The 72,089-nt window shown below is 42.4% G+C and overlaps 1 protein-coding gene across 1 annotated transcript; it reads right to left on the bottom strand.

Moving 5' to 3' along the window:
• Positions 1-30,280: 30,280 nt before the first annotated feature.
• Positions 30,281-56,681, bottom strand: LOC120032453 (B-cell receptor CD22-like). The gene is made up of 11 exons (XM_038978557.1): positions 56,621-56,681; positions 55,710-55,936; positions 37,347-37,362; positions 33,424-33,516; positions 32,996-33,217; positions 32,531-32,800; positions 32,126-32,389; positions 31,757-32,020; positions 31,478-31,550; positions 31,109-31,148; positions 30,281-30,883 (listed from the first exon to the last, which is right to left on the bottom strand). Exons 1-11 carry the CDS (start codon positions 56,679-56,681, stop codon positions 30,872-30,874), a joined length of 1,542 nt encoding a protein of 513 aa, XP_038834485.1. The 3' UTR covers positions 30,281-30,871.
• Between the last annotated feature and the right edge of the window lie 15,408 nt (positions 56,682-72,089).

Below are 72,089 nucleotides of genomic sequence, written 5' to 3' on the forward strand. Positions count from 1 at the left end.
AATTTATTGTTAAAACGAGAGGCTGCCTGGATCTTTAATTTGATGACCCCCGCTCCCTTCGGTCTCAATGTGGACTTTGATCTGAAGCCATTCTTGGGATTATTGTGATTTTGCTATTGTAAATGTTTGTGGGCTTATGTAGCCAAATTGTATCTCTGATTGTACGTTATCCATTTATGTTTTTTGTATGCTATTTTAATATATGAGAGTTGACCAATGATATCAGGCCACACCCGGTCATGATTACAGACACCTGGGTGTGTCTTTTGACACTATATACATTTGGAAAGTTCAGAAATAAATATAGTAGGCCTAGCCTATAGAAAGCTGATGGGATCCTCCTCTTTTTAATAGAGGCCATCACTCAGTTTTCTCACACAATTGTATAGCCTATAGAAATGTTGCACAACATGAGCTCATGTTTGATTAGATTTTCGATTACATTTGCATTGATGTCAGAGTTATTAGAGGGACAATAAATTGCTGAGTACCAGGCAGTTAGCAAGTTTGTTAGGCTACTAACGACCATCAGAAGCATCTGAGCTTGGAGAAGGCTATTTACCGTGACTAAACGGTCACGTGGAATTTGACAGGCCTCATGACTCATGACTGGCTGTGTGGCGGTAATATGGTCACCGTAACAGCCCTATGTGTGACAGATTACCTGTGACAGTCAGGGAGACAGATGAGCCAGCAAACTTTCCTCTGGATGTTATCAATCTGAACCTGTACCCAGCAGAGTCACTCAATCTCAGGTCTGTGATTCTCAGGGTACCCTCACTCTTCATATCCCCAAGGTACTCTATATGACCCTCATACCCTGGCACTGAGCTCAGATCTTCAGGATCCATATCGGACTCCCATTTAGTAAACCAGAAAGTTTTTTTGACCTCATGAGCACTGGGATATGTGTAAGAGCAGGATATGTTCACTGTTGATCCCTTCAAGGTACAGATACTCTGATGGGTGTAAGTCACAATCCAACAGTTCATACCTGAAATACAAAAAGACAACAAAACACCTTACATAAATATTTCATTGCAATACCTACCAGTATACACTCAGGTTGTTAATAAAGTAGGAAACCAATAATTACAGTAGTGAAAACCATAATGATATGCTGTGAAAGTAACCATGAAGTGACTACCCTTTCAGGGTAAGTAAAAATAAGTAAAAATGAATGGGTGTTCAATGTGCTAACACATTGAGCAAAGGTCTTCATAAAAGGCATCTGGTAGAAGTAAATTCACACACAAACATGACTATAATTGAATATAACTTATGAATTTGATATACAGTCTTGAAGCCCTTCCAACACGGCGGGGGAAGAGATACGTAACTAAAGCAGAAGTGGACGGCACATTAACAGCAAATAAAATTATAATCATCTCACAACCGGAAACAACATTTTATTTGTATGAAAATTGTATTTTAAAGTCCACACTCACACACTGCAGGAGAGTGGAGATCCTCATGTCCTTTTACAGCACAGGAGTAACTGTCTGCATCACTAAAGGAGTCTGAGTTCAGGCTGGAAGTGTCCTCCTTTACTTTGTGTCCGTTCTTGTACCAGATGTAGGTGGGGTTGTCAGTCAGAGTACAGGTGGTGCTGCAGGTCAGTGTCTTACCAGTCAACTTCACCTGAAGACCTGGAGAAAAAACAATATCACTGTAAATCACTTTAACACTGACTTATCACTCTGATACAAAGGTGGAAGAAATCCTATGTTATACAGACATAAATACAAACCAAGACAATGTTCCTGAACTAATTGGAATTCAACAGTTTAGCTTTATTGAATGTAACTGTACCTGTGACCGACAGAGTGACTCCAGGACTGCCCATATATTTCCCTCCGGTCTGATCTGTTAATAATCTGAACTTGTACTCAGCAGAGTCGCTCTCTCTCAGGTCTGTGATTTTCAGGCGTTGACCATTCTTCTTGTCTCCATGATACTCCAGACGACCTGTATTCTCTGGGTCCTGACCTAGATCTTCAGGTTCGTTACCAGTCTCCATTTTAGTGAACCAGAAGGTTGTTGTGACTGTACCACTGGGATATGTGTAAGAGCAGGTCAGCTCCACTGAAGACCCCTTCAAGGTACAGATTCTATTCTTGGTGTAAGTTACACTCCAGCCATCCTGACCCAGTACCACTGAAAAAGTCACGCAACACAATTGTATCAGAATTAAGCCAAGGTCTGTTGGCACAGATTAAGGGACGGATCGAGAGACAACAGATCAAGGTGTGCCGTGCTACTATAGTTAGTGAAGCCTGGTCTACTGTAAAACTTCAATTAGTTTGGGCGTTTATTTGCTTACCGGTAAATAACTGAACACACCAGCACTTATTACAGACAGGCTTCTACTTGAGCCAGGCATCTATTTCCTTAATGCACACAGCTTTTGCTCATTTGCATAGTTAATAGTTAAATTCCAGCGTTCACTTCCAGCATTTTAATACATTTCTTCATTTCCTTCACTAACGTGTTAGGGACAGATCACAATTTACTGGGGGGTCCAAAATAGGGGTGGGTTGTCAAACCTTTTTTGTTGCTTTGGGGAGGGTTGTGTGTTTTTTATTGGCCACAGGGGAGGGTAGTCAGTTGTTTCTCTGGATAAAATGTGTTATTTTGCAGGTTTACTTTGTAATGTGCTTCTACACCTGCATTGCTTGCTGTTTGGGGTTTTAGGCGTGGTTTCTGTACAGCACTTCGAGATATTAGCTGATGTACGAAGGGCTATATAAAATAAACTTGATTTGATTTAATGTGTTCTATGCTAGCCAAATGTCCTCATCTTGTATGGCCCTCCCCTATATCAAGGTGTTTTGGTACTTCCATTATGCACTATGGTTTTACACACACTAACTTTTACTATACCACAGGTCACTATAGTCTACCTACCACAGGTCAGTATAGTCTACCTACCACAGGTCAGTATAGTCTACCAGTCTTACTGTCTATCCTGCCCTAAATCCACCATTCATAGTGACAATAGTGGTAGGTGGATCATTTGTCCAGATCTGTAATAGGCTAATTAGCAATCATACCACACATAAAATCATTCAAAGCTGCACACATTTTCAATATGAATTCACAAGAACAAATATGAATAGCTGATAGGCAGCAGAGAGACCAGGTGCATCATTGCACAAGTAAGAACATGAGACACACAGTTTAAAAAGCCCCCCTAATGATCTTGTTTAGGGACAATACAATGATCCTACCTAGAGTAGACTACCAAACAACAATGCAATGAATAGTTGTAATATTGTGTTTAAGTGAGTACACAATTCTATTGTACTGTAGACTGTGTGAAAATGTAATTTGAATAACGGCGCAAAAGCCCTGTGATTTGAATGTTTCCTTCCATTTGGATCAGTTGTGGGTCTACGACAGTTTAAGGTCTAGAAAGGCACAGTAGCAGGCCAGTCTGGCTGTAGTTCTGATACTGAGGTCCCCTGTCTGTTTCAGAGCATCATTCTCCCAAGTCCTCCTATAATAATGTGGCCATATATTCTCCTGCAGGCCCAGTTATTCAGGAAAGCTTAACAGGATCTGCCTCCTCTCCAATCCCGAGCCAGCTATTCCTCTCGTACATTAGACGTAAGGCTTCAATATAGCCTAAATAATCATTTAAAATGTATTACCTTTTATATGTGGCATTAACACAATCAGTCACAATGTTTTAATCTGATTAGGCAACTTCAAACGTCTCCTTTAGTCATGAGCACGTTCATCCAAAATGTAATTCCAGGATCCTCAAAATGGCTTGACATTAACCCGGCTTCCAACCAACTTTTTTATGCGAATAAAGTACATGTTGGATAGAAAATGGCACAACATCATGGGAAACCATTTATTAGGCTACAGATGAAATAAGTCATGATGAACTTTACAGGGTGGGGAAAGTGCACAGTGATGAGCTTGATGCTCCTTTCAATAAATATTGAGGGTCTTAATCTGGTGACATGATGATTGATGTTTGGCTGCTGTTTGACATAAAATTAATCGTACACTTTTGTCCATAATAATCTCATCATGTAGGCTACACCTGCACTGTCTCTGCAAGCTGTTGGCTGGAGAGCACATGCCAATAACAGAGTTGGCACATTCGCTGTATAACACAACATGTTGTTGTGACAAAACCATCAGTAGGCCTGTAGTTTAAAATATTTATAGAGTTGAAAATGAGATGGAAACCCATTTACCTTGTATTTTTTATTTGGTACATGGAAAGTTAATCCCAAAAGTTATTTATATGTGCACTACGTATTTACACAGACTTCTATGCGAAAAAAGTTAATTTGTTGGAAACACAACTCTGATGGGAAAATGTGCATACTATTTTTACGCAGATTTTAAAATATTTGTTTCACCAGCAGCCCCAAACATCTAAAGAATAAGCTACAGACCAGCCAAAGGCTTGTAAGAATTGTACTTAAACTCCCCCTTCATACTCATCTGTAGGTCAAGCATTTTTGTCTGAATTTCTGTAATGTGTCTGTATCTATGTAATTGTATATGCATTTATGTTAAAGATAGTGACCACAATGGAAATACGTCCCTGACTGTATTGTGCAATACTGGTCACTTTTAAATAACTGTGTGTGTGTATATATATATATATATATATATATATGTATGTATGTGTGTTTTTTTACTGACAAATAAAATCAATCAATCAATCAATCAGTTTAAACTGTGTAGCAGCCATTTGATGAAAGGAAAGAGACATCTGTTACAAAACACCAAAAAGTTAAACGACATTCAGAGATTGTCAAGCCTTCGATACTGGGTAAGACTACAAGATAAGGAGGGATGTATTTCCTGTTTGTCCAGACTGAGATCGAGTATTGATTGTGGTTTTAATTAAAAACGCAAACCATGATATTGAAGTGCTTAAAGTCATTATGCTTTTGTTTATTGGTTGTGTGGTGCATTGGCACAGAAACCTGTTGGTGGAAAATTTGTTGCATATATTATACTGTATATACTGTATAAATAAATATGGCACCGAAATGTTGAAAATCAGATTTCCCCCTAGCTGATCATTGTCTGCAGCCGGCTCTGATTGTAGTGTAAAGAAACAGGCGGGGAGAGGGATCTCGTCGGTGGTGATCGGCGAACCCTCAACCTTCTGGCCAATAACTCTGCGTGGAATTAACTGTGCCGCAAAATCATGCTGAAGTGGCAAAGTCAAATTTCACATTTATAAACACACTGTCGCTATATAATGAATATGAACTTGTCACGCCTTGATCTCTTTCACCTGTCCCTGTGATTGTCTCCACCCCCTCCAGGTGTCGCTTATTTTCCCCAGTGTATTTATCCCTGTATTTCCTGTCTCTCTGTGCCAGTTCGTCTTGTATGTTTAAGTCAAGTCAACCAGCGGTTTTCCTGTTCTCCTGCCTTTGCTATTCTCCTTTTTCTCCCGGTGTTGAAGCTTGCATGTTTCTGGACTATGTATCTGCCTGACCTTTCTGTCTGCCTTGACCACGAGCCTGTCTGCCGCTCTGTCCCTCCTGGACTCCTGAATTGGTTTTGACCTTTTTCCTGTCCACGACCATTCTCTTGCCTACTACTTTTGGATTAATAAACATTGTGAGACTCCAACCATCTGCCTCCTGTGTCTGCATCTGGGTCTCGCCTTGTGTCATGATAGAACTGGGTGAGTTCGGACTAAATATAAAAGCACTAAAACTCTCTGAAAGCTTCACTTATACAAAAGTTTTACTTGAACCCAAAATGGTTGTCAAATGGATTACTAAGAAATGCTCAACCATTGTTTAAAAATTGCCTATTTGTCTTTGTAAAGATTGCCATGTCTAATTTTCAATTCATTGAAAATGAAACATTCTTCAAAGTATCTCTTCTTCAAATAAAGCATTGCAGAACTGGTTTCAATTTCATCCCCAGAAAAGACAGAACAAATATTACAACACATATTATGGCTGGCCTCAAAAGTGCTGGTTGATAAAATACCTGTATTTATGGAAAATGTTTAAAAAGGGAATTTAGTTTTTAAATTATATTGTTAATTGGTATGGTAGAATTATGTATTTCATGGAGTTATCTGAATTGTATGGAAAGGTCTGCTCAGTCCAAGATTAAAACCAATTGATTACAGCATTACACAAATGGAGGAGGCAGGTGGCAGCGGCGGCAGATAGGGAACTGGTGTGTCTGCCCAATATAAAGGATCACAACTGCCAGAGGGAGAAAAACAGCATAAATAGGAAAGTATACCAGTTTCGTTTGAGGACCAGGATGTTGACAGCTGTGCCATACAGATTGAAAAAAAGCTGGGAAGAATTTTTTTTATGTACCGATTCCATGGCACAGGGTGTATGAGTTGATATATATACAGTTGAAGTCGGAGGTTTACATACACTTAAGTTGGAATCATTAAAACTTGTTTTTCAACCACTCCACTAATGTCTTGTTAACAAACTAGTTTTGGTAAGTCGGTCAGGACATCTACTTTGTGCATGACACAAGTAATTTTTCAAACAATTGTTTAGAGACAGATTATTTCACTTAAAATTCACTGTATCACAATTCCAGTGGGTCAGAAGTTTACATACACGGATGTAATGTGTCTGTGTGTAGCTGGTGAGATGAGTCAGGCACAGGACAGCAGATATGAGTAATGAAAGCAATTTTACTAACAACACATGTCGTATAAATACAAGGCCACAAATACGGGCCGCAATACAATAAACAATTACTCACAAACAATCATGGGGGAACAGAGTGTTAAATAATGAACAAGTAATTGGGGAATTGAAACCAGGTGTGTAAGACAAAGACAAAACAAATGGAAAATGAAAAGTGTATCGGCAATGGCTAAAAGGCCGGTGACGTCGACCGCCGAACGCCGCCCGAACAAGGAGAGGGACCGACTTCGGCGGAAGTCGTGACAACTAAGTTGCCTGTGCCTTTAAACAGCTTGGGAAATTCCAGAAAATGATGTCATGGCTTTAGAACCTTCTGATAGGCTAATTTACATAATTTGAGTCAATTGGAGGTGTACCTGTGGATGTATTTCAAAGCCTACCTTTTAAACTCAGTGCCTCTTTGCTTGACACCATGGGAAAATCAAAAGAAATCAGCCAAGACCTCAGAAAAAGAATTGTAGACCTCCACAAGTCTGGTTCATCCTTGGGAGCAATTTCCAAACTCCTGAAGGTACCACGTTCATCTGTACAAACAATAGTACGCAAGTATAAACACCATGGGACCACGCAGCCATCATACCGCTCAGGAAGGAGACGTGTTCTGTCTCCTAGAGATGAACGTACTTTGGTACGAAAAGTGCAAATCAATCCCAGAACAACAGCAAAGGACCCTGTGAAGATGCTGGATGAAACAGGCACAAAGTAATCTATATCCACAGTAAAACGAGTCCTATATCGACATGTCCTGAAAGGCCGCTCAGCAAGGAAGAAGCCACTGCTCCAAAACCGCTATAAAAACGCCAAACTATGGTTTGCAACTGCACATGGGGACAAAGATCATACTTTTAGGAGAAATGTCCTCTGGTCTGACGAAACAAAAACAGAACTGTTTGGCCATAATGACCATTGTTATGTTTGGAGGAAAAAGGGGGAGGCTTGCAAGCCGTAGAACACCATCCCAACCGTGAAGCACGGGGGTGGCAGCATCATGTTGTGGGGGTGCTTTGCTGCAGGAGGGACTGGTGCACTTCACAAAATAGAAGTCATCATGAGGGAGGAAAATTATGTGGATATATTGAAGCTACATCTCAGGACATCAGTCAGGAAGTTAAAGCTTGGTCGCAAATGGGTCTTCCAAATGGACAATGACCCAAAGCATGCTTCCAAAGTTTTGGCAAAATGGCTTAAGGACAACAAAGTCAAGGTATTGGAGTGTCCGTCACAAAGCTCTGACCTCAATCCCATAGAAAATTTGTGAGCAGAACTGAAAAAGTGTGTGCGAGCAAGGAGGCCTACAAACTTGACTCAGTTACACCAGCTCTGTCAGGAGGAATGTGCCAAAATTCAGCCAACTTATTGTGGGAAGCTTGTGGAAGGCTACCCGAAACGTCTGACCCAAGTTAAACAATTTAAAGGCAATGCTACCAAATACTAATTGAGTGTATGTAAACTTCTGACCCACTTGGAATGTGATGAAAGAAATAAAAGCTGAAATAAATCATTCTCTCTACTATTATTCTGACATTTCACATTCTAAAAATAAAGTGGTGAGACTAACTGACCTACGACAGGGAATTTTTACTAGGATTAAATGTCAGGAATTGTTAAAAACTGAGTTTTAATGTATTTAACTAAGGTGTATGTAAACTTCCGACTTCAACTATATGTGAAATGTGTGACAGGTTACCTGTGACAGTCAGGGAGACAGGTGAGCCAGCAAACTTTTCTCCAGATGTTATGAAGGCGAAGTCAGTACAGGTGCATCAAAGCAGGGACCGAGAGACTGAAAAACAGCTTCTATCTTAAACAGCCACCACTAACATTTAGTGGCCGCCGCCAACATACTGACTCAACTCCAGCCACTTTAATAATGGGAATTGCTGGAAATTATGTAAAAATGTATCACTAGCCACTTTAAACAATGCCACTTAATATAATGTTTACATACCCTACATTACTCATCTCATATGTATATACTGTACTCTATATAATCTACTGCATCTTGCCATCTTTATGTAATACATGTATCACTGGCCACTTTAAACTATGCCACTTTATGTTTATATACCCTACATTTCTCATCTCATATGTATATACTGTACTCTATACCATCTACTGCATCTTGCCTATGCCGTTCTGTACCATCACTCATTCATATATCTTTATGTACATATTCTTTATCCCTTTACACTTGTGTGTATAAGGTAGTAGTTGTGGAATTGTTAGGTTAGATTACTTGTTGGTTATTACTGCATTGTCGGAACTAGAAGCACAAGCATTTCGCTACACTCGCATTAACATCTGCTAACCATGTGTATGTGACAAATAAAATGTTATTTGATTTGATTTATGAACTGAGTTGAAATGTATTTGTGTCACGATCGTCAAAGGGACTGAGAGAGGACCAAGGCGCAGCGCGTGGAAAATACATCTTCTCTTTATTAAAGAAGGAAAAACGAAACAAAACAACAAACAGACGAACGTGAAGCTATACAAGAACTAAGTGCAACACATGCAACATAGAACCTCGACATAGACAATTCCCCACAAACAGCTAAAGCCTATGGTTGCCTTAAATATGGCTCCCAATCAGAGACAACAATAACCAGCTGTCTCTAATTGAGACCCAATTCAGGCAACCATAGACTTTCCTAGAACCTACACTCAACCATAGACACAGCTAGACACATTCACTCAACACAAACCCATACACTACACCCAACACCCCCTTTACCATATAACCACCCAAAACCGACAAAACACAAACATTCCCCATGTCACACCCTGACCTAACTAAAATAATAAAGAAAACAAAGAATACTAAGGCCAGGGCGTGACATAACCCCCCCCCCTTAAGGTGCGAACTCCGGGCGCACCAGCACAAAGTCTAGGGGAGGGTCTGGGTGGGCTTCCTTCCACGGCGGCGGCTCCGGCACTGGTCGTGGTCCCCACCCCACCACAGTCACTACCCGCCTCCGTAGCCTCCTCCAAATGGCCACCCTCCACCTCAACCCCACTGGATTAAGGGGCAGCACCGGACTAAGGGGCAGCACCGGACTAAGGGGCAGCACCGGACTAAGGGGCAGCACCGGACTAAGGGGCAGCACCGGACTGAGGGACGGCAGCTCCGGACTGAGGGACGGCAGCTCCGGACTGAGGGACGGCAGCTCCGGACTGAGGGACGGCAGCTCCGGACTGAGGGACGGCAGCTCCGGACTGAGGGACGGCAGCTCCGGACTGAGGGACGGCAGCTCCGGACTGAGGGACGGATCCTGGCTGGACGGCTCTGGCGGATCCTGGCTGGACGGCTCTGGCGGATCCTGGCTGGACGGCTCTGGCGGATCCTGGCTGGACGGCTCTGGCGGATCCTGGCTGGACGGCTCATGGTTGGCTGACGGATCTGGCTGCTCATGGCTGGCTGACGGATCTGGCTGCTCATGGCTGGCTGACGGATCTGGCTGCTCATGGCTGGCTGACGGATCTGGCTGCTCATGGCTGGCTGACGGATCTGGCTGCTCATGGCTGGCTGACGGATCTGGCTGCTCATGGCTGGCTGACGGATCTGGCTGCTCATGGCTGGCTGACGGATCTGGCAGATCCTGTCTGGTAGGCGGCTCTGGCAGATCCTGTCTGGTAGGCGGCTCTGGCAGATCCTGTCTGGTAGGCGGCTCTGGCAGATCCTGTCTGGTTGGCGGCTCTGGCAGATCCTGTCTGGTTGGCGGCTCTGGCAGATCCTGACTGACGAATGGCTCTAGCGGCTCCTGACTGATGAACGGCTCTAATGGCTCGGGGCAGACGGATGGCTCAGATGGCGCTGGGTAGACGGATGGCTCAGATGGCGCTGGGTAGACGGATGGCTCAGATGGCGCTTGGCAGACGGGTGGTTCAGGCACCGCTGTGCAGACGGCAGACTCTGGCCGGCTGAGGCGCACTGTATGCCTGGTGCGTGGTGCCGGAACTGGTGTTACCGGGCTGGGGACACGCACCTTCAGGCTAGTGCGGGGAGAAGGAACAGGGCATACTGGACCCTGGAGACGCACATTAGGCCTAGTGCGTGGTGCCGGAACTGGTGGTACCGGGCTGGGGACACGCATCTCAGGGCTAGTGCGGGGAGCAGCAACAGGATGCACAGGACTCTGGAGACGCACAAGAGGCTTGGTGCGTGGCGCCGGAATTGGTGGTACCGGGCTGGAGACACGCACCATAGGACGAGTACGTGGAGGAGGAACAGGGCTCTGGAGACACACTGGAAGCCTGGTGCGTGGTGTAGGCACTGGTGGAACTGGACTGGGGCGGGGAGGTGGCGCCGGAAATACCGGACTGTGCAGGCGTACTGGTTCCCTTGAGCACCGAGCCTGCCCAACCTTACCTGGTTGAATGCTCCCCGTCGCCCGACCAGTGCGGGGAGGTGGAATAACCCGCACCGGGCTATGTAGGCGAACCGGGGACACCATGCGTAAGGCTGGTGCCATGTATGCCGGCCCGAGGAGACGCACTGGAGACCAGACGCGTTGAGCCGGCTTCATGACACCTGGCTCAATGCCCAATCTAGCCCTACCAGTGCGGGGAGGTGGAATAACCCGCACCGGGCTATGAACACGTACAGGAGACACCGTGCGCTCTACTGCGTAACACGGTGTTCGCCCGTACTCCCGCTCTCCACGGTTAGCCTGTGAAGTGGGCGCAGGTCTCCTACCTGCCCTCGGCCCACTACCTCTAAGCCTCCCCCCAAGAAATTTTTTGGGCTGACTCACAGACTTCCTACCGCGTCGTCGTGCTGCCTCCATTCGCCGGTATCCCTCCTCACACTGCGCCAGAGAATCCCAGGCTGGCTCCGGCACTCGCCCTGGGTCGATCGCCCACCTGTCGATCTCCTCCCACGTAGTGTAGTCCAGATTACGCTCCCATTTCCATTCCTCCTTGCGCTGCTCCTGTTGCCGCTTTTCACGCTGCTTGATCCCGCATAAGTGGTGGGGAATTCTGTCACGATCGTCAAAGGGACTGAGAGAGGACCAAGGCGCAGCGCGTGGAAAATACATCTTCTCTTTATTAAAGAAGGAAAAACGAAACAAAACAACAAACAGACGAACGTGAAGCTATACAAGAACTAAGTGCAACACATGCAACATAGAACCTCGACATAGACAATTCCCCACAAACAGCTAAAGCCTATGGTTGCCTTAAATATGGCTCCCAATCAGAGACAACAATAACCAGCTGTCTCTAATTGAGACCCAATTCAGGCAACCATAGACTTTCCTAGAACCTACACTCAACCATAGACACAGCTAGACACATTCACTCAACACAAACCCATACACTACACCCAACACCCCCTTTACCATATAACCACCCAAAACCGACAAAACACAAACATTCCCCATGTCACACCCTGACCTAACTAAAATAATAAAGAAAACAAAGAATACTAAGGCCAGGGCGTGACAATTTGGCTAAGGTGTATGTAAACTTCTGACTTTAACTGTATATTTAAAACGTCTCAAGATTCAAGACTTCTTGCTTATCAGCTAAAATTATTCTACAAGATTCTTGCCACCAACAAACTGTTGAATATTTGGGGCATTCAATTATCGTAGCTATTCAGATTTTGTTGTGTGGATACAAAATCAATAGACCATTTGTTCAGGTATTGCCCTCAGGTAGCCTGTTGCTGGTCTCAGGTTCAGGAATGGCCGAAAAAGCATAACATGAATCTAAAATTGACTCTAGATATAGCATTGTTGGGAGATCTGGAGAGGCCTGGTCAGTCAATTACTAATATAATAATACTCTTACGAATCAACTCGCAATCTGTGGATTCTATTTGATTACATACTGTATATTCAAATTGTATGTTAAACATCACAGCATAGTTGAAAGATACATGGTGTGTAGAAATCCAAAGAGTGTGGCCAGCAGAGAAAGGTGGGATGGAAACTGAGAGTTGGGATGTGGGAGTGGAGTTGCTGGGTGGGGGATAGAATGACGGTCAAAGATAAAAGTAAAAAATTAAGTCAAAATAAACAAACAAAATGTTTTTGAATGACACTGAGGGGCAACGCTGTTACATCCAATTCCTGTTTTGAGTGAGGATGGCTGAGGGGCAGCTCTCGGGGAACTGTGGGGGGGGGGGGTCTTTGATGGTTGAGGGGCAGCTCTCGGGGAACTGTGGGGGGGGGGGGTCTTTGATGGTTGAGGGGCAGCTCTCGGGGAACTGTGGGGGGGGGGGGGGGTCTTTGATGGTTGGTGGCCTGGCGGTTGGGAGCTTGGGCCGGTGGCCGAAAGGTGGTTGGTTCTGGGCCCTGATTTGACTTGGTGTCAACGTGGGCGTGGCGCTTGACCTTTGTTGCTCTGCATAGGATTGTCTGCTAGATGACTGACTGTAAATGTTTTGTCCACTTTGTCACCATAGCTGCTGAGTTGAGTGTGAATGGAAATCACAGATAAGCATCACTCAGTGAGGTGTGAAAGATATAACTATTTAAGTGAAGTGGAAACTCCTAACAGAACACACCAGAATAACATTATGATTCTTATCCTTTTAGAAATGTCTGTAGATTGATAAACAGAGCAACTGAAAGATAAGAATGAGACCATACCTGCTACAGACCAGAGAAAGACCACCAACACACTTCCTGCTGTTCTCAAGAACATTGTTGCATCTCCCACCCTGCAGTCTTAGAAACATAAACAACAACTCACTCTATAGCTGGTGAATAACTCCACCTGATACATTGAAGTATAAACTGTAAATGGAGTACAGGGCCTCATTACTGAAAATGAACCAGGCTCATATTGTGTTGTGTTGTATTGTGCTATATGGTTGTCTATGTGAATACTGTCTGTATGTAAGTCTATTGCACTATGTATGTAATGTGTGTGACGTGTTGCATGTCTGTCTATTTAATCTGACATGAAGTATGATACAAAAATAAATTCCTAATGTATACAATAGTCGTCATCATTATCATCACCAACATCATCACCATCATCATCACCATTATAAACAACAACAACAATCACTTATTGAACAGATGTGTAGAACTGCAAACACATATTTATACATTGATTGTTCTGAAGCTGTTTTATTCTCAGAACCCCAAATATAGAAGGATAAATGTTCAATCCTCTACTGTCCATCAAGCTGTACAGCAGCCTAAAGACTGACCACCAGGTTCAATGATAGCTCCTATCCCCAAGCTGTGAGGATAAACAGCCAGTGACTCACACACACACACACACACACACACACACACACACACACACACACACACACACACACACACACACACACACACACACACACACACACACACAAATACAGAGACCATCTGTAGGGAAGTCCCATAAGGCCCATGGAGTCTGTATCAAAGTCTAGAGAGCTGGTTGTTATGGATGTAGAAAAGTTAGAACACACATCCTACACAGTATAGATGTCAACCCTACTCCCTATCACTCTGGTCCTAAAGGACCCTCAGATAAATCCACTGTTTCATTCACATACGCACACTGAGCAGAGATTCAAATGTTTGTTTTTCATGTATATTTTACCCTGGTTAATCATCTCATCACTATGTAGATCAACACTCCTACACTGAGACACTTTATGAATACTGGCCCTGATGTAACAACCAAAACACAGCTCAAAACATAACAAGAAGTAAAATGATACATTACCCTCAAGTATATGACTTATTACTAAAAACAAATAACCAAAAACTATATTTCAAAATATTGTCAAGAGTACTTACAGAGTGAAGTGAAGGGGAGAGGTCTTGTACAGTGAGTCAACTGGTTGATACATATTTAAAGTAGTCAGGACACAAGTAGCTAATGCAGAACTGTCCTTTCCTCTTTAAGTCATTAATATGCAAGAGGACCAGCATGTCAGAGAAGGAAGGTTACCGTATTAGAGTGGGTCCTACATTTCTAAAAGGGGCAAAATGTCCCCCATTTCCACTTTTATTTAAATACAGAACCATCTTAAAATGTTGACTATTCTATATGGAATGTTTATAATATCTTAGAATGTGTTGCCTTGTCCCTCTGAGTTCTACATGGAACAGGTCAAAGTTCCATTTACATTTGGTCAGTTCTATGATGTCATTCATTCTATTCTACAAACACATTCAATATACACTCCTCATCAGCTGCATCAAAGTGATACTCAAGGTTCCACTGTTCTAGACTAGAGTTCTCCCTACTGGCATCTCAATATTATTGCACTGTTCTAGACTAGAGCTTCACCTACTGGCATCTCAACATTACTGCACCATCCTCATAATAATGTCCTCAATAATGTTGGGCTAATAAAACATTACAAACTGACAATACATCAGATAGAATGGTGAAACACAACACTGGCTACTTGACTAAGTCACATGTAAACACAAAAACACTGATGTCTGTAGTATTACAACATGCCACTATCATATTATGTTACACTGTTGACCCTTGTGTACAGTACTGGTTGTAGCATTAGTTAGCAGAGGAATCAGTATCATCATCACCATAACCTGCTGTATTGACTGCTGCTGTCCATATACTGTATAGTCTAATGTAGCCTGTTATCCATATAGTATAATGTAGCCTGCTGTATTGACTGCTGCTGTCCATATACTGTATAGTCTAATGTAGCCTGTTATCCACATACAGTCTAATGTAGCCTGTTATCAATATATGGTCTAATATAGCCTGTTACCAATATATAGTCGAATGTAGCCTGTTATCCATATCTAGACTAATGTAGCCTGTTATCCATATTTAGTCTAATTTAGTCTGTTATCCATATCTAGACTAATGTAGCCTGTTATCCATATCTAGACTAATGTAGCCTGTTATCCATAAGTAGTCTAATGTAGCCTGCTATCCATATGTAGTCTAATGTAGCCTGTTATCCATATATGTGACCGACCGGCTCAAATCGTTCTGACGTAGCAAAATTTGAAATTGTGTTTTTTTTACATTGGATAAAAGTATAGACTCGGAGCTACACAATGGTACAGTTGAGGTCGATAGTTTACATACACCTTAGCCAAATACATTTAAACTCGGATTTTACAATTCCTGACATTTAATCCTAGCAAAAATTCCCTGTCTTAGGTCAGTTAGGATCACCACTTTATTTTAAGAATGTGAAATGTCAGAATAATAGCAGAGAGAATTATTTATTTCAGCTTTTATTTCTTTCATCACATTCTCAGTGGGTCAGAAGTTTACATACACTCAATTAGTATTTGGTAGCATTTCCTTTAAATTGTAACTGGTTCAAACGTTTCGGGTAGCCTTCCACAAGCTTCCCACAATAAGTTGGGTGAATTTTGGCCCATTCCTCCTGACAGAGCTGGTGTAACTGAGTCAGGTTTGAAGGCATCCTTGCTCGCACACACTTTTTCAGTTCTGACCACACATTTTCTATGGGATTTGTGATGGCCACTCCAATACCTTGACTTTGTTGTCCTTAAGCCATTTTGCCACAACTTTGGAAGCACGCTTGGGGTCAATGTCCATTTGGAAGACCCATTTGCGACCAAGCTTTAACTTCCTGACTGATGTCTTGAGATGTAGCTTCAATATATCCACATAATTTTCCACCCTCATGAAGCCATCAATTTTGTGAAGTGCACCAGTCCCTCCTGCAGCAAAGCACCCCCACAACATGATGCTGCCACCCCCGCGCTTCACGGTTGAGATGGTGTTCTACGGCTTGCAAGCCCCCCCTTTTTCCTCCAAACACAACGATGGTCATTATGGACAAACAGTTCTGTTTTTGTTTCGTCAGACCAGAGGATATTTCTCCAAAAAGAACGATCTTTGTCCCCATGTGCAGTTGCAAACCGTAGTCTGGCTTTTTGTATGGCGGTTTTGGAGCATTGGCTTCTTCCTTGCTGAGCGGCCTTTCAGGATATGTCGATATAGGACTTGTTTTACTGTGGATATAGATACTTTTGTACCTGTTTCCTCCAGCATCTTCACAAGGTCCTTTGCTGTTGTTCTGGGAATGATTTGCACTTTTAGCACCAAAGTACATTTATCTCTAGGAGACAGAACGCGTCTCCTTCCTGAGCGGTATGACGGCTGCGTGGTCCCATGGTGTTTATACTTGCGTACTATTGTTTGTACAGATGAACGTGGTACCTTCAGGCATTTGGGAATTGCTCCCAAGCATGAACCAGACTTGCGGAGGTCTACAATTCTTTTTCTGAGGTCATGGCTGATTTATTTTGATTTTCCCATGATGTCAAGCAGAGAGGCACAGAGATTGAAAGTAGGCCTTGAAATACATCCACAGGTACACCTCCAATTGACTCAAATTATGTAATTTAGCCTATCAGAAGCTTCTAAAGCCATTACATAATTTTCTAAAATTTCCCAAGCTGTTTAAAGGCACAGTCAATAATCTGTCTGTCAACAATTGTTGGAAAAATTACTTGTGTCATGCACAAAGTAGATGTCCTAACCGATTTGCCAAAACTATAGTTTGTTAACAATAAATTTGCTTTGAAGGTTGATAAACTTGTAAACTCATTTTTGAGTAAATGTCCTTTGAATGTTTTGGTGCCTACTGAAGAGCTCTTCTTTGTCTACACCAATTCAGCATTCACACCCTATTAAGCTTTAGCCCCACCCATCTCTGGGTTGAGCTGAGTGTTCTGTACTAACAACAGCAGTCAAGCACCCAAGCTAACTAGCTAACATTGGCTAGCTTGCTAGCTACTTCCAGACACAAATGAGAGAACACCCCACTCTGACCATTTTACTCGACCAAGCAGAGCTGGTTAGGCTGTTTACATGCTATTCAGACCGTTGGTGACTGTAACTGTGCTGCTGGCAACAACTGAATTATAATTTTTTGCCGATCTTACTGACACCGGCAATATTCAACGGACATTGAGCGTTCGTAAATTCATCAGTTATTCTGCGCTCTGGCACACTCAGATGAGAGTGCTCTGAAATCGGATTAAATGGCCAGACTGAATTTACGAACGCACCCAAAATGGTTACCTGCATAGTGGAGTCTTTTGTTAAGACATGTAGCTAGCTAGCTAGGTAACCAATGAACCATAATCCCAACTCATGACTTTACTACCCTGCATGAATCTGCAGGTAGCTAACCAACCAGGTCCAATGTTAGCTAGCTAACATTCGGCTATAGCTGGCCAAGCAAATGTCTCTGAGATACAAATAATAAGATCATACACCTAAAGTTAGCTTGCGAGCTAGGTTCAATGTTAGCTAGCTAATATTATTTCATTTATTTATTTTATTTAACCTTCATTTAATAAGGCAAGTCAGTTAAGAACAAATTCTTATTTTACAATGACGACCTACCCCTTCCAAACCCTGCCCGGACCAATTGTGCGCCACCCTATGAGGCTCCCGATCACAGCTGGTTGTGATACAGCCTGGGATCAAACCAGGGTCTGTAGTGATGCCTCTAGCACTGAGATGCAGTGCCTTAGACCCCTGCACCACTCAGGAGATTAAGCTATAGCTAGCCAAGCAAATAGCTCTGCGATACAAACACGTAACGTTAGCTAGCGAGCCAACCAGCTAATGTTAGCTAGCTAGCTAACAGTACACTTTAATTTGAAATGAAACCACTTCCTGTCAAAATTAAAAATGTGTAATCTGAAATTGAAGCGAGCTAGACTATCTTAACAGCGTACGTCATTCATGGATGGACTTGTCTCCTGTCGGATGCCATGGTTGCCCTTAGTTTGAAGATGTAATGCGCTTGCCGTGCGGTAGCAGAGAAAACAGTCTATGACTTGGGTGACTGGAGTCTCTAACAATTTTATGGGCTTTCCTCTGACACCGCCTATTAAATAGGTCCTGATTGCAGGAAGCTTGGTCCCAGTGATGTACTGGGCTGTACGCACTACCCTATGTAGCCCCTTACGGTCAAATACCGAGCAGTTGCCATACCAGGCGGTTATGCAACCGGTCAGGATGCTCTAGACAGGATTACCTACACATACTTACCAGCTCAAATAGACTGAAGAGGACTATGTGGCAGACCAATCCAAACTCATCTCTCGGCATGTCCAGCCCCCTCATTATCTCAGCCAATCATGGCTAGCAGGAAGATTGCTGTCTTTTTCTGTGGCTAAACCAACTAGGCTAGAAATGTAACCATTTTATTCATATTTACAGTTGGCATACAAGTTTGTTATTAAGGCACATGAAAGTTCACATGTTCAAGAAGGCATTTCTGCCAAAAAACGCATTTTGAATAAAAAAGTTTACGTTCAAATGGCTCTCCTGTGAAGTAGTGACCCGCGACACAGGTCTAGTTTCCTGAAACGGGTCACATATAGTCTAATATGGCATGTTGTTCATATACTATTCTGTGAATATAAAGTGTTAATGAAGTACATACAGTATAATGTCCATATAAAGAACTCTGATATGGTTCAGGCTGTAGAGGTCTATGGACAACAGGAAGGTGATGCTGAGTCAGTTCATTTAAAGCAACAACACATACTGGCAGTACATAGAAACAAGAAGTATCCTACTGTAAGTGTGAGGTCTGTGGTTGAGACATTTTAGAAGTAGCCCAGTCAAGGCGTTAAGACATTAACATGCATAAACAACATGTCAGAAAACAGTTGCCTTTGAGGAGTGGGCCATACATTTTTTGGAGGCAAAATGTGACCAAATCCATTCACTCCTCATCAGCTGCTACTGAAGGTTCCAGTGTTGTTGCAGGCACCGTGCTCTACCAACTAAGTTACAGAGGACCATACTCTGCATAGTCTAATGTTTCACAATGTGTCTCGTGTTAATACTACTCCTAAACACAACCCACCATCACTGTGTCTCATGTTAATACTACTCTTAAACACAACCCACCATCACTGTGTCTCATGTTAATACTACTCCTAAACACAACCCACCATCACTGTGTCTCATGTTAATACTACTCCTAAACACAACCCACATATACACACACAAAAAAAAACATGCACATGAATAAACTGAACTTAACACATCAACATAGTCCAGGGCCGGTATTCAGAAAGTGTATCAGTGTAGGAGTGCTGTTCTAGGATCAGTTTTGCCTTTTAGATCATAATTATTTGGATGAGGTGAACCTGATCCTAGATCAGCACTCCTATTCTGATACACTTTATGAATACTGGCCCTGATGTAACAACCATAACACCAGCTCAAAACATTACGAAAAGTAAACGATACAATAAGTCTTACCCTCAAATATATGATATATTACAAGAAAAACATATGACATAAACAATATTTCAAGATATCATCAAGTATACTTACAGAGTGAAGTGAAGGGGAAGGTCTTGTACAATGAGTCAACTTACTGGTAGTGCGTGGGAACAAGAAGTAGTCTACTGTAAGAGTTAGTAGAAGTAGGCGTAGCCTAAGTGTGAGTTCTGTGGTTGACAAATTTTTAAAGTAGCCTATTCAGGGTGTTAACATGTGTGAACAGCATGTCACTAAAGCGATATTACTGTATCTAAATAGAAAATGGACAAAAGTCAGCATAGTTGCATTTCTTTCTTTGAGGAGTGGGCCTACATTTTTAAAAGACCCATCATTCCCATCACTCCTCATCAGCTGCATCAATGTGCAACTGAAAGTAGACTATGTAGTATGTTTGGCTCCAGTGGTCTAGAGCGCTCCCTACTGGCATCTCAACATTACTGCAGACTACAGTCTTCATATGTCTCTATTAGTCTAGGAAATTCCAGACCTAGTGAAACAGCAAGAACATTGTTAACATTGTGGGAGGCAACCTGTCTGCCTAGGGAGACTAATATGTCCCAATCATATCCTCATTCACTAGGTTCAATAACAAAATAACAAACTGGCAATAAGGTGCCTGAGAGTTCCCCATTCTCCACCCTTTCCCAAGTGTGCAAGTGCACACTTCCCATCATGGAATTGGTGTGAACATTGGCTGGCTTGAGTTTCCATCTTTGCTGGCTAAATCCATGCAAAAAAAGTATGCAAGTGCACGCTTCAGGAAGGGTGGAGAATCGGGATGCTGTCAGAAAGGGCTGTGGCCAGGAGGCAGAGAACAAGAGATGAAGCTGAAATCTTTGCCAAGGAACAAGGAACAGGAAACCGGGTGAGGGATTCACATTTTCCAAAAAGTATTTAACTTCTTATGGCTGCAGGGGCAGTATTGAGTAACTTGGAAAAAGGTGCCCATTTCAAACGGCCTCGTACTCAATTCTTGCTCGTACAATATGCATATTATTATTACTATTGGATAGAAAACACTCTAGTTTCTAAAACCGTTTGAATTATATCTGTGAGTAAAACAGAACTCATTCTGCAGCAAACTTCCTGATAAGGAAGTGGAAAATCTGAAAACGACGCTCTGTTCTAGGGCATGCCTATAAATGGGCTTGATATGTATTAGTATACATGCACGTCATACACCTTCCACTAGATGTCAAGAGGCAGTGAGAGAAGAAATGGAGTGTTTATCTTGGTCTGAGGTGGAATAAAACCTCTTGGCATGACGTGTCACCCATTTCCTGTTTTCTGGAAAGCGCGAGGAGGGACCTGGGATTGCCTTCTGAAAAGCTGCCGTTATAGACGACTAATATCTCAGGCTTTGATTTTATTTGATAAATGTGACAATATCATCGTAAAGTATGTTTTTTCAATATAGTTTTATTAGATTATTGAAATTTATTCGGGACGTTAGGCGTGTTGCGTTGTGTGCCTTTGTTCAGGAAGGAGAGCTTCGCGCCACTTGGCTAGTGTGCTTGCTAATTCAAGAGGGAAAAAGGACGTTCTAAAACCAAACAACGATTGTTCTGTACAAAGGACCCCTTGTACAACATTCTGATGGAAGATCATCAAAAGTAGGACCCACTTTATGATGCTATTTCATATATCTGTCGAACTTGTGAACTATTAGTTTTGCGCCCAGGTTTTGGGCACTCTCTCGCCATAACGTAAGCCTTATGTCGTAATGAAGTTATTTTTAGAATTCTAACACGGCGATTGCATTAAGAACTAATGTATCTATCGTTTCCTATACAACATGTATTTTTTAGTCATGTTTATGAATAGTTATTTGGTCAGAATATGTGAGTTTTAGAAAATATCCACACATTCTGGGAAAAAGATGCTACGTTAGCACAATGTATAACCACTGATTTCAGCTCTAAATATGCACATTATCGAACAAAACATAAGTGTATGTATAACCTGATGTTCTAGGACTGTCATCTGATGAAGCTTATCAAGGTTAGTCAAAAATTATATATCTTTTGCTGGTTTGTTACGATCGCTAACTTTTGCCTTGAATCAATGCTGTTGTGTGTTTGGCTATTGTAGTAAGCTAATATAACGCTATATTGTGTTTTCGCTGTAAAACACTTAAAAAAATCGGAAATATTGGCTGTATTCACAAGATCTTTGTCTTTCATTTGCTATACAACATGTATTTTTCAGAAATGTTTTATGATGAGTATTTAGGTATTTCACATTGGTGTCTGTAATTACTCTGGCTGCTTCGGTGCTTTTTGTGACGGTAGCTGTGATGGTAGCTGCAATGTAAAACTGATTTATACCTGAAATATGCACATTTTTCGAACAAAACATAGATTTATTGTATAACATGTTATAAAACTGTCATCTGATGAAGTTGTTTCTTGGTTAGTTTGGTTGGTTCTAGGTTAGTTTGGTTGGTTTTGTGCATGCTACCTGTGCTGTGAAAAATGTCTGTGCTTTTTTCTATTTGGAGGTGAGCTAACATAAATATACGTGGTGTTTTCCCTGTAAAACATTAAAAAAATCGGACATGTTGGCTGGATTCACAAGATGTGTATCTTTCATTAGCTGTATTGGTGTCAGGACCCGGTGAGAGAAACAGTCACTAATAGTCGGCAGAACCCAGAAGATGAGGCAGACTCAGCAGTACTAGAGATGGTGGTTTAATAAAAGGACAAGATCTTCAGGCAAAGAATATAAATCCACCACGTCCAAAAATAAAGCCAAGAGGCACAAAATGAATATCCTCCAAAATACAAAGAAACTCCACAAAGTGGTAAAAACAGCAGGGAAAAACAAACCTCAAAAGACTACTCAAAAATACACAAGAACTAAACCAGAGAACCTCTGGAAAATCCAACAAGAGAAAATATGTTCACAACAAGGCTGGGGCTGGGTGCTAACATACAAACACTGAGCAAAGAACTGAGGAACACACAGGGATTAAATACTAACAAGGGAACGACACACAGGTGCAAACAATAATTAGAGCAAGCAAAAAAACAAAAGGTACAAAAAAGGTGCAATGGGGACATCTAGTGACCAAAACCTGAACAGTCCTGGCCAAAACCTGACAGAATCCCCCTCCTAGGAACGGCTCCTGACGTTCCTACCAGCCTTCTCAGGGTGGAGGGCCCTGAACTGACGAATGAGGTCAGGGTCCAGTATGTCCTTGGCAGGAACCCAGGAGCGCTCCTCGGGACCGTAGCCTTCCCAGTCCACCAGATACTGCCAGGACCGCTGCACCCGGCGGGAATCCAGTATCCGGTGGACGGTATAAGCCGACTGGCCTCCGATGACACGGGGCGGAGGGGGAGGTCTGCCTGCCGGGATAAGTGGAGAAAAAACAACAGGTTTTAATAAAGAAATGTGAAATGTTGGATTGATCTTAAGGGATCTGGGTAAGTGCAGGCGAAAAGTAACGGGATTGACTCTCCTGGCAATCTTAAAGGGAACGATGAATCTCTGGGACAGCTTGCGAGACTCCACCCGTAGCGGTAAGTTCTTTGTTGAGAGCCATACTCTCTGGCCGGGGTACAGGGTAGGACCGGGACGGCGACGTCTGTTGGCTTGTCGCTGGTACTGCTTTGAGGAACGCAGAAGATTAAGACGGGCCTTCTTCCACGTAAGCCGACAGCGTCTGATGAACCTCGAGGCTGAAGGCACTCTGACTTCTGCCTCCTGGTCCGGGAACAATAGAGGAGCATAGCCAAACTGACACTCGTGCGGGGATATACCAGTGGAGGAGGAGCACAAGGTGTTGTGCGCGTACTCGGCCCAAACAATGAAGGATGACCATGTGGACGGGTTGTTGGAAACCATACATCTGAGGGTGGTTTCCAACTCCTGATTCATCCTCTCGGTTTGGCCGTTGGACTCCGGATGGTACCCTGAAGATAAACTGGCCGTGGCCCCTATGAGTTGGCAGAAGGCCTTCCAAAACCTTGAGGCGAACTGGGGACCTCTGTCGGAAACCATATCTTGCGGAATGCCAAAGACTCGGAACACATGGTTAATCACCAACTCAGCTGTTTCCTTGGCAGAAGGTAGTTTGGTCAAGGGAACAAACCTGGCCGCCTTAGAAAACCTGTCGATGATGACTAGGATAGTAGTATTACCATGGGACGGAGGAAGGCCAGTAATGAAGTCCAACGAGATATGGGACCAGGGTCGGTGGGGAATAGATAAAGGGTGAAGGAGTCCTTGAGGGCGGAGGTGAGAAGATTTGCCCTGGCAGCACACGGGACAGGCCTTGACGAAAGTGGCAACGTCTTCTCTTATGGTGGGCCACCAGAACTTACCCTGAATGAACTCCAAGGTGCGACCTACACCCGGGTGACAGGTGAGGCGAGAGGAGTGCCCCCACAGAAGAACTTGGGATCTTGCTGCCTTGGGAACAAACAACCGATTGGCAGGACCTCCCTTAGGACCCGGTTCGATGGCTTGAGCTTGTCTCACGGTATCCTCAACTTGCCACGAGATTGGAGCCACGATCTTAGCGGCCGGAAGAACAGTCATGTCAGTATCTTCTCGAATGGCAGGAGAGTAGACTCGTGACAAGGCGTCCGGTTTGAGATTCTTCGACCCGGGTCTATAGGTGAGGATAAACTGGAATCGGCTGAAGAAAAGAGACCATCGAGCTTGTCTGGAGTTCAACCGCTTCGCCTGCTGGATATACTCCAGATTTTTGTGGTCCGTAAGCACTTGAAATGGTTGAGAAGCCCCCTCGAGCCAGTGTCTCCATTCCTTCAATGCCATCTTAACCGCTAGGAGTTCACGATCCCCCACATCGTAATTCCTCTCGGCCGGGGTAAGCCGGTGAGAGAAGAAGGCGCAAGGATGAAGCCTCTTGTCTTCACCCCTCTGAGACAGGACAGCTCCAACACCAACCTCTGATGCGTCTACCTCCACCACAAAAGGTTCATCCGCCGTCGGTAGTGTCAGGATGGAAGCAGAGAGGATGCGCTGCTTGAGTCCTTGGAAGGCCGTCTCAGCTTCTCTTCCCCACAGAAACCTTGTGTTGCCACCCTTGGTTACAGCTGAGAGAGGGGCTGCCACCGAGCTGAAGTTCTTGATGAACTTGCGGTAAAAGTTAGTGAAGCCCAGGAAACGCTGAACTTCCTTAACGGACTTGGGGGTGGGCCAATCCGCTACCGCCCCTACCTTCTTGGGGTCCATCTGGACTCGACCGGGTTCCACTACAAATCCCAGGAATTGTACTCGAGAGGAATGGAATTCACACTTTTCCGGCTTAACGTACAAATGGCTGTCTAGGAGGCGTTTGAGCACTTGTCTGACATGCTTAGTGTGTTCTTGAAGGGAGCTCGAAAAGATGAGGATGTCATCCAAGTAAACAAACACGAAAATGTTAAGCATATCCCTAAGCACATCGTTTATGAGCGCTTGGAACACAGCCGGGGCGTTGGTCAGGCCGAAGGGCATCACCAAGTATTCGTAGTGACCAGTAGGCGTGTTGAAAGCGGTCTTCCACTCGTCACCGGGTTTGATCCGCACAAGATGGTATGCGTTCCGTAGGTCAAGCTTAGTGAAGACCACTGCTTCCTGGAGCAGCTCAAAGGCTGTGGCCATAAGGGGTAGCGGGTAGCGGTTACGGACGGTTATGGCATTAAGTCCCCGGTAGTCGATGCAAGGACGTAATCCACCGTCTTTTTTGGCCACAAAGAAAAACCCTGCTCCCGCCGGCGAGGTGGATGGACGCATGAGGCCTGCTGCCAGAGCGTCCTTGATGTAGGTATCCATAGCAGCTCGTTCGGGAGGAGATAGGGAAAAGATCCGACCCCTGGGGGGGCAGGTGCCCGGAAACAGGTCGATGGGGCAATCGTAAGGTCTATGGGGTGGTAGTTTGGTGGCCCTCTGTTTGCTAAACACCGGTTTGAGGTCATGGTAACACTCGGGAACTCGGGACATGTCGATGGATTCTAGAGACTCGGGAGGGGAACTCGGGGAACTAGGGAAGATACAAGTGGCTTGGCACGTAGGACCCCACTGCTTGATAGTGCCCACAGACCAGTCGATGTGAGGGTTATGGCTGTGAAGCCAGGGGTATCCAAGGACGAGAGGGAACTCGGAACACGAGGTCAGATGAAAGTTCATCACTTCCTGGTGTTGGGAAACTGAAAGTCGCAAGGGGGTAGTGACACGAGTGACAAGTCCAGATCCCAAAGGGCTTCCATCCAACGTAGTAACCCTTATGGGGTCACTTAGAGGTTGAGGGAACGCCATTCTCCTTCGCCCAGACACCATCCATGAAGTTACCTGCGGCTCCAGAGTCTACCAAGGCTTGAAGGGGAAGCTCGTGGTTGTCCCAGGAAAGGGTAACTGGAATAAGCAGGCGGGAGTTGGATGGATGGGAGGAGGTTATGTTTCCCGTTACAGTCCTCCCAGGCCTGCACGGGAGAGTGCCTTTTCCCTGGAGCCCGGGACACGTGGAGAGGAAATGGCCCGGTTTGCCGCAATATAGACAGCATCGCTCCCTTATCCGGCGGTCTCTCTCAGCCTGGGAGATGCGTCCAACCTGCATGGGTTCCGGTGGAGTCAGCGAGGATAAAGGTGGAGACTCGGAGCTGGGACCGATAGGAGCTAGGGTGAGAGATCTACGGTTGAGCTCTCTCTCTCTCAGACGCTGGTCTATGCGTGAAGCCAACTTGATCAGGGACTCGAGGTTGTCCGGTGGTTCCCGAGTGGCCAGTTCATCTTGGATGGTGTCGGAAAGACCCTTCAAAAAACACACTGTGAGCGCCTCGTCGTTCCAGCCACTCGCTGCTGCCACCGTGCGGAACTGGATGGCATAGTCCGTCACGCTGCGCCGACCTTGGCTGAGAGTCAGGAGCTGTTTGGCTGAGTCAGGACCGCTGGTGGGATCTTGAAACACTCGCTTGAATTCTTCAGCAAAGGTAGAGTAGCTGGCACAGCAGGAACTTTCGGCATCCCACACAGCAGTAGCCCAGGCTAGGGCTTTTTCCGACAGCAGGGTGATGATATATGCTATCTTGGACCGGTCGGTGGGAAACGACGAGGGTTGCAGCTCGAAGGAGAGAGAACATTGGGTGAAAAACCCCTTACAAACACTCGGATCACCTGAGAACCGTTGGGGAGGCGGCAGACGAGGTTCAGCCAGGGGGTTAACTGCCACGGGCACTTGAATCTGATGAACTGGAGCAGAAGCGGTTGCAGGGGAAAGTTGATCAGAAATCTGCTTTATGGAAGTCATCATCTCCGACAGAAGTTGAGAATGTCCAGCCATTAAGGCCTCTTGCTGAACCAGAGCAGCTTCGTGACGTTGGACAGTCCCCTCGTGTTGGGACAGCATGGGAAAAAAGTCCTGGGTACTGGCTGCCTCTGGGTTCATTTTAATGGCTCAGTGTTTCTGTCAGGACCCGGTGAGAGAAACAGTCACTAATAGTCGGCAGAACCCAGAAGATGAGGCAGACTCAGCAGTACTAGAGATGGTGGTTTAATAAAAGGACAAGATCTTCAGGCAAAGAATATAAATCCACCACGTCCAAAAATAAAGCCAAGAGGCACAAAATGAATATCCTCCAAAATACAAAGAAACTCCACAAAGTGGTAAAAACAGCAGGGAAAAACAAACCTCAAAAGACTACTCAAAAATACACAAGAACTAAACCAGAGAACCTCTGGAAAATCCAACAAGAGAAAATATGTTCACAACAAGGCTGGGGCTGGGTGCTAACATACAAACACTGAGCAAAGAACTGAGGAACACACAGGGATTAAATACTAACAAGGGAACGACACACAGGTGCAAACAATAATTAGAGCAAGGAAAAAACAAAAGGTACAAAAAAGGTGCAATGGGGACATCTAGTGACCAAAACCTGAACAGTCCTGGCCAAAACCTGACAATTGGACTTGTTAATGTGTGAAAGTTAAATATTAAAAAAATATATATTTTGAATTTCGCGCCCTGCACTTGAAGTGGCTGTTGTCATAAGTGTACCGGCACCGCCCTGCAGCCCAAAGAAGTTAATCAATGCTGTTGTTTTTCCTTGATTGGTCCTCAATTAAAATTAATTCAAGCAATCCAATCAGAGAGCGAAATATGCAAATCTATGCCGCTCAGCCCGCCTATTTTTTATATCGGGACAATGTGAGAAGAAGTGAGCGGAGTCAGAGGATGCTAACTATTTGTGAAAAGATTAAATGGAATTTCAGCTTCCAAATGAGAGAATTGGGTTTTCATAAGGGTAAAGCTCTGCTCACTCAGTGGCCCGCCCATGTGAAGAGACATTGTTTGTAAACTATGAAACATGTCCTCTCTCCACCCACCATATAAAGTCCTTGACGAAAATGTAACCTTCTGTTCCGAGGACGTGAGGACGACGGTCCCACGTTAAAAGGACTAACATGTCAACTACAGAACTAAGCCAACCTCAGCGTGAGCTTTGGTTGCGAATGGTATGAACTTTGAACTCTTATTCAGTACAGAAGTGATACCTCCTAGCCATTGAGTTAGCAGCGGCCGCTGTAAACGTGGGCTAGGAAAGGACGGATGACAGATCCAGTCTAACACACAACGACAATGCTACAACGATCCAGTTTACCACCAGAGACATTCTTCCGAGGACAGGAAGATCTCTGTTGGGCAACACGGCCTTCCATCTACAACCAACATATTGAGGCGCAGCTCAGAACAAATATTTGTTGCATTTTCCTTTTCCAAATGGCCGGTTATTTGGAATGCATAAGATTCTGTATTTACGATAGCATAGCTTCTCCCTTTGTTCTTCTGTCCTCCCGCGCTTTCATTCAAGCCCAACCCCCTCTCTTTGTGTAACCAGCCATCATACAGGTTCCGTCTCCCAGGGACGTTTTCTTGTAGGACATAATTAGTAATCAATGTATGATCCATTCTGTGTGATTAGTTAGGTATTTAGTAAATAAATAATTAAACCAAAGTTTGTATTGCTGATTCAACTTGTTAGCCAGGGTTCGTGAAGATAACCAGGAATTCTACGATGTTCAGATGAGACTGAAACAAGGTGACGATTGAATATTGACTGCTATTTATGTAAAAGATGACCAGGTCTTTAAGAGTTTATTCGGAAGATAACAGCTCTATAAACATTATTTCGTGGTGCCCTGACTTTCTAGTTAATTACATTTACATGATTAGCGTAATCAGGTAATATTAATTACAGAGAAATTATTTTATAGAATAGCATGTCATATCACTTAATCCGGCATAGCCAAAGACACGACAGTAGCCTGTTATTCATATATAGTCTAATGTAGCCTGTTATCCATATATAGTCTAATGTAGCCTGTTATCCACATATAGTCTAATGTAGCCTGTTATCCATATATAGTCTAATGTAGCCTGTTATCCATATATAGTCTAATGTAGCCTGTTATCCATATATAGTCTAATGTAGCCTGTTATCTATATATAGTCTAATGTAGCCTGTTATCCATATATATTCTAATGTAGCCTGTTATCCATATATAGTCTAATGTAGCCTGTTATCCATATATGGTCTAATTGTCAAATTTTAAATCAAATCAATCAAATCAAATGTATCTATTAAGCCCTTCTTAAATCAGCTGATATCTCAAAGTGCTGTACAGAATCACATCCTAAAACCCCAAACAGCAAGCAATGCAGGTGTAGAAGCACGGTGGCTAGGAAAAACTCCCTAGAAAGGCCAGGACCTAGGAAGAAACCTAGAGAGGAACCAGGCTATGAGGGGTGGCCAGTCCTCTTCTGGCTTCGCAGGGTGGAGATTATAACAGAACATGGCCAAGATGTTCAAATGTTCATAGATGACCAGCAGGGTCAAATAATAATAATCACGGTGGTTGTCGAGGGTGCAACATGGTCAGCACCTCAGGAGTAAATGTCAGTTGGCTTTTCATAGCCGATCATTTAGAGTATCTCTACCGCTCCTGCTGTCTCTAGAGAGTTGAAAACAGCAGGTCTGGGACAGGTAGCACGTCCGGTGAACAGGTCAGGGTTCCATAGCCGCAATGCAGCCCGGTATCCATATATAGTCTTATGCAGCCTGTTATCTACAGTGGGGCAAAAAAGTATTTAGTTCTCCCACTTAAAAAGATGAGAGAGGCCTGTAATTTTCATCATAGCTACACTTCAACTATGACAGACAACATGAGAAAAACAATTCCAGAAAATCACATTGTAGGATTTTTAATGAATTTATTTGCAAATTATGGTGTAAAATAAGTATTATTTTATTATTATTATTATTCAGTAATCTATATATAGTCTAATGTGTGCAGTAATCTATATATAGTCTAATGTAGCCTGTTATCCATATATAGTCTAATGTAGCCTGTTATCCATATATAGTCTAATGTAGCCTGTTATCCATATATAGTATAATGTAGCCTGTTATCTATACATATTCTAATGTGTCTAAAATAGGTAATAATGTATACTTTGACAATAAAACCAGCTTGATTATGGTATTAATATTATTTTTCATCAAGGCAATTGCGCAATAATGCCTGACAGCAATACAAAGTAGATCATTTGAACATATCAAGCGCAACTTGGTCCAAGAGCAATACACATTAAAAAGCTGTTAACAATAGTATCCATATTAGTCACGGAGAAAAGTACATTAGGTATTCAAAAAAACTGTAAATGGCAAAATCCCACAGAAAAGAGTAGAAGCATAATCTATCCCATTTATTATCAATCTACATCATTATAATATCAAGGAATGATTGTTCAAATCCAGCATTTTCTTCATTACTAATGGTCTGGAAAATCTTCTAGATATGATAGCAATACGATAGCAGGAGAATAGAGGTGTAAGGCCTTGCTTTGGTTTGGTGTTGAAGATCTACAGTCCATGTTCTGTAGTGGTTCTCTTCAGTCCATGTTCTGTGGTGGTTCTCTTCAGTCCGTGTCACTGTTAGGGTTAGGATGGACTCTGTGGAGCGAGAGAGAGGCAGATAGAGCGAGAGAGGCAGAGGGAGGGACATTCTCAATACTGTATAAAACACAAATACATAGATTAATTTATAATAATAAATTACTGCCAGAGTGTCGTAGTCAGGGGACATGGTTATCGTGTTCAGAGCTGTGTTCATGACACGATTGGGTCAGGATGGACACTCTGTGGAGCCGAAGGTTGAGAAGTAACTGATATAATCACCTGTGTGTTTGCTGTGGAATCACATCCTCCTGTGCATTTCCTGTAAAGAGGGACAGAGTGAATTCTGCTCTCTACTGACCTCTAGTGGAAGTTGTTATGTTACCAATACAATTTTGCGGTTAAGATCGTTGCGCCAGGAACCAAACTGTAAATGGTTCGACTCTCCCAGTCGACTAAGTAACAAAATCTGTCGATGTCCTCTTGTACAAGGCACTTAACCCTAATTGCTCCTGTAAGTTGCTCTGGATAAGAGCATCTGCCAAATGACTTAAAGGCAAATGTAGAATGAATGAATTAGTTAATATGGAGTTAATAACAGATCAGAGTGCTAAGGTGTATTAATCATAAAAATATGCATTTTCTCCTCACCTGAGCGACATGCAGCAAACGAGACAGAGGATGACAACCAGAACAACCACTATGATTTCTGATGTTTGTTTCTCTAAATTAAAATATGGAAGATACGAGTGCTGGCATGTTATAATCTCTAAATAAACTTAGTGCAGGACAATAATACAATATTTGATAAGTGCTCATTGCAAATTATTACATTATTTAATTATTACAAAATATGATAAGCCAAAGTATAATTCTTAATATTAGCTTGAAATGTAATTTTGTGTTGAAATATATAAGATGAATCTTCACCTGGTAAAAAGATCATCAGAGCTGTAGAGTTCCTAGATCCTCTTCTATTCCAGGCCTCACAGTGGTAATGTCCATTGTCCTTAGACTGGAAGTTACTTATGTTGTAGATCTCTCCAAATCCATTTAGAAAAGTCTCATTTTGAAAGTACCAGGTGTATTTGTCCACAGGTGGGTTGGCATCACTGCTGCAGGTCAGAATTACTGAACTGCCCTCCACTATTCCACCAGAGGGACTGACTGACACTGAGGTGTCCTTTGGGCCATCTGGTGGATAATATGTAACAACATTGTAAATAGTGTTTTACTTGTGATTTGAATATGAATTTAAATGTGATCCTCTGATCAAAAGATGAGGTTAGGTGTACTAACATTGAACGTCCACAGACACAGAAGAAGAGTTGAGACGTCCATATTTATTCTCAGCCTCACAGTAGTATTCTCCTCTGTCCTCAGAGCTGATGGTCGTGAAATTGTATGTCTTTTCAGATCCTGTCAGTGAAGATCCATTCTTCTTGTACCAGATGTATTTGTCCACAGGTGGGTTGGCATCACTGCTGCAGGTCAGAGTCACTGAACTGCCCTCCACTATTTCACCAGAGGGACTGACTGACACTGAGTTGTTCTTTGGGCCATCTGGTAAAGGATCATTTGTCAGAGGGTTAGGACAGTAGTTTATTTACAAATGACCTGTTATGTCAAACATGTATAATCTGTTAAATCAGAGAACTATTTAAAACTCTAAGGCATTCAAACACTGAGCTGTACTTTACTCACACTTCACATCCATGTTTATGGTCCTAGACCTGTCTGTCCCCATCTCATTCTGGGACTCACAGTAGTACTCTCCACTGTCAGATGACTGGATTTGATTGAAGACATGCTGTGGTCCTGTCATACTCTGATAGTCACTTCCATTCTTCTTGTACCACCAGATGTAACTCTGGACAGGTGGGTTGGCATCACTGCTGCAGGTCAGATTCACTGAACTGCCCTCCACTATTTCACCAGAGGGACTGACTGACACTGAGGTGTTCTTTGGTTTATCTGATGTAAAATATGAATATCCCAAAGTGGTAATTCACAATACTTTCATAATAATTATAATAACTTAAAGTAATTTAGACAATGAGTAAAAAAAGCATTTTTGTTCTGTAATGATTGATAAAGTAAGACATGTCTCTTTTGCCTGAATACATGATACTTGCTAAGTAGAATACTGTACTATTGTACTGTACTCACACACTGCAGGAGAGCTGAGATCCTCATGGCCTTTTACAGCACAGTAGTAGCTGTCTACAGCATTAGGGAGGACTGAATAGGGGGAAGTATTCTCAGTTACTATCTGTCCGTTCTTGTACCAGATGTAGGGGGGGTTACCCGTCAGAGGACAGTTGGTGGTGCTACAGGTCAGTGTCTTCCATTTTGAAATCTGTGAATAAGGAGTCACCTTCACCTGCACATCTGGAGTAGACAACATAAACCTGAATCACCTGTTGTCTAGTGTCATCACATGATACAATACATTCTCAAACAGATCAATAAAGACATTACAATTGCTATATAGACATAGTATCATATTATTTTGTATTTCATAAATACAAAACCAAAAACAATTTTCCTGAACTAAATGTAATTCAACAGTTTTGCTTTATTGAACGCAACTTTACCTGTGACAGACAGAGTGATTCCAGGATCACCAGAATATTTCCCTCCAGTCTGATCTGTTATAAATCTGAACCAGTACGTAGCTGCGTCACTCTCTCTCAGGTCTGTGATTGTCAGAGTGCAGTTATTCTTGTTATCTCTATGATACGTCACACGACCTTTATAGTCTGGGTCATCACTCAGACTAACAGGATTCCCCTCAGCATCAATTTTAGTGAACCAGAGGGTTGTTGTGACTGTACCACTGGGATATGTGTAAGAGCAGGACAGATCCACTGATGACCCCTTCAAGGCACAGATACTCTGAGTGGTGTATGTCACACTCCAGCCATCCTGACCCAGTACCACTATAACACAGTCACAAAACACAATGGTATCAGAATTAAGCCCAGGTCTATTGGCTCACAGTAAAAGTAGGATTTGTCAACACTTTGTTGCTGAGTTGTGTGTGAATGGAAAACACAGATAAGCATCACTCAGTGAGGTGTGAAAGATAACTATTTAAAGAACACACCAGAATATCATTATGATTCTTCTCCTTTTAGTAATGTCTGGTAATTAAACAGAGCAAATAAAAGTTATGAATGAGACCATACCTGCTACAGACCAGAGAAAGACCACCAACACACTTCCTGCTGTTCTCAAGGCCATTGTTGCATCTCCCACCCTGCAGTCTTAGAAACATAAACAACAACTCACTCTATAGCTGGTGAATAACTCCACTTGATACATTGAAGTAGAAACTGTAAATGGGGTACAGGGCCTCATTACTGAAAATGAACCAGGCTCATATTGTGTTGTGTTGTATTGTGCTACATGGTTGTCTATGTGAATACTGTCTGTCTGTTAGTCTATATCACTATGTATGTAATGTGTGTGATGTGTTGCATGTCTGTCTACATCTGTCTATTTAACCCTCCTGCTGTGTTCCGGTCTAATTGGACCGATGTACAAGTTTTCCATCTGAAAAATGTAGTTCATTTAATCTGATTGTCATAAGGTTCCATGACTTTGTCCACACAGGGCATCTGAACACACACAATACATTTGGATGATTTTCATTACATTTTGGGTGTTTTATTTAACTTTTGTACACCTGTGGTGTTCCCAGATAAAAATGAGAAATGAATGTGTGAGACTACAATTAGTGTATAAAATGGAGTTCAGGCACATGCCCATTCATCAGATGGACACACTTCCTCTCCCAGACCCCCACATGCGTTTGTTTGAGCGCACACACACACACACACACACACACACACACACACACACACACACACACACACACACACACACACACACACACACACACACACACACACACACACACACACACACACACACACACACACACACCTCACTCCCCTTCTTGGTTTCCATGGCAACCCCACGGGAATCTTTCGCCTATATAATCTTTCCCCCATGGGAACCACACCTGTTGGCATTCTAACAAACAGTCGCAACATTGTTTCAATAATATATAGAACTTTTCTCGTAGCTCTTTTTTGAGGCCTTGCTCACAATTCATTCTGTGGCATCACAATGACCAAACGATATACTGTATGTGAGGCTCTTGATCATATCTTTGATCATGCCACTGGTGAGGATGAGAGAGTCCTTGTTAAACTTTGACACAAAGTAGTCTGTGATAAATAGCACAATATGTTTCATCTGAGTATTTGTCATATCAAAATAATCCATACATTATGCTTTTTTTACTCAACAACAAGTTGTATGAGCTCAGGTCAATGAGGCCTGCAGGCCATAAATAGCAAATAGAAGTTCAAAACTTATAATGTTCACAAGAACTTAAGTTGATAAAAAGATGTAACACAACATTAGGTGATAATATACGTGTTATTATGGATTTATAATCAGCTATAATGAGTTGGTCATTTTGGAGCGGGAACACAGAATGAATGAACATGAAGCAACAGGAGGAGGGTTAAGATGACATGCTGTATGATGAGTCATCATCATCACCATCACCACCATCATCACAATCAGAATAATCAACAACAACAATCACTTATTGAACAGATATGTAGAACTGTAAACACATATTTCTACATTGATGGTTCTGAAGCTGTTTTATTCTCAGAACCCCAGATATAGGAGGATAAATGTTCAATCCTCTACAGTCCGTCAAGCTGTACAGCAGCTTAAAGACTGACCACCAGGTTCAATGATAGCTCCTATCCCCAAGCTGTGAGGCTAAACAGCAAGTGACTCACAAACACTCACACATGCGTACACACACACACACACACACACACACACACACACACACACACACACACACACACACACACACACACACACACACACACACACACACACACACACACACACACACAAAGGCTCACACATGCACTGTATTGTGTCACAAATTGCTATAATAATGTTTAGTGTATCTATGCATTTAATTCAAATCTGTAATAATGTTTATCTAGTGTATCTCTGCATTTAACTAAAGTCATATGATGTACTGATGAGAACACTTCTGCTAGAACACTTCCTCTTTGTCTACGTGACTGAGCCTTGGTTTCGGACTTACAGACAAAGTGCTGTTATTCCATATTTAGCAGTTGACTGAATTAAGCTGTAAGAGACGAGCAGGACAAATGGTTTTGGTTTCTTTCAGAACAGTGTAGAGACAATGAGCATTGAGAAAGGGCACAACATTTCTCAACAAGCACCTCAGCACATGCCAACCACAGTTTCTCAGTTCTATAGTCCTTCAAGGTCACCAACCAGTACTTCCTCACTGCTGTTGTTCTGTTTGTCACACCACCCAAAGGGGGGCTGTACTTTTCTAATATAATCTGACACCCAACTCTTCTTCGTTGGGCTCTTAACATATACAATTGATGTGTCTGTTAACCGCTCCTTATTGCAATAATAAATAAAGGTTGATTGTGTTGGATTCAACATTTTGAACATTAAGATATTAAAGACATGATAGATCAGACACAGAGTATATAAAGGAGTGAGATCTGTAGAAAGACAGAGTGGCTGTGGAATGTGCTGGCTGGACGGGAGGAGATCAAAGGATTGCTATAAGGGAGACAGATGGACATCTGTGTATTAGGTGAAGGAAGGGTTGAGGTCAGGAGATGAGGTCAGATCCCCTGAAGGGAGTAATAAGGGTTTAGTATCTTGTCACCCTCTTCCTGTAGAACCATAAGATGTAAGGGTTGGAGAGAAGGAGGAGTGTCTTAAGTGGGATGTATATATCTGTGATGTGAGAAATGTTGGGTTGTCTGAATGCAGCTGTACAGAACCTTTGGGCAGAAATAAACTTTGTTAAAGCTTCTCTAGTGTCCGTGAGTTATTCACTCTGAAAAACAAGAACCTATCAATTGTTTGAAGAAACAACAAAGTCTCCCACACTTGATTAGAATTTCCACAACAACACACACAATCGCATCCTACACAGTATAGATGTCAACCCTACTCCCTATCAGTCTGGTCCTGAAAGGCACTCAGATAAATCCACTGTGTCTCTCTCTCACTCTCACACACACACACACACACACACACACACACACACACACACACACACACACACACACACACACACACACACACACACACACACACACACACACACACACACACACACACACGCACATACACACACACACACACGCACATACACACACACACACACTGCTATGTTACAATCATCATCTCATCCCTATGTAGATTAACACTCCTACACTGAGACACTTTATGAATACTGACCCTGATGTAACAACCAAAACACAGATCAAAACATAACAAAAAGTAAAATGATACATTACCCTCAAGAATATGACTAATGACTAAAAACAAATTACCCAAAACTATATTTCAAGATATTGTCAAGAGTACTTACAGAGTGAAGTGAAGGGGAGAGGTCTTGTACAGTGAGTCAACTTACTGGTAATGAGTGGCAACTGCTAGTAAGTATCAGTTCTGTGATTTAAACATTTTGAAAGTAGTCAGAACACAAGTAGCTGATACAGAACTGTCCTTCCTCTTTAAGTCATTAATATGCAAGAGGACCAACATGTCAGAAAAGGGAGGTTACTGTATTAAAATTGGCCCTACATTTCTAAAATGGACAAAATGTCCCCCATTTCCACTTTTATTTAAATACAGAACCATGTTAACAATATGTTGACTATTCTATATGGAATGTTTATAATATATTAGAATGTGTTGCCTTGTCCCTCTGAGTTCTACATGGAACAGGTCAAAGTTCAATTTACATTTGGTCAGTTCCATGATGTCATTCATTCTATTCTACAAACACATTCAATGTACACTCATCATCAGCTGTATCAAAGGGGGGGACAAACCCTGAAATGACCCGCCTTTGGTGTCTACAACATGGTTGTTGTAGAGGCAGTTGCCTGGGAAACGCCCCCCTCAAGATTCTAATGATGACATCATCTCCATCATATGGCATCAATGATGACATGCTTCACAGCTCAGGCCGAGGGAGAGGGGGAAGGAAATCAGAGGAGCACTCCTCTTCGCTTTGACACTTCACACACTCATACTGTGTGTCCAGTATGCTGTCTGTGCTGTGTGCCAGAGGACTACAAAAGGGGTGACACCCCCCAACACCCCATTCTATCCAAGCCTCCTGTTCCCTTTTAAAGTAGGGAGACAGTCCCTCACCCACTTCTTTAATCTTTGTATTCATTGTTCTCCTCTTCCTCCCTCTGTCATATCCGGACGGTGCATGAGGTTTTGCAAGTGAACATAATTGTACACTTGCAATCTCAACTAAAAACGAGGGCTGAGGGGCTTACGTTGTAAACTTCCCTTGCTTGGCTAATCATTTGGACCGCCCTCCAAGATGGCGACGGGGATTCCCCAAGGGCATAAGGCGAGGGTAAGTGGACGTAGGTGTGTCTTTTATGAGTTTGAACCGCAGCCCATGCATCTGTTCAACAACATCATTCAGTGACACTTCCTGTGGGTGTGGCCTAACAGAAGGGTCGCCCATATTGACCTCCACTGCCCCCCCCCCCCCCCCCCCCCCCCCCCCCCAGCTCTATCCCAAAAACAGACTCAGTGGGGCTGTCAGGGGGGTAAAAGACACATCTCCAAGGGATCTCCTCTCTCCCATCCACCCCTAGGACCTTGACCTAGGACCTTGGTCAACAGTTAGGGGGTCAAGAGCCACGCCATGTTGGAGACCATAGCACTCATTCTATGTGACGTCACATTCTCACTAAACAATGAAGTAACCTATTCTCTAACTACTAGTTAGACAACATTTTGGACTGTTATTCTTCTAAGGACAAAAGGCTTTAAATCAAGCTTTAATCTCACTGTATGCACTGTAGTTACTGTATGTACTGTAGTTACTGTATGCACTGTAGTTACTGTATGCACTGTAGTTACTGTATGTACTGTAGTTACTGTATGTACTGTAGTTACTGTATGTACTGTAGTTACTGTATGCACTGTAGTTACTGTATGTACTGTAGTTACTGTATGCACTGTAGTTACTGTATGTACTGTAGTTACTGTATGTACTGTAGTTACTGTATGCACTGTAGTTACTGTATGCACTGTAGTTACTGTATGTACTGTAGTTACTGTATGTACTGTAGTTACTGTATGTACTGTAGTTACTGTATGCACTGTAGTTACTGTATGCACTGTAGTTACTGTATGCACTGTAGTTACTGTATGTACTGTAGTGACTGTATGCACTGTAGTTACTGTATGCACTGTAGTTACTGTATGTACTGTAGTGACTGTATGTACTGTAGTTACTGTATGTACTGTAGTTACTGTATGCACTGTAGTCACTGTATGTACTGTAGTTACTGTATGTACTGTAGTTACTGTATGTACTGTAGTCACTGTATGCACTGTAGTTACTGTATGCACTGTAGTTACTGTATGTACTCGAGTTACTGTATGTACTGTAGTGACTGTATGCACTGTAGTCACTGTATGTACTGTAGTTACTGTATGTACTGTAGTGACTGTATGTACTGTAGTCACTGTATGTACTGTAGTTACTGTATGTACTGTAGTGACTGTATGTACTGTAGTCACTGTATGCACTGTAGTTACTGTATGTACTGTAGTGACTGTATGTACTGTAGTCACTGTATGCACTGTAGTCACTGTATGTACTGTGGTTACTGTATGTACTGTAGTGACTGTATGCACTGTAGTCACTGTATGTACTGTAGTTACTGTATGTACTGTAGTTACTGTATGTACTGTAGTTACTGTATGTACTGTAGTCACTGTATGTACTGTAGTTACTGTATGTACTGTAGTTACTGTATGTACTGTAGTCACTGTATGTACTGTAGTTACTGTATGTACTGTAGTTACTGTATGTACTGTAGTTACTGTATGCACTGTAGTTACTGTATGTACTGTAGTTACTGTATATAATGTAGTTACTGTATGTACTCGAGTTACTGTATGTACTGTAGTTACTGTATGTACTGTAGTGACTGTATGCACTGTAGTCACTGTATGTACTGTGGTTACTGTATGTACTGTAGTGACTGTATGTACTGTAGTTACTGTATGTACTGTAGTTACTGTATGTACTGTAGTCACTGTATGTACTGTAGTTACTGTATGTACTGTAGTTACTGTATGTACTGTAGTTACTGTATGCACTGTAGTTACTGTATGTACTGTAGTTACTGTATGCACTGTAGTTACTGTATGCACTGTAGTCACTGTATGTACTGTAGTTACTGTATGTACTGTAGTTACTGTATGTACTGTAGTTACTGTATGCACTGTAGTTACTGTATGTACTGTAGTTACTGTATGTACTGTAGTTACTGTATGCACTGTAGTTACTGTATGTACTGTAGTTACTGTATGCACTGTAGTTACTGTATGCACTGTAGTTACTGTATGTACTGTAGTTACTGTATGCACTGTAGTTACTGTATGTACTGTAGTTACTGTATGTACTGTAGTTACTGTATGTACTGTAGTCACTGTATGTACTGTAGTTACTGTATGTACTGTAGTTACTGTATGTACTGTAGTTACTGTATGTACTGTAGTTACTGTATGTAATGTAGTTACTGTATGTACTGTAGTTACTGTATGTACTGTAGTTACTGTATGTACTGTAGTTACTGTATGTACTGTAGTTACTGTATGCACTGTAGTTACTGTATGTACTGTAGTTACTGTATATAATGTAGTTACTGTATGTACTCGAGTTACTGTATGCACTGTAGTTACTGTATGCACTGTAGTTACTGTATGTACTGTAGTTACTGTATGTACTGTAGTTACTGTATGTACTGTAGTTACTGTATATAATGTAGTTACTGTATGTACTGTAGTTACTGTATGTACTGTAGTCACTGTATGTACTGTAGTTACTGTATGTACTGTAGTTACTGTATGTACTGTAGTTACTGTATGTACTGTAGTCACTGTATGTACTGTAGTTACTGTATGTACTGTAGTCACTGTATGTACTGTAGTTACTGTATGCACTGTAGTTACTGTATGCACTGTAGTTACTGTATGTACTGTAGTTACTGTATGTACTGTAGTTACTGTATGCACTGTAGTTACTGTATGCACTGTAGTTACTGTATGCACTGTAGTTACTGTATGCACTGTAGTCACTGTATGCACTGTAGTTACTGTATGTACTGTAGTCACTGTATGTACTGTAGTTACTGTATGTACTGTAGTTACTGTATGTACTGTAGTTACTGTATGCACTGTAGTTACTGTATGTACTGTAGTTACTGTATGTACTGTAGTTACTGTATGTACTGTAGTTACTGTATGCACTGTAGTTACTGTATGTACTGTAGTTACTGTATGTACTGTAGTTACTGTATGTACTGTAGTCACTGTATGTACTGTAGTTACTGTATGTACTGTAGTTACTGTATGCACTGTAGTTACTGTATGCACTGTAGTCACTGTATGTACTCGAGTTACTGTATGTACTGTAGTTACTGTATGTACTGTAGTTACTGTATGTACTGTAGTTACTGTATGCACTGTAGTTACTGTATGTACTTGAGTTACTGTATGTACTGTAGTTACTGTATGTACTGTAGTTACTGTATGTACTGTAGTTACTGTATGTACTGTAGTTACTGTATGTACTGTAGTCACTGTATGCACTGTAGTTACTGTATGTACTGTAGTTACTGTATGTACTGTAGTTACTGTATGTACTGTAGTTACTGTATGCACTGTAGTCACTGTATGCACTGTGGTTACTGTATGTACTGTAGTGACTGTATGTACTGTAGTTACTGTATGTACTGTAGTTACTGTATGTACTGTAGTTACTGTATGTACTGTAGTTACTGTATGTACTGTAGTGACTGTATGTACTGTAGTTACTGTATGCACTGTAGTCACTGTATGTACTGTGGTTACTGTATGTACTGTAGTGACTGTATGTACTGTAGTTACTGTATGTACTGTAGTTACTGTATGTACTGTAGTCACTGTATGTACTGTAGTTACTGTATGTACTGTAGTTACTGTATGTACTGTAGTCACTGTATGTACTGTAGTTACTGTATGTACTGTAGTCACTGTATGTACTGTAGTTACTGTATGTACTGTAGTTACTGTATGTACTGTAGTTACTGTATGCACTGTAGTTACTGTATGTACTGTAGTTACTGTATGTACTGTAGTTACTGTATGCACTGTAGTTACTGTATGTACTGTAGTTACTGTATGTACTGTAGTTACTGTATGTACTGTAGTTACTGTATGCACTGTAGTTACTGTATGTACTGTAGTTACTGTATGTACTGTAGTTACTGTATGTACTGTAGTTACTGTATGTACTGTAGTTACTGTATGCACTGTAGTTACTGTATGCACTGTAGTTACTGTATGTACTGTAGTTACTGTATGTACTGTAGTTACTGTATGCACTGTAGTCACTGTATGTACTGTAGTTACTGTATGTACTGTAGTTACTGTATGTACTGTAGTTACTCTATGTACTGTAGTTACTGTATGCACTGTAGTTACTGTATGTACTGTAGTTACTGTATGTACTGTAGTTACTGTATGTACTGTAGTTACTGTATGTACTGTAGTTACTGTATGCACTGTAGTCACTGTATGCACTGTAGTCACTGTATGCACTGTAGTCACTGTATGCACTGTAGTTACTGTATGTACTGTAGTCACTGTATGTACTGTAGTTACTGTATGTACTGTATGTACTGTAGTTACTGTATGCACTGTAGTCACTGTATGCACTGTAGTCACTGTATGCACTGTAGTCACTGTATGTACTGTAGTTACTGTATGTACTGTAGTTACTGTATGCACTGTAGTTACTGTATGTACTGTAGTCACTGTATGTACTGTAGTCACTGTATGCACTGTAGTTACTGTATGTACTGTAGTTACTGTATGTACTGTAGTTACTGTATGTACTGTAGTTACTGTATGTACTGTAGTCACTGTATGTACTGTAGTTACTGTATGCACTGTAGTTACTGTATGTACTGTAGTTACTGTATGCACTGTAGTTACTGTATGTACTGTAGTCACTGTATGTACTGTAGTTACTGTATGCACTGTAGTTACTGTATGTACTGTAGTTACTGTATGTACTGTAGTTACTGTATGCACTGTAGTTACTGTATGTACTGTAGTTACTGTATGTACTGTAGTTACTGTATGTACTGTAGTCACTGTATGTACTGTAGTTACTGTATGCACTGTAGTTACTGTATGTACTGTAGTTACTGTATGCACTGTAGTTACTGTATGTACTGTAGTCACTGTATGTACTGTAGTTACTGTATGTACTGTAGTTACTGTATGTACTGTAGTTACTGTATGTACTGTAGTTACTGTACAATTGTGCCATAACTTTGTCAATAAAGCAAAAAAAATACATATAAAAAAATCAAGCAAACTTTTACTATCTGTATCATATAATAGTAACATATGACGAAATTACATTGAATAGAAACACAATAACTATTGTTGTCAGCCTTCATATACAGTCTCACAAGTTTGATGATTGTTTCAGACATATAACATAATAAAACAAATTGCATGGAGCATGGGTCCCATTCCTGCTGGGACTTCCCATATGAAAGACTTATGCACACATGACTGTAATGACTGAGTGAATAATTTGGATAAAAGTGTGTGCTAGACGGCATATATTATTACATACATAAACTGGGTCGTTTGTGTTAACTCAAAATGACACAACAACAAGGCTCCAGTTGAACAAAGTTTACTTCACCGTATGAACAAACTACAAGGTAGCCATTACACTCCAGACTAGGTCCATCAACAGCAGGACTCCCTGCGCAGACTCACTCCTGACTGAGTGATAGCCCCGTAATAACAGAAATATAGGGATACTTAAAACATGAACTTAATAGTTTGGTTCCTGGAAGTTGATTGGCTGAAACAGCATTTCAGAAGTGTGTACTGTATATAAGATAACATACCACGGGTATGATGCATAAATACTTTATTGCTACTATAAACTGGTGACCAATGTAATTAGACCAATAAAGAGTCATTTTCTGTCATCCCCATGGTATACGGTCTGATATACCACGCCTTTCAGCCAATCAGCATTCATGGCCCAAACCACCCAGTTTATAATGGCCAATATTCCACAACCTCTCAGGCCTTATGTCACATAGTTTGAATATATGGGTCCAGAAATACAAGTTTTTTGTCAAACTTGTTCTGTTCAGATCTTCTTGTTTCTGGGTTTGTTGTGTTCAGGTCTTCTTGGTTCTGGGTTTCTTGACTGTACTGTAGATTTCAGAGGGGTCCTCCTCAGCTGCTTGTACTGCTGCAGGTCTGAGGAGAGAGAAACAGAAATTAAACAAACATGCATCCCAAATGGTGGCACCCTGTACCCTTTATAGTAAACTATCTTTGACCAGGGCCTATAGGGCTCAGATCAAAAGTAGTGCACTAAATAGGGAATAGGGTACCATTTAGAACTCATTGAGAACAATGTGTTTGCGAGATGCCGGACAAAAGGCATTATTTTTTAACCTTTCCGCGACTCCTGCCGTTTCTAAAGACATCCCCCGCACAAAGAAATCACTCTCACAGAATGAGTGCACAACTGGTAAATAGTCTCTTATAGATTCATACTGTAAGTCAGTCAGTCAGGTTGGAGGATAGCTGCCGGCAGAGACTTCTATTGCAGTAACATTGAAGGGTTCTGGTTAATATTACTTAGCCAGCTAGAAGGATGAAGTAAGAAGCTAATGTTAAACGGAGCCTACCTCAGCAGGAGCAAACCATACACTACTAAGTCCTTTACAGAGAGTAGAAAACTGAGACATACAGTTATGTGGCACTCAGTGGAGAGGCTGAGGCAGGTTGCAATGCATGCAGGTGGAAGTAGAGGAGACAGAGAGAGAGGACGCAGAGGGATATGTTTTTACAGATGTTCCCAAACTTGGGGTCGGGGCCCCATGTGGGTTCCCCTAACAAAATCTGTACTCTAATCAAACATTTTAGGATCTTAAAAAAATATGTTTCAATATGAACATCTCCACAGCACCTATCTTCCCTAAAGTCCGACATTATAATACTATCAACATGCACACAATAAAGTTCTAAAAATGTCATACGATTTTGTTTTTTCTCTGATTAGTGTGTCAGTGTGAATCATTTCCCATATGTCCTCCCTTTCAGGGGTATAACAATACAACTGTATAGCTAATAGGTTATGTATTTGTAGATGGACTGAGGTGAATGAACCTACTGCAGCCAAGGTGATAATAGCTGGGGTATTTTTTAGTTGATTTTTCCCCCTGAAGAGAGCTGTCTAAAGCGTTCACAGCAGTGTACTGGACATCCAGATTTGGTTGTAAACAAGCAAACTTCTCATTTAATGCTGTGTTCACAATGTTATAGTATTGACTCTATGTTGTTGTAATGGCAGAATATGCTCACTGGGTGGCAGCACTGAGGCGGTTGAATTCCACAGCAGCGCATTGGACATCTTCGTCTTGTTTCTGTGGTTGAGGAAGCTGGACGGTGGAGTACAGGGGCACTTCCTGATTTTTGGAGTGAGAGAAGTGGACACTGGCGTAGTGAATGTCATCCTGGTCGTCTGTGTTCGCTGTCTGTGCTGCAGTAGGGGTCATGGCCATGCTTGAGCCATTGTCATACACAGGACTAGAGTCTCCCTGATGGAGAGAAAGAACAGACAACATGAGGAGTGGAAATGTTCCACAAAGAATACACAGTCATCACAGTCATCTTCTGATTCCAACAGACTCACCTGTTCATCGTCTGCTGTGTCTCTTGTGTTGGAGGTGGGTTTGGAGTTCTTCTTCCTGTTTTACACATGAATGAATGTACGAAGATATCAATCAATTATTCAATGAAGTTCCTAAAGTGCAATTATATAAAAGATATGCAATCTCACTTACCTGAACCACATGAGTCCAGAGAGACAGAGGATGAGAACCAGAACAACCACTATGATTCCTACAGCTGCAGTCAGAACTGAGGTCTGTTTCCCTAAAAGATCAAATGGACGATATGAGTACATGGCATGTTCTTATAATCTAAAATCGAACATATTATAGAATATCAACACAATACATGTTCATAATTTGGGATCTTATAAGACTTGTGACATGATAAACCAACACATAATTATCAACCAAAGTGTAATCAGTCAAAACTTAAGATCAGCTTGAAACCTGTCAATTTGTATTGAAGTATTGAAGATGTAACTTTACCTGCTACAATGATCATCTGAGCTGCAGAGTTCATAGATCCTCTTCCATTCTGGGCCTCACAGTAATATTCTCCTCTGTCCTCAGAGATGATGTTAGTCATGCTGTAACTCTGTCCTGATGCTTTTGCTGAGGTTACGTTCTTCTTGTACCAGGTGTATTTCTCCAAAGGTGGGTTGGCATCACTGCCGCAGGTCAGAGTCACTGAACTGCCCTCCACTATTTCACCAGAGGGACTGACTGACACTAAGGTGTTCCTTGGATCATGTGGTGTTGAAGATAGAAAAAATAACAACTCATATAACATGTAAGACACCAAGAGATTATGTAAATTAGTATAGATTAGTATATTACACTGACATGTAGAACCATGTATTACAGAGATTATGTAAATTAGTATAGATTAGTATATTATACTGACATGTAGAACCATGTATTACAGAGATGATGTAAATTAGTATAGATTAGTATATTACACTGACATGTAGAACCATGTATTAGAGAGATTATGTAAATTAGTATAGATTAGTATATTACACTGACATGTTGAACCATGTATTAGAGAGATTATGTAAATTAGTATAGATTAGTATATTACACTGACATGTAGAACCATGTATTACAGAGATTATGTAAATTAGTATAGATTAGTATATTATACTGACATGTAGAACCATGTATTACAGAGATGATGTAAATTAGTATAGATTAGTATATTACACTGACATGTAGAACCATGTATTAGACAGATTATGTAAATTAATATAGATTAGTATATTACACTGACATGTTGAACCATGTATTAGAGAGATTATGTAAATTAGAATAGATTAGTATATTACACTGACATGTAGAACCATGTATTACAGAGATGATGTAAATTAGTATAGATTAGTATATTATACTGACATGTAGAACCATGTATTACAGAGATGATGTAAATTAGTATAGATTAGTATATTACACTGACATGTAGAACCATGTATTACAGAGATGATGTAAATTAGTATAGATTAGTATATTACACTGACATGTAGACCAATGTATTAGAGAGATGATATCAATGAATTTCACTGTAGATATATCAACACCCCGTGTACTCACATCTGACAGTGAGAGTCTCTTCTGGAGAGAGGATTCTCTCAAAGCCTTTTACAGCACAGGAGTAGTTCCCTGCATCCTCACTGCTGACTGGGTCTAGGATCAGCCTGTTATAACTGGTGACTGGGTCTAGGATCAGACTGTTATAACTGGTGACTGGGTCTAGGATCAGGCTGTTATAACTGCTGACTGGGTCTAGGATCAGACTGTTTTAACTGGTGACTGGGTCTAGGATCAGGCTGTTATAACTGCTGACTGGGTCTAGGATCAGACTGTTATAACTGGTGACTGGGTCTAGGATCAGGCTGTTATAACTGGTGACTGGGTCTAGGATCAGACTGTTATAACTGGTGACTGGGTATAGGACCAGACTGTTAGGCTTTTTCCACAACATTATTCACCAGCTTAAAAACTTCTTGACACTAGGGGGGCGCCATTTCGACTTTGTAAAAATGAGTTCCCAAATTAAACTGCCTCGTACTCAATTCTTGCTCGTACAATATGCATATTATTATTACTATTGGATAGAAAACACTCTCTAGTTTCTAAAGCCGTTTGAATTATTTCTCTGAGTGAAACAGAACTCATTCTGCAGCACATTTCCTGTCAGGGAGTGAGATTTCAGAAATCGAGGTCCCTGTTCTGAGGCCAGTTTATAAGTCCCCATGTAAGCCATCGGGCTACATGCACTGCATACGCCTTCCTCTAGATGTCAGTAAGCGGTGAGAATTTGAATGGAGTCGATTGCGCAATCTGGGGCCTTATATAAGACCGTGGAACGGAAGTACCGTCCTTTTCAACGGTGCGCCTGGCGCATCAGGGACATCACTATGGCCTCCTGCAAAGCTTTCGTTTTAGCAGTTCTGTATCTCCGGTCATGTTTTTATTCGTTATAGTTGTTAAAGACATCATAAGGTAGTTAATTTAAACCGATTTATAGCAGTTTATAGCAGTTTATTGCGATTTTCCTGGATTTCTTTGTGACGCGCTTTCACTAGTAGGACTCCTCTCCAGTGGGTGGCTAACGTTAGCGGCTAATTCGACAGGACAAGAGGACATCTTTCAGCCAAAAGACGATTGTTCTGGAGAAAGGACACCTTGCCCAAGATTCTGATGGAAGCCCAACAAATAGTAAGCAGTCTTTATGCTGTTAATTCGTACTTATGTTGACAAATGTCAAATAATAATTCCGCCATGAATTATGGTGCGGTCTCGCTTTAGCGCACGCTGTATGCTTGAAGTAACGTTAATTTTAAAAATGTAACCCAGCGATTGCATTAAGAACTAATTTGTCTTTCAATTGCTGTCCAACCTGTATTTTTTTTGTCAAGTTTATGAATAGTTTTCGATTAGAATAGGTGCCTCTCCAAGATGGCGCCGGACAGATTGCTTGAGGTTTTGGACACTATTCTCATTGTATAAGCACGATATGTGACGCTAAATATGCACATTTTCGAACAAACTCTATATGCATTGTGTAATGTGATGTTATAGGACTGTCATCTGAAGAATTCTGAGAAGGTTAGTGAAAAAATTTATATATTTTGGTGTTTATACGTTATGGCTATTTTTGCCTTGAATCAATGCTGTTGTGATGTTTGCTATTGTGGTAAGCTAATATAACGCTATATTGAGTTTTCGCTGTAAAACACTTAGAAAATCTGAAATATTGTCTGGATTCACAAGATCTGTGTCTTTCATCTGCTGTACACTGTGTATTTTTAAGAAATGTTTTATGATGAGTAATTAGCTAATACACGATGGTCTCTGTAGTTATTCTAGTCGCTTTGGTGAGAGTTGTGATGGTGGCTGCAATGGTAAACTCTGATTTATACCTGAAATATGCACATTTTTCTAACAAAACATATGCTATACAATAAATATGTTATCAGACTGTCATCTGATGAGGTTGTTTCTTGGTTAGTGGCTATTTCTATCTTTATTTGGTCGAATTTGTGATAGCTACTGATGGAGTAAAAACATGGTGGAGTAAAGAAGTGGTGTCTTTTGCTAACGTGGTTAGCTAATAGATTTACATATTACGTCTTCCCTGTGAAACATTTTAAAAATCAGAAATGATGGCTTGATTCACAAGATGTGTATCTTTCATTTGGTGTCTTGGACTTGTGATTTCATGAACATTTTATTATATGATATCCCTGTGGCTTTAGGCTAGGCTATGCTAGTCAGCTTTTTTGATGGGGGTGCTCCCGGATCCGGGTTTGTGAGGCGTTAGAGGTTAAGAAGTTATACTTCAATGTATCAGGTGGAGTTTTTCACCAGCTATAGAGTGAGTTGTTGTTTATGTTTCTAAGACTGCAGGGTGGGAGATGCAACAATGGCCTTGAGAACAGCAGGAAGTGTGTTGGTGGTCATTCTCTGGTCTGTAGCAGGTATGGTCTCATTCATATATTTTAGTTGCTCTGTTTAACAATCTAAAAACATTTCTAAAAGGATAAAATCCTAATGTTATTCCGATGTGTTCTGTTAAGTGTCTCCACTTCACTTTAAATAGTTATATTTCACACCTCACTGAGGTTTCCGTTAACACTTCTGCACATCAGCAGCAGGAGCAGAATAAGAATGATGTCAACCACCAGCAAGTTGTTCCATTTCAATTCCACTATTTTCAAGAAGTAGATTGAAATTCTAATTCCAATTATCTTCAAAGCTTTTTAATGAGTGAAAATGTAGAATTGGAATTTGGTTTACTTTCTGAATTGACTGGAATTGACCCCAATGGTAACAATTTATTTGACACAGTGTCATAGCACGCTACGACTTGGTCATGACCATGTCACAATATTTCATAACAGCTGACATAACTTGTCATAACCTGTCATAATATGGTCATAACGCTCTCATGACCTATATACTTACACCTGCTGTGATGTCACGTTCCTGACCTGTTTTCCTTTTTCTTGTATTTATTTAGTTGGTCAGGGCGTGAGTTGGGTGGGTTTGTCTATGTGTTATTTTCTATGTTGGGATGTTTGTGTTCGGCCAGGTATGATTCTCAATCAGAGACAGCTGTCAATCGTTGTCCCTGATTGAGAATCATACTTAGGCAGCCTGGGTTTCACGTGTGTTTTGTGGGTGTTTGTCTTCCGTGTAGTCGTTGTGCCACACGGGACTGTTTGTCGGTTTTCATTTTCATTTTGTTATCTTGCTTCATATAGTGTTCAGTTCGATGCTAATAAATTATGGACACTAACCACTCCGCGTATTGGTCCGATCCTTATCGCCTCTCCTCGTCCGAGGAGGAGGAATATGAAAGCCGTAATATGTGACATATATTGTGTTATTTTATGGGTCGATTATGACACCTTCTTAAACATTTCCAATCCAAAATTAAATCTAGAATTGGCTTCCTATTTTGCACCAAAGCATCCTTCACTCATGCTTCCAAACATACCCTCGTAATATACCCTAACCCTAACCCTAACCCTAACCCTACCGATCCTCGACATCGGCGATGTCATTTACAAAATAGCCTCCAACACTCTACTCAACAAATTGGATGCAGTCTATCACAGTGCCGTAAGTTTTGTCACCAAAGCCCCATATACTACCCACCACTGCGACCTGTATGATCTCGTTGGCTGGCCCTCGCTTCATACTCGTCGCCAAACCCACTGGCTCCAGGTCATCTACAAGTCTCTGCTAGGTAAAGCCCTGCCTTATCTCACCTCACTGGTCACCATAGCAGCACCCACCCATAGCACGCGATCCAGCAGGTATACCTCACTGGTCACCCCCAAAGCCAATTCTTCCTTTGGCCGCTTCTCCTTCAGGTCTCTGCTGCCAATGACTGGAACGGACTGCAAAAATCTCTGAAGCTGGAGACTCCTACCTCCCTCACTAGCTTTAAGCACCAGCTGTAAATAGCCCATCCAATCTACCTCATCCTCATACTGTATTTTTTTATTTTTTTATTTATCTTTCTCCTTTGCACCCCAGTATCTCAACTTGCACATTCATCTACTGCACATCCTACCATGCCAGTGTTTCATTGCTATTTTGTAATTACTTTGCCATCATGGCCTTTTTATTGCCTTACCTCTCTTATCCTACCTCATTTGCACATGCTGTATACAGATTTTTTCTACTGTATTATTGATTGTATGTTTGTTTATTCCATGTGTAATTCTGTGTTGTTGTATGTGTCGAACTGCTTTGCTTTATCTTGGCCAGGTCGCAGTTGCAAATGAGAACTTGTTCTCAACTAACCTGCCTGGTTAAATAAACCTCTCTAGGGTATGTGGGACGGTAGCGTTAAAGATACACATGTTGTAAATCCAGCCAAAGTGTCCGATTTCAAAAAGGTTTTACGACGAAAGCACACCAAATGATTATGTAAGGTATGAGCCAAGTCACAGAAAAAGACAGCAATTTTTCCAGCCAAAGAGAGAAGTAACAAAAAACAGAAATAGAGATAAAATGAATCACTAACCTTTGATGATCTTCATCAGATGACACTCATAGGACTTCATGTTACACAATACATGTATGTTTTGTTCGGTAAAGTTCATATTTATATCCAAAAATCTGAGTTTAGGCGGGATGCTACTGTCTCACTTGGCAAAAAGCCAGAGAAAATGCAGAGCGCCAAATTCAAATTAATTACTATGAAAATTACTATAAAAATCTAACTTTCATTAAATCACACATGAAAGATACCAAATTAAAGCTACACTGGTTGTGAATCCAGCCAGCATGTCAGAATTCAAATGTGCTTTTCGGCGAAAGCAAACGATGCTATTATCTGAGGATAGCACAATAGTAAACAAAGACAGAGAAGCATATTTCAACCCTGCAGGCGCGACACAAAACACAGAAATAAAAATATAATTTATGCCTTACCTTTGACGAGCTTCTGTTGTTGGCACTCCAATATGTCCCATAAACATCACACATGGTCCTTTTGTTCGATTTATTCCGTTGATATATATCCAAAATGTCCATTTATTTGGCGCTTTTGATCCATAAAAACACCAATTCCAACTTGCTCAAACGTGACTACAAAATATCTCAAAGGTTACCTGTAAACTTTGCCAAAAAATGTCAAACTACTTTTGTAATACAACTTTAGGTATTTTTTAACGTTAATAATCGTCAAAATTGAAGACGGGATGATCTGTGTTCAATACAGGATTAAAACCAACTATAGCTAGCTTTCTGGTCATGCGCTTCTATCTAACAGGACACTTCATGTGACTCTCGTTCAAGATGGTCGTACTTCTTCATTACACAAAGGAATAACCTCAACCAATTTCTCAAGACTGTTGACATCAAGTGGAAGCGGTAGGAACTGCAAGCAGGTCCCTTAGAAATCTGGTTTCCCAATGAAATTTCACTGAAAAGAGAGTGACCTCAAAAAACAAAGATCTGAATGGTTTGTCCTTGGGGTTTCGCCTGCTAAATAAGTTCTGTTATACTCACAGACATGATTCAAACAGTTTTAGAAACTTCGGAGTGTTTTCTATCCAAATCTACTAATGATATGCATACCTTATCTTCTGGGGATGAGTAGCTGCCAGTTTAATTTGGGCTGCCCCCTACCCTAGAGAAGTTAAATAAAGGTGAAATAAAATGTAAAAAATAAAAACTTCTATAAATTCAGCTTTTTAAGATTTTCAAGTTAACAGATAATAAAGAATGACAGACTAGGCTGTAATATTTCACGCAACATGTATTTGTATTTATTGTCTTAAACTTTGAGCTCATTTACAACAAAATGCATAATTTACACTGAATCACACTGTTTCGGAAGTACATCATCATTAATAATTTCACCATAAAACAAGCATGATTATGATATTCCTTTTCATAAATGCCATGGCACAATAACGTCTGACAGCAATACAAAGTACATCTATTAACACATCAGGAGCAACAAGGTCAGAGAGCAAAACATTCTAAAAGCTGTTTTCAATATTATCCATATTAGTTGCTGAGAAAAGTACATGATGTAATAATTTTGGGGGGAAATGTCCCATTGTAAAAGAGTTAAAGTATAATCCGTCCTATTTATCTTCAATATATACAATTAACATTACAAGCAAAAAACATTGGTGGTTCTCTTCTCTTCGGACCAGTTTCTGTTATGGTTCTCCACAGCCCAGGTTCTGTGTTGATTGACTTCAGTCCAGGTTATGTGGTGGTTCTCTTCAGTCCAGGTCTGTGGTGGTTCTCTTCAGTCCAGAATTTGTGGTGGTTATCTTCATTTCTCATAATCTGAGGGCTCAGCATCTAATCTAATCTGAAGGGCTGTGTCACTGGGGGAGTCCTTTACATTCTGAAAGAAGACACATTGAATGAACACTTTACACACCACTTCATGAAGTGTTTATGAACACTTACACACACACACACACACACACACACACACACACACACACACACACACACACACACACACACACACACACACACACACACACACACACACACACACACACACACACACACACACACACACACACACACACACACCTACTGCCAGGGTGTCACTCTGGTGACCTGGTCTTCTTCTTCATAGCTGTGCACATGTCACTGTTAGGGTCAGGATGGACACTCTGTGGAGAGAACGAGAGAGTGAGGGAGAGGCAAAGAGAGAGCGTGAGAGGGAGGGAGGGATGGAGTGGAGAGAGAGAAATGCATGAGCACTTTGTGACACCACTCTATCATTTTCTCTAAACACATTCAAATACTGTATAAAACACAAACACATAATAAGATACTTACCTCCAGAGTGTCATAGTCAGGTGACCAGGTCTTCATGTTCAGACTTGTGTACGTGTCACTGTTAGGGTCATGATGGACACTCTGTGCAGAGAGAGGGAACATGGTAACAGTGAAAATAGTGTGAAAGAGACTGTCGTGATACAGTAGATTAATGTCACCAGGTGTGGAGGTGGAGGTGTAACTGATATAATCACATGTGTGTCTGTTGTGGCATCACTTCCTCCTGTGGATCTCCTGTAAAGAGGAACAGAGTGAGTTATGCTCTCTACTGACCTCTAGTGGAGGTTTATATGTTACTAATACAGTAGATGTAAATGGCTGTCTCACCTCTTCATATAGCAGTAGATGGTGACTAGAAGAGCTCCAGCAGTCAGGACAGCCCCCACCCCCACCACAGGAACCCAGGAAAACACTGCTGCAGGATTTACTGGGTTTAAGTGTCAAGAGGTTAGAACATATATCTGTTTGTAGTTGTATTTATTATGGATCCCCTTTAGGTCCACCAAAATTAAGCCAGTTCTACAATTTTAAAACATTACAATACATTCACAATAGATTTCACAACACATTAAGTGTGTGACCTCAGGCCCCTACTCTACTACCACATATCTAAAACACAAATCCCATGTGTACATGTGTTTATAGTGCGTATCTGTTAAAAACAGTCATATCACAGAGCACCAGTAATAGACAGAACATGACATACTTACACATGACATTAATATGGACAGGGATGGAAGTCTCTGTCCCTTTAATGTTGCTAGCTTCGCAATAGTATTCTCCACTGTCCTCAGAGATGATGTTAGTGATGCTGTAACTCTGTCCTGATGCTTTTGGTGAGGTTACGTTCTTCTTGTACCAGGTGCATTTGTCCACAGGTGGGTTGGCATCACTGCTGCAGGTCAGAGTCACTGAACTGCCCTCCACTATTTCACCAGAGGGACTGACTGACAATGAGGTGTTCTTTGGTCCATCTGACGTAAAAGACAGTGGATTTAGAAGGAGTACAAATTAGGTCAGTTAAAAATATTCTATTAACTTTCCACAAATGTACTTTTCCACAAAATTACTTTTAGATTCACCCACTTATTGAAGATTATCTATTCAAATATCATGTGAAGCTAATATCTGTCACTACAATGTTAATATACCAAACTAAAGATTTAAGCCCCTTGTACTTACATCTGACAGTGAGATTCTCTTCAGCAGAGGGGAGATCCTCATGGCTTTCTACAGCACAGGAGTATCTGCCTGTATCCTCACTGCTGACTGAGAATAGGATATAGACAGGAGAGTAGGTGTTGCTGTTTGGTATAGGCTGTCCATTCTTATACCAACTGTAGACTGTGATGGGGTCCAGTGTACATTTGGTCCTACATGTCAGTGTGACATTCTCCCTCTCTGACACAGATGTAGGATCCATCACCAACACAACATCTGAAGTAAAAGGAAACAAATCATTAATATCCTCCTATATATGTCCTCTTATGTGAAATACAACATTTGGTATTTTTCCATCACATACCACCACAGTTTCTGTATGACTGCCCCTAATAAGGTAATTACAGTAATAGATGTGAGATGAGTGACAGATTACTTGTGACAGTCAGGGAGACGGATGAGCCAGCAAACTTTTCTCCGGATGTTATCAATCTGAAAATGTACCGAGCAGAGTCTCTCAATCTCAGATCTGTCACTCTCAGGGTACAGTCACTCTCCTTATCCCCAAGGTACTCTATATGACCCTCATACCCTGCTACTGAGCTTAGATCTTCAGCATCCATATCAGACCATTTAGTAAACCAGAAAGCTTTTTTGATCTCATGATAACTGGGATATGTGTAAGAGCAGGATATGTTCACTGTTGACCCCTTCAAGGCACAGATCCTCTGATGGTTGTAAGTCACACTCCAACACTTCTGGCCTGAAATACAAGAAGACAAGAGAACACCTTGCATAAATCTTTAATTAAAATACCTACCAGTATACACTTATGTTTTTAATAAAGTAGGAAAATGAATAATTACTTCCTAACCGTTTGTAAAACCATAGTTATATTCTGTAAAAGTAACGAGAAAGTGACCACCCCTTCAGGTTTGTCGTTTTTCAACGTTTGTAGTTTTCTTTTCTTTTTTCAATTTAAAATTGAAAGGGTTTTCTATGTGCAAAAAGATACCGCAAAGCTCTTCATAAAAGGCATCTGATAGAAGTAAATTCTCCCACTGACATGAATATTATGTTATATATCTTGTTGTATCCCGGGAGGTCTACCCCGTGGGATGACAATAGAGGAGAGGTACGGGGCTGCGGCGTTGGTTCCCTCTCCTGGGAGTACACTAGCTGGGCACCACCTCGACACGGATGGCTCCAAGTGGAGGTAATTAGGGGAAAGTGCCAACCAGCTGTGGAGGCAACATAAAAGGAGCGCTGTGGCACACCGCGGGAGAGACCGACACAGAGCCAAAGCTGAGAAGAAGAACCGAGCCAAACCTATGTGATTTTGTTTGTTATGTTTATTTTATGGCCTAGTAAAGTTGTGTTTGCTGACTAAAACCTCCCGGTCTCTGTGTTAATCTCTGCATGCTCAACCCAACACTCCACGGTTTACCAGAACGCAGGCAACTCAGTAGCTTTGGGTGCCGTGGGGTCGAGCGTACAGAGAATACCATGGAGGAGTTGGTGGCTCAGTTTATCCTCAGCCAGCAGAAGAAACAGGCTCTCCTGGAGCAAGCACTGGAGGAGCAGCGCCAACAAAACCTCCGACTGGTAGCGGAGGTAGCCCAGTTGAAGGCTGGGATGGCTCACGAGTCTGGCCCGAATCAGTTCCTGGTTAAGTTAACCTGTTTGGGCTAGGGGGCAGCATTTTCACTTTTGGATGAAAAGCGTGCCCAGAGTAAACTGCCTCCTACTCAGTCCCAGATGCTAATATAGGCATATTATTAGTAGTATTGGATAGAAAACACTCTGAAGTTTCTAAAACTGTTTGAATGATGTCTGTGAGTATAACAGAACTCATATGGCAGGCAAAACCCTGAGAAAAAATCCAACCAGGAAGTGGGAAATCTGAGGTTTGTAGTTTTTCAACTCAGCCCCTATTGAAAATACGGTGGGATATTGGTCATGTTGCACTACCTAAGGCTTCCACTAGATGGCAACAGTCTTTAGAACGTTGTTTCAGGCTTCTACTGTGAAGGGGGGCTGAATGAGAGGGGAATGAGTCAGGTGTCTGGCAGAGTGCCACGGGCTCGTGTCTCGCGGTCATGAGAAAGTTACCTCTCGTTCCATTGCTTTTCTACAGACAAAGGAATTCTCCGGTTGGGACATTATTGAACATTTATGATAAAACATCCTAAAGATTGATTCTATACATCGTTTAATATGTTTCTACGACCGGTAATATAACATTTTAGAATTTTCGTCCGACCTTTCCGCTGGACTTGCCCACGCCTCGTGAGTTTCGATTTCGCTACAAGCATTTCGCTACACTCGCATTAACATCTGCTAACCATGTGTATGTGACAAATAAAATTTGATTTGATTTGTTTACTAAACGCACTAACAACAAGGAGGTGTTTGGACATAAATTATGAACTTTATCAAACCAAATCAAACATTTATTGTGGAACTGGGATTCCTGGGAGTGCATTCTGATGAAGATCATCAAAGGTAAGTAAATATTTATAATGCTATTTCTGACTAATGTTGACTGCCCAATATGGCGGATATTTCTTTGGCTGCTTTGGGCTCTGAGTGCCGTACTCAGATTATTGCATGGTATGCTTTTTCCGTAAAGTTTTTTTTAAATCTGACACAGCGGTTGCATTAAGGAGAAGTTTATCTAAAGTTCCATGTATAATAGTTGTATCTATTATCAATGTTTATTATGAGTATTTCTGTGAATTGATGTGGCTCTCTGCAAAATCACTGCATGTTTTGGAACTACTGAACATAACACGACAATGTAAAATGAGATTTTTGGATATCAATATTCACTTTATCGAACAAAACATACATGTATTGTGTAACATGAAGTCCTATGAGTGTCATCTGATGAAGATCATCAAAGGTTAGTCATTCATTTTATCTATATTTCTGATTTTTGTGACAACTGTCTTGTGCTGGAAAAATGGCTGTGTTTTTCTGTGACTTGGTGGTGACCTAACATAATCATTTGTGGAGCTTTCGCTGTAAAGCCTTTTTGAAATCAGACACTGTGGCTGGATTAACGATAATTTTATCTTTAAAATGGTGTCTAATACCTGTATGTTTGAGAAATTTGATTTATGAGATTTCTGTTGTTTGAATTTGGCACCCTGCAATTTCACTGGCTGTTGGCGAGGGGTTCCGCTAGGGGAACTACTACTAGCGGAACCCCGTTCCCAGACAGGTTATTAAGGGAGGAAGATGATGTGGAGATGTATTTGAGCACCTCCGAGAGGACGGCGCAGAGGGAGGGATGGGCCATGCTCAAGTGAGCCAGCCTGTTAGCACTCTACCTCTCTGGGAAGGCCCAGAAGGCGAATTATGAGGGACTCAAACATGAGATCCTGAGCCGTTATGGGTTCAGCCTCGCACGCTGTGCACAAATGGTCCACGACTCAGATGAGCGACATGGTGCGCCTGACCAGGGGCTGGCTACTGACTGACATACTGTCCCTCCCGATGATCGACAAGGTCGTCCTGGATCGCTACCTTCGGGCATGCGGACCCCCAGAGCCTGGAGGAATTGCTGACCGCTGTGGAAACTCACCAGAACACCCAGGGACCTGTTTAGAGGGGCCAGGACGAGTGGACCCGGCGAGGAGGAAGAACCGCACAGAGAGAGGTGAGGGGCTGAAGGGGGCCCGCACGGAACCGGCCATGAAGCGGGAGGATGACCCAAACCGACGATGTCGGCCGCTGCTGGACCTAGATGAGATACGCTGCTATGAGTGTGGTGAGCCGGGACACCTCGCGTGGAGCTGTCCCGGCTGGATGGAGGCCATGCCATCCGCATTCCCCAGCTCTGGAATAACCCGGATGGCGAATGACGTCACCTCCTGTTGGGCGCACACCGAGACGGCCCTTCTGATGGTTCCTGCTACGAATTGATGGCATCGACACCAGCGCTCTGCTGGACTCCAGCAGCATGTTGATCCTGGCCCACCCGCAGTTGCTCACACAAGAGGGGAAAGACGAACCGGGGGATGATGAGGTGACAGTGTCCTGTGTACACGGGGACACAAAGAGGTACCCAACTGTGCTGGTGAGGATAACCACCCCAAGGGGGGAGTGCCAGATGCGCGTGAGGGCTGTTCCTAACCTGCCCATGTCCATTCTCCTCAGTCGAGATTGCCCTCTCTTCCAGGCACTGTGGAGGAGGGACCTGGGGAGGTGCGAACGCGAGGTAGGAAGGACAGGAAAAAGGATGGTGACCTGTGCAACCCACCCACCGCTGCAAGAGGTGTCCACTGGGCCCGAGTCGGACCTGGAGGAGGGAGACAACCCCGCTCCGGCAAGCGAGCCACCATGCGAGGAAGATCTCAGTCTCCCCTTTATTGAGGTGGAGAAACCAGACGGACCTCCCGACATGAAGAATCCTCACGGGTCAGTTTGGGACGGCCCAGTTAGAAGACCCCAATCTCCAGAAAGCGAGGGGCCAGGTGATTGCGGTGGATGGTGTGCTGTTACCTGGGGTAAGTGAGTGGCGCTACCCCCACTTCGCCATCAAGCATAATTTATTGTATCAGGTAGTAAAGCACAATGGGAATAAAAAAATACTTGTTACTCATACCCAGCCAGTATGTTAGGACTGTCTAGCAGCTTGCCCACACCGAGCTGAATGGGGCACACGTGGGGATGGAGAAAACCAGGGAGCGGATCGGGAACCGGTTCAACTGGCGCAGAGTCAAGCGCACTGTGGAGGACTACTGCCGTAGTTGCCCAGAGTGCCAGATCACAGCTCCGAGGGTACATTATAGAAACTTTGGTTCCCTTGCCCATTATATGTGTGCCATTTGAGAGGGTGGCGATGGATCTGGTGGGGCCATTGGTGAAGACCGTGAGGGGACACCAATACATCCTGGTAATCATGGATTACGCCACCCGGTATCCTGAGGGAATCCCGTTACGCACGGTGGCAGTGAAAGGTATCGCATGGGAGCTCTTCCATTTATTCAGCCGGGTGGGTATTCCACGGGAAACCCTGAGGGACCAGGGCACTGCATTCATGTCTCGTGTGATGAAAGATGTCTGCAATCTACTACAAATCAAACTGATAAGGACCAATATGTACCATCCACAAACGGACGGGCTAGTTGAACGCTTCAAAAATACCCTAAAGCAGATGCTGAAGAAAGTAATCGAGAGAAACGGGAGGAACTGGGACCAGCTGCTGCCCCACCTGATGTTCTCAGTGCATGAGGTACCCCAAGCGTCCACTGGGTTCTCCCCCTTTGAGCTCTTGTATGGCCGTCGGCCCAGCGGACTGCTTCGCAGCGTAGTAGAATGTGGAGGAGATGAGGGAGAGGATGACGGCGATTTGGCCAGTGGTGTGGTGAGAGAGCCCATGGCCCAGGCGCAATGTGCCCAGGAGCGTGTCTACATCTGGGGGTCCTAACCACGCGAGTTCCACCCAGGTGAGAAGGTCTTGATGTTGATCTCTACAACAGAGATTCAATTCCTGGCTACGTGGCATGGGCACTACGACATCGTCGAGCGGGTAGTCGACGTCAAAAACAAGGTCCGCCAACCCCTCCAGCTTTACCATGTGAACTTGCTGAAGAAATGGCATGCACGAGAGGCGCTGTGCGTAACGTGGACCCGGCCACAGCATAGCCCGCCCCATGTCGAAGTTGCAATGGGGAAGACCTCAGCCTAACCCGACAACAAGAGCTCAGAGAGTTGGTCCAGCAGAATACGGCCTTGTTCTCAGAGGTGCCGGGGTGCACAGATCTCGTGGAACATCATATCCAAATACGCCCGGGAGAAAAAGTGAGGAAACGGCCATACCGGATACCAGAAGCCCGGAGGGTGGCGGTCCAGCGGGAGGTGACAACAATGCTAGAGATGGGGGTACTGGAGGAGTCCCACAGTGCGTGGTCTAGCACTGTATTGCTGGTGCCGAAACCGGACGGAACCATCCGCTTCTGCAATGACTTCCGGGGCCTGAACGAGGTCAGTAAGTTCGACGACTACCCCATGATCAGGGTGGACGAACTGATCGACCGCTTGGCGATGGTGAGATACGTCATTACCTTGGACCTGACGAAGGGGTACTGGCAGATGCCTCTGGCAGCGGCCTCCCGGGAGAAAATGGCCTTCTCCACCCCGGGGCCGCTATACCACATGGTCTCTCCTATCATTGCTATGCAGACGACACACAATTAATCTTCTCCTTTCCCCCTTCTGATAACCAGGTGGCGAATCACATCTCTGCATGTCTGGCAGACATATCAGTGTGGATGACTGATCACCACCTCAAGCTGAACCTCGGCAAGACGGAGCTGCTCTTCCTCCCGGGGAAGGACTGCCCATTCCATGATCTCGCCATCACGGTTGACAACTCCATTGTGTCCTCCTCCCAGAGTGCTAAGAACCTTGGCGTGATCCTGGACAACACCCTGTTGTTCTCAACTAATATCAAGGCGGTGACCCGTTCCTGTAGGTTCATGCTCTACAACATTCGCAGAGTACGACCTTGCCTCACACAGGAAGCGGCGCAGGTCCTAATCCAGGCACTTGTCATCTCCCGTCTGGATTACTGCAACTCGCTGTTGGCTGGGCTCCCTGCCTGTGCCATTAAACCCCTACAACTCATCCAGAACGCCGCAGCCCGTCTGGTGTTCAACCTTCCCAAGTTCTCTCACGTCACCCCGCTCCTCCGCTCTCTCCACTGGCTTCCAGTTGAAGCTCGCATCCGCTACAAGACCATGGTGCTTGCCTACGGAGCTGTGAGGGGAACGGCACCTCTGTACCTTCAGGCTCTGATCAGGCCCTACACCCAAACAAGGGCACTGCGTTCATCCACCTCTGGCCTGCTCGCCTCCCTACCTCTGAGGAAGTACAGTTCCCGCTCAGCCCAGTCAAAACTGTTCGCTGCTCTGGCACCCCAATGGTGGAACAAACTCCCTCACGACGCCAGGTCAGCGGAGTCAATCACCACCTTCCGGAGACACCTGAAACCCCACCTCTTTAAGGAATACCTAGGATAGGATAAAGTAATCCTTCTAACCCCCCCCCCTCCCTTAAAAGATTTAGATGCACTATTGTAAAGTGGTTGTTCCACTGGATATCATAAGGTGAATGCACCAATTTGTAAGTCGCTCTGGATAAGAGCGTCTGCTAAATGACTTAAATGTAAATGTAAATGTAAATACCACTACCGGGTTCTTCATTTTGGGCTACATGGGGCACCAGCGACCTTTCAGCAACTCATGGACCTCGTCCTGCGCTGTGAGTACACGGCTGCTTACTTGGATGACATAATTGTGCACAGTGACAGTTGGGAGTCCCATCTCTGTAGGTTACAGGCAGTGGTGGATGTGCTAAGGGATGCCGGTCTGACCGCTAGCTGGGCTATGCCAAGGTGGTGTACCTGGGCTATCAGATCGGGCGGGGAAATGTGAAGCCCCAAGAGAAAAAAATCGCTGCCATTAGGGAATGGCCAGTCCCCCAAACCAAGAGGCAGAGGAAGTCATTCCTGGGGTTAGCAGGTTACTGCAGTTGATTTGTACCTAACTTTGCCGCAATAGCTTTTCCCCTCACAGACCTAATGAAGGCACGACTACCCCAGACGGTGCGATGGACGGAGGACACAGAGGCGGCGTTCCAGGCCCTGAAGGACGCGCTATGTTCGCGCCCGGTACTCGTGATCCCGGACTTCACAAAAAACCTCCTGGTCCAGACAGACGCGTCTGACACAGGGATAGGGGCCGTGTTGTCCCAAGAGCAGGAAGGTGAGGAGCACCCAATCATGTATGTCAGCAGGAAGCTCTTCCCGAGGGAGGAAAAGTAGATTGTCGAGAAAGAGTGCCTCGCCGTAAAGTGGGCACTGGACACCCTCAAGTATTACCTCCTCAGAAGGAAGTTCACCCTGATCACTGGGTGTGTGGTATCCCGGGAGGTCTACCCTGGGGGGTGGTAATAGAGGGGAAGTACGTGCTGAGATGTTGGCTCCATCTACTGGGAGTATACGAGCTGGGCATCCCGACACGGATGGCTCCAAGTGGAGGTAATTAGGGGAAAGTGCCAACCAGCTGTGGAGGCAACATAAAAGGAGCGCTGTGGCACACCGCGGGAGAGACCCGGGAGAGACCGACACAGAGCCAAAGCTGAGAAGAAGGATCGAGCCAAACCTACGTGATTTTCTTTGTTATGTTTATTTTATGGCCTAGTAAAGTTGTGTTTGCTGACTAAAACCTCCCGGTCTCTGTGTTAATCTCTGCATGCTCAACCCAACACCCCACGGTTACCACAATCTTAATAAATGACCACATGTTCATGAATTTGATTATATATTCTTGAATCCCATTCAACACAGCTTGGGAATAGATACGGAACTAAGGCAGAAGTGGACGTCACAATCACAGCATATACAAATATGATTGTCCCTCAACTTGAAAAAACATTTTATTTGTATGAAATTTTGTATGAAATGTTGTTTACAAGGTCAATACTCACATACTGCAGGAGAGTGGAGATCCTCATGGTCTTTTACAGCACAGGAGTAACTGTCTGCATCACTAAAGGAGTCTAAGTACAGGCTGGAAGTGTCCTCCTTTACTTTGCGTCCATTCTTGTACCAGATGTAGGTGGGGATGGGGTTGTCAGTCAGAGTACAGGTGGTGATACACGTCAGTGTCCTCTTCCCTGCCTTTCTGGCAGGAGTCACCTTCACCAGCAGGTCTGAATACAGGGTTAATGACAATAACATAATTAAAACCATCAAGAATTACGTATAAAATATAAAGAAACCAACAGTGAATAGAAATCTGTGGGTATGATCATTTGTTCAGTGTAACCTGTGACAGTCAGAGTTGTTCCAGGGAAACTGTATCCCCATCTTGAGGTCTGTGTGTTGAATATAAACTTGTACTCAGCTGAGTCCTCCTCTCTCAGATCTGTGATTCTCAGGGTGGAGCGACCTCTCTCCTTCTCTCCAGCATACTCCACACGACCTGCATACCCTGGGTCTGTGGTTAGGTCCTCAGGGATCAACTCATCCCTCCAGCTGTCAGGACTAAACCAGAGTGATGATGTGATGTTATAAAGACTAAAATAAGTACAAGAAATGGTCACTGATGACCCCTTCAAGGCACAGATTGTCCTCTTGGTGTAAGTCACTCTGTTGCAGTCCTGACCCTGGACACCTAAAACATAATGGAATCACATGAGTACATTATACTGTACTTTTAGATATTTTCATAAAAGCCAAGACCTATCAAATTACACAGTGAGACCCACAGGACGTAGTACAAACATTCTGTATAAATTCTGTATTAGATTCCATATTAGATTCACACTCACACACTGCAGGAGAGATGAGATCCTCATGGCCTTTTACAGCACAGGAGTAACTGTCTTCATAGTTACTGGAGACTGGGTCTTTGTACTGGGGGGAGGTGCTCTCATCTAGATGTTGTCCGTTCTTGTACCAGATGTAGGTGGGGTTGTCAGTCAGAGTACAGGTGGTGCTGCAGGTCAGTGTCTCACCAGTCACCTTCACCTGAAGACCTGGAGAATAAACAATATCACTGTAAATCCCTTTGTCACAGACGTATCACTTTAATACAATAATGGAAGAAATCCTATGTTATACAGACATAAATACAAAACCAAGACAATTTTCCTGAACTAAGTGGAATTCAACAGTTTAACTATATTGAATGTAACTGTACCTGTGACAGACAGAGTGACTCCAGGATTGCCAGTATATTTCCATCCTCCAGTCTGATCTGTAAATCTGAATTTGTATGTAGCTGAGTCACTCTCTCTCAGGTCTGTGATTGACAGGGTGTGACCATTATCTTTATCCTCACGGTATGTCACACGTCCTTTGTAGTCTGGGTCATCACTCAGACTAACAGGACCCACAGCATCATGTTTAGTGAACCAGAAGGTTGTTGTGACTGTATAACCTCTGGGATATGTGTAAGAGCAGGACATCTCCACTGTTGACCCCTTCAAGGTACAGATACTCTGAGTGGTGTACGTCACACTCCAGCCAGTCTGACCCAGTACCACTGAAACACAGTCACACAACACAATGGTATAAGAATTAAGCCAAGGTCTATTGACTCACACTGAGTGTGTTGCTGAGTGTGAATAGAAACCACAGATAATCATCACTCAGTGAGGTGAGAATGATAACCATTTAATTGAAGTGGCGACTCCTAGCAGAACACACCAGAATAACATGTTTCTTATCCTTTTAGAAATGTATGTAGATTGACAAACAGAGCAACTAAAAGATAATGTGACCATACCTGCTAAAGACCAGAGAAAGACCACCAACACACTTCCTACTGTTCTCAAGGCCATTGTTGCATCTCCCACCCTGCAGTCTTAGAAACAAAAACGGCAACTCAAGCAATAGCTGGTGAATAACTCCACCTGATTCGTAATGGATACAATAAAGTCATAATCAATAACAACCACTTATTTAACAGATCTGTAGTACTGTAAACACATATTTCTACATTGATTGTTCAGAAGCTGTTTTATTCTCAGGAGCGCAAATATAGGAACTCTCTGCGGCCCGGCAAGCTGAACACTGACCACCAAGTTCAAGGATAGCTCCTATCCCGAAGCTGTCAGGCTAAACAGCAAGGGACACACACACACACACACACACACACACACACACACACACACACACACACACACACACACACACACACACACACACACACACACACACACACACACACACACACACACACACCACATTCACACCATTGGACGCTCCTCAGAGGAGGCAGGGGAGGACCATCCTCCTCAGTGAATTTCAAATAAATAAAAATAGTAAAACATGAAAAAAGTTATACATTTTAACAGAACTATACTAAATGTATTCTCATGTCTCCAAATAATTGATTAACTTATTCTGGCTGCAAGCCCGAGGCCGGCCACAATATGACAACAGCCACTTCAAGTGCAGAGCGCGAAATTCAAAATATATTTTTTAGAAATATTTAACTTTCACACATTAACAAGTCCAATACAGCAAATGAAAGGTACACATCTTGTGAATCCAGCCAACATGTCCGACTTTTAAAATGTTTTACAGCGAAAACAGCACGTATATTTATGTTAGCTCACCACCAAATACAAAAAAGGACAGACATTTTTCACAGCACAGGTAGCATGCACAAAGCCAACCTAACTAACCAAGAACCAACCAAACTAACCAACAAACAACTTCATCAGATGACAGTCTTATAACATGTTATTCAATAAATCTATGTTTTGTTCGAAAAATGTGCATATTTCAGGTATAAATCATAGTTTACATTGCAGCTACAATCAGAAATTGCACCGAAAGCAGACAGAATAATTACAGACACCAACGTCAAATACCTAAATACTCATCATAAAACATTTTTGAAAAATACATAGTGTACAGCAAATGAAAGACAGGCATCTTGTGATTCCAGCCAATATTTCCGATTTCTTAAGTGTTTTACAGCGAAAACACAATATAGCGTTATATTAGCTTACCACAATAGCCAGAAACACAAGCCCTTCCCCAGTAGCAAAAGTTAGCGATCGTAACAAACCAGCAAAAGATATATAATTTTTTACTAACCTTGATAAGCTTCATCAGATGACAGTCCTATAACATCAGGTTATACATACATTTATGTTTTGTTCGAAAATGTGCATATTTAGAGCTGAAATCAGTGGTTATACATTGTGCTAACGTAGCATCTTTTTCCCACAACGTCCGGATATTTTTCTGACACTTTTTCTGACACACATATTCTGACCAAATAGCTATTCATAAACATAACTAAAAAATATATGTTGTATAGGAAATGATAGATACACTAGTTCTTAATGCAATCGCCGTGTTAGAATTCTAAAAATAACTTCATTACGACATCCAGCTTAGGTATAGCGAGAGAGTACCCAAAAGCTGGGCGCAAACGACTAGCACAACATGTTCGACAGATATATGAAATAGCATCATAAAATGGGTCCTACTTTTGCTGATCTTTCATCAGAATGTTGTACAAGGGGTCCTTTGTCGGGAACAGTCGTTGTTTGGATTTAGAACGGCCTTTTTCCCTCTCGATTTAGCAAGCACACTTGCCAAGTGGCGCGAATCTCTCCATGTCAACAAATGGAAGAGAACGGAACACGGCAAAACTCCCGAAAAAATTTCAATAATCTGATTAAACTATATTGAAAAAACATACTTTACGATGATATTGTCACATGTATCAAATAAAATCAAAGCCGGAGATATTAGTCGTCCATAACGACAGCTTATCAGAAGGCAAATCCAGGTCCCATGACGCGCTCTCCAGAAAACAGGAAACTGGTGACACGTCATACAAAGAGCTATTATACGAGTCCAGATCAAGTTACACACTCAATTTCTTCTCTCACTCCTTGTCGACATCTAGTGGAAGACGTATGAAGTGCATCTAAACGAATAAATATCAAGGACTTTAATAGGCAGCCCCTAGAAGAGAGCATCGATTTCAGATTTTCCACTTCCTGTCAGGAAGTTTGCTTCAAAAGGAGTTCTGTTTTACTCACAGATATAATTCAAACGGTTTTAGAAACTAGAGAGTGTTTTCTATCCAATAGTAATAATAATATGCATATTGTACGAGCAAGAATTGAGTACGAGGCCGTTTGAAATGGGCACCTTTTATCCGGCTACTCAATACTGCCCCTGCAGCCAAAACAGGTTAAAACACACTGTTTGCAATGAAGGTCTCAATAGCCTCAGCAGTACTCTGTAGTGTAGCACCATGGTTAAAATCTAGGAGGCTCATTGTTCTCACTCCTTTCCATAAACTTACACAGTAATTATGACAGCTTCCAGAGGACGTCCTCCATCCTATCAGAGCTCTTGCATCATGAACTGACATGTAATCCACCCAATCAAACGATCAGAGAATTAGTCTAGTCCTGAAAGCATAAGCTAGCACTGCAGTGCATAAAATGTGGTGAGTAGTTGACTCAAAGAGAGAGAAAGATAATAGTTGAACAGTTTTGAACAAATTCATTTCTTCCAAAATTAAGAAGAAGCAAGAGAGAGAGGGATAGATGGATAGAGAGAGAGAGAGAGAGAGAGAGAGAGAGAGAGATATTTGGTTGTATTTTTTTTTTAACTTTCACTTTCACTTAGCTACCTAGCTGCCTACTTAGCTGCCTACTTAAACACCTGGCTCAAACAGAGGGGGATGCTATGTTAGCTTAGCTATCTAGTTTAGCCTACTTAAACATCTGGCTCAAACAGAGGGGGGTGCTATGTTAGCTTAGCTACCTAGTTTAGCCTACTTAAACACCTGGCTCAAACAGATGCTATGTTAGCTATCTGGCTATGCCTAGTCAACACTGGAACTCTTTCAAGTAAGGTAAGCTTTCGGTTTTATTAATTACACCGGCCCGCATGATTGTAGTGGGTTAACTAACACGTTAATTCTAGTAGCTATTTTATTTTTATAATTTTTTTATTTCACCTTTATTTAACCAGTTAAGCTAGTTGAGAAAAAGTTCTCATTTACAACTGCGACCTGGCCAAGATAAAGCAAAGCAGTGCGACACAAACAACAACACAGAGTTACATGGAATAAACAAGCGTACAGTCAACACAATAGAAAAAGAAAGTCTATATACAGTGTGTGCAAATGGCATGAGGAGGTATGGCAATAAATAGGCTATAGTAGCAAAGTAATTACAATTCAGCAGATTAACACTGGAGTGATAGATGAGCAGATGATGATGAGCAGATGATGGTGTGTAAGTAGTGATACTGGTGTGCAAAAGAGCAGCAAAGTAAATAAAAACAATATGGGGATGAGGTAGGTAGATTGGGTGGGCTATTTACAGATGTACTATGTACAGCTGCAGCGATCGGTTAACTGCTCAGATAGCTGATGCTTAAAGTTAGTGAGGGAAATGTAAGTCTCCAGCTTCAGCGATTTTTGCAATTCGTTCCAGTCCATGGCAACAGAGAACTGCTTTGGGGATGACCAGTGAGATATACCTGCAGGAGTGTGTGCTACGGGTGGGTGTTGTTATCGTGACCAGTGAGCTGAGATAAGGCAGAGCTTTACCTAGCATAGACTTGTAGATGACCTGGAGCCAGTGGGTCTGGCGACGAATATGTAGCGAGGGCCAGCCGACTAGAGCATACAGGTCGCAGTGGTGGGTGGTATAAGACGCTTTGGTAACAAAACGGATGGCACTGTGATAGACTGCATCCAATTTGCTGAGTAGAGTATTGGAAGCTGTTTTGTAGATGACATCGCCGACGTCGAGGATCGGTAGGATAGTCAGTTTTAATAGGGTAAGTTTTGCGGCGTGAGTGAAGGAGGCTTTGTTGCGAAATAGAAAGCCGATTCTAGATTTGATTTTGGATTTGAGATGTTTTATATGAGTCTGGAAGGAGAGTTTACAGTCTAGCCAGACACCTCGGTATTTGTAGCTGTCCACGTGTTCTAGGTCAGAACCGTCCAGAGTAGTGATGCTAATCGGGCGGGCGGGTGCGGGCAGCGAACGGTTGAAAAGCACGCATTTGGTTTTGCTAGCGTTTAAGAGCAGTTGGAGGCCACGGAAGGAGTGCTGTATGGCATTGAAGCTCGTTTGGAGGTTAGTTAACCTGTTAGGGCTGCAGGGGGAGTATTGAGTAGCCAGATAAAAGGTGCCCATTTCAAACGGCCTCGTACTCAATTCTTGCTCGTACAATATGCATATTATTATTACTATTGGATAGAAAACACTATCTAGTTTCTAAAACCGTTTGAATTATTTCTCTGAGTGAAACAGAACTCATTCTGCAGCACATTTCCTGACCAGGAAGTGGAAAGACTGAAATCGATGCTGTGTTCTACTTCCTGCCTATACATGGGCATGATACGTAAGAGTCTACGTGCACTTCATACACCTTCCCCTGGATGTCAAGAGGCGGTGAGAGAAGAAATTTCGTGTTTATCTTGGTCTGAGGTGGAATAAAAGCTCTTTGTATGACGTGACCGTCCATTTTCTGTTTTCTGGAGCGCGCGAAAGGGGACATGGATTTGCCTTCTGTTTAGCTGTCGTTATGGACGACTAATATCTCCGGCTATGATTTTATTTGATACATGTGACCATATCATCGTAAAGTATGTTTTTTCAATATAGTTTCATCAGATTATTGAAAATTTTTCGGGAGTTTTGCCGTGTTCCGTTCTCTTCCGTTTGTTGACTTGGAGAGCTTTGTGCCACTTGGCAAGTGCGCGTGCTAAATCGAGAGGGAAAATGAACGTTCTGAATCCAAACAACGACTGTTCTTGACAAAGGACACCTTCTACAACATTCTGATGAAAGATCACCAAAAGTAAGAAACATTTTATGATGCTAATTCATATATCTGTCGTGCATGTGAATTAGTCGTGGGCGCCCAACTTTGGGGTACTCAGCTATACCGAAGCTGGATGTCGTAATGAAGTAATTTTTTAGAATTCTAACACTGCGATTTCATGAAGAACTAATGGATCTATCATTTCCTATACAACATGTATATTTTACTTATGTTTATGAATAGCTATTTGGTCAGAATATGTGTGTCAGAAAACGTGTCAGAAAAATATCGTTGCTGTTTAGACGTTGTGGGAAAAATATGCTACGTTAGCACAATGTGTAACCACTGATTTCAGCTCTAAATATGCACATTTTCGAACAAAACATAAGTGTATGTATAATCTGATGTTATAGGACTGTCATCTGATGAAGAAAATCAAGGTTAGTCAAAAATTATATATCTTTTGCTTGTTTGTTACGATCGCTAACTTTTGCTACTGGGAAATTGCTTGTGTTTTTGGCTATTGTGGTAAGCTAATATAACGCTCTATTGTGTTTTCGCTGTAAAACACTTGATAAATCGGAAATATTGTCTGGAATCACAAGATGCCTGTCTTTCAATTGCTGTACACTATGTATTTTTCAGAAATGTTTTATGATGAGTATTTAGTTATTTGGCGTTGGTGTCTGTAATTATTCTGTCTGCTTTCGGTGCAATTTCTGATTGTAGCTGCAATGTAAACTATGATTTATACCTGAAATATGCACATTTTTCTAACAAAACATATGCTATACAATAAATATGTTATCAGACTGTCATCTGATGAAGTTGTTTCTTGGTTAGTGGCTATTTATATCTTTATTTGGACGAATTTGTGATAGCTACTGATGGAGTAAAAAACTGGTGGAGTAAAAAAGTGGTGTCTTTTGCTAACGTGGTTAGCTAATAGATTTACATATTGTGTCTTCCCTGTAAAACATTTTAAAAATCGGACATGTTGGCTGGATTCACAAGATGTGTACCTTTCATATGCTGTATTGGACTTGTTAATGTGTGAAAGTTAAATATTTAAAAAATATATATTTTGAATTTCGCGCCCTGCACTTTGAGCTGGCTGTTGTCATAAGTGTACCGGTGTCGGGCTGCAGCCATAAGAAGTTAACACAGTGTCCAAAGAAGGGTCAGACGTATACATCTTGGCCATGTTCTGTTATAATCTCCACCCGGCACAGCCAGAAGAGGACTGGCCACCCCTCATAGCCTGGTTCCTCTCTAGGTTTCTTCCTAGGTTTTGGCCTTTCTAGGGAGTTTTTCCTAGCCACCGTGCTTCTACACCTGCATTGCTTGCTGTTTGGGGTTTTAGGCTGGGTTTCTGTACAGCACTTTGAGATATCAGCTGATGTACGAAGGGCTATATAAATACATTTGATTTGATTTGATTTGATACAGAATGGTTTCGTCTGCGTAGAGGTGGATCAGGGAATCACCTGCAGCAAGAGCGACATCATTTATATATATACAGAGAAAAGAGTCGGCCTGAGAATTGAACCCTGTGGTACCCCCATAGAGACTGCCA

The sequence above is a fragment of the Salvelinus namaycush genome, chromosome 39, assembly GCF_016432855.1.
Source record: "Salvelinus namaycush isolate Seneca chromosome 39, SaNama_1.0, whole genome shotgun sequence".
In the NCBI taxonomy this organism is placed as follows: Eukaryota; Metazoa; Chordata; class Actinopteri; order Salmoniformes; family Salmonidae; genus Salvelinus; species Salvelinus namaycush.

What these genes read in the sequence shown, in the direction of transcription:
- LOC120032453 (XM_038978557.1), bottom strand. Translation starts at nt 56,681, where the DNA reads ATGGTATTCTCTGTACGCTCGACCCCACGGCACCCAAAGCTACTGAGT. An exon ending in AATCACTCTGTCTGTCACAG is followed by an intron (nt 33,218 to 33,423) that starts GTAAAGTTGCGT and finishes TGTCTACTCCAG; the next exon opens with ATGTGCAGGTGAAGGTGACT. An exon ending in CATAAACATGGATGTGAAGT is followed by an intron (nt 32,390 to 32,530) that starts GTGAGTAAAGTA and finishes ATCCTTTACCAG; the next exon opens with ATGGCCCAAAGAACAACTCA.